This window comes from Nannobrachium achirus (genome assembly GCF_963921795.1).
Source record: "Nannobrachium achirus genome assembly, chromosome: 23".
Classification (NCBI taxonomy): Eukaryota; Metazoa; Chordata; class Actinopteri; order Myctophiformes; family Myctophidae; genus Nannobrachium; species Nannobrachium achirus.
Window position 1 is genome coordinate 42,983,409 of NC_137830.1, and position 66,786 is coordinate 43,050,194.

At 43.7% G+C, this 66,786-nt stretch overlaps 3 protein-coding genes across 3 annotated transcripts; 2 read left to right on the forward strand and 1 right to left on the reverse strand.

Annotated features, from left to right (window-relative positions):
- Window positions 1-16,222: 16,222 nt before the first annotated feature.
- Window positions 16,223-47,290, forward strand: LOC308308575 (SLIT-ROBO Rho GTPase-activating protein 1-like; the record flags this gene model as incomplete). The annotated part of the gene is made up of 23 exons (XM_080753994.1): window positions 16,223-16,289; window positions 25,919-26,114; window positions 26,560-26,614; window positions 29,156-29,263; window positions 32,360-32,422; window positions 33,426-33,623; window positions 33,908-34,036; window positions 34,920-35,141; window positions 35,422-35,523; window positions 37,700-37,897; window positions 38,311-38,395; window positions 38,490-38,517; window positions 39,338-39,371; window positions 39,703-39,763; window positions 39,975-40,052; window positions 40,178-40,312; window positions 41,027-41,132; window positions 44,097-44,321; window positions 44,645-44,724; window positions 45,255-45,435; window positions 45,900-46,040; window positions 46,139-46,481; window positions 46,856-47,290. 23 exons carry the CDS (start codon window positions 16,223-16,225, stop codon window positions 47,288-47,290), a joined length of 3,270 nt encoding a protein of 1,089 aa, XP_080610120.1.
- Window positions 47,291-49,953: 2,663 nt separating this feature from the next.
- kics2 (KICSTOR subunit 2) lies at window positions 49,954-57,095 on the reverse strand. Its single transcript, XM_080753999.1, has 4 exons — window positions 56,775-57,095; window positions 54,052-54,297; window positions 51,751-52,039; window positions 49,954-51,224 (listed from the first exon to the last, which is right to left on the reverse strand). Exons 2-4 carry the CDS (start codon window positions 54,293-54,295, stop codon window positions 50,405-50,407), a joined length of 1,353 nt encoding a protein of 450 aa, XP_080610125.1. The 5' UTR covers window positions 54,296-54,297; window positions 56,775-57,095; the 3' UTR covers window positions 49,954-50,404.
- A 2,586-nt stretch (window positions 57,096-59,681) lies between these two features.
- Window positions 59,682-66,638, forward strand: parp12b (poly (ADP-ribose) polymerase family, member 12b). The gene is made up of 8 exons (XM_080754000.1): window positions 59,682-60,034; window positions 60,683-60,814; window positions 61,719-61,962; window positions 62,507-62,608; window positions 64,467-64,593; window positions 64,687-64,855; window positions 65,169-65,289; window positions 66,081-66,638. Exons 1-8 carry the CDS (start codon window positions 59,690-59,692, stop codon window positions 66,182-66,184), a joined length of 1,344 nt encoding a protein of 447 aa, XP_080610126.1. The 5' UTR covers window positions 59,682-59,689; the 3' UTR covers window positions 66,185-66,638.
- Window positions 66,639-66,786: the final 148 nt, after the last annotated feature.

Below are 66,786 nucleotides of genomic sequence, written 5' to 3' on the forward strand. Positions count from 1 at the left end.
ATCTTATTTCCAAATGACATCTTGGTCAAAGTTAAAGATTTGACTTTATTTATTTGTCATATACACTTAAAGGTACCATGTACATGGAGAACCTGTTCACGCCATCCATGAAGAAGTGATGTTAGTCAAAAACACCCGCCATTGTCCGTTATTGTTTGTAGTCCCTGCCACATGAACCTGGAATGTAATGCTGTCTACTTTATCCTGGTATTTTTTTCTGGCTGACTTGGTGGCTTTCTTCAGCTGGTACATGGGTGGCCCTGTAACAATCCTTATCCCCTGCTTAAAAAGCGTCAGTCTTTTCCTTTAATCTCAGCTGAATGTTGAGCAGTTATGCCAAGGCTTTTGATTCGGATAGCAGCCGATGGGTAGCGTTGGGAATACAGTTTTCCACACAGGACTTTACATAGTAATGTATTGGTGTAATCATTCAGGTTCAGAGGGTTAAAACATTATCCGTCTGTTGAATCCAAACAATCCTGAAGTTTGAGTTCATTAATCATCAGATGAAGCATATAGCGCAAGTTTATGCAGGACACGTGAGTCTCGCCCGCCTCAGCTGTAATCAGCTGTCAGTCAGATGTGCAACAGGTACTGTATTGCAACAGGCATTTCCCTAGTTTGAATGTTTGTGAAAGTTCATCATTGAAACTTTCACATTGAAAAGCAGAATACTGTAAGTCACCCACAGACATGATCTATGCTGCTAATCCATGCTGCAGGCCACTAGCAGAATTCATAAGCTGTATATTTTCCACATGTTACATATTGTGTGTTGGCGATAAATGGTTCTAAATGAGCATCTTGATATAAACCCCGCAGCAAATTAGATCCACGTCAATAACAAAGCGACCTACCACCCACGCTCAGAACACTCTGTGCCACTCAACTGACCTTGAACTCATGAGTACTTTGTGTATCTCTGTATGCTTGCAAGTCTAGTTGCGTTTGTGTGTGTATCCGCTCGCGCATGCGTGTGTTTGTGCGTGCGTGTGTGCGCGCGTGTGTGTGTGTGTGTGTGCGTGTGTATGTGTGTGTGTGTGTGTGTGTGTGTGTGTGTGTGTGTGTGTGTGTGTGTGTGTGTGTGTGTATACATCATGCGATGCATGTATGTGGAGTGCATGTGTCTGTTTGTATAGTGTGTAGAGGCCTACACTTTGTTTGTTGGTGAGACGACTGTCTGTCTGTCTGTTTCAGGATCCGCTAGCTGGAGGGGTAATCTTTCCTGCCTATTTGTTTGGCCATTGCTCCAATAAGCTCTCTAATGGCCCGGTTTATTTGAGCAGTTAAAATGATGAATGATGCAAACAGGCCACGATAAACCCAGTTAAACTTGTTCGGATAAGAAACAAATAGTAGTATTTTTCCACTAGGCCATCAGGATATCGTGCCCCCTCTCCTCCCATCCTGTACATTGCAGCACATTGACATTTGTCTCTTTGGATTTCGCGGCCATTATAGTCATTACCTGGGAACTAAAAAAGTCTTGCACCACGCACACATGCAGCACACCGATTGTGAGTTTCCCTGGGTTCTGTCCAGAGGCTTCGGTAGTGCCTAAGACAGGTTTAATGTCCACTGCCGAGGAACTGTGGGATCTTAGTGATGGATCAACTCTAATTCCCAAAGCCCTTTTACTTACAGCCCCTGATGCCCTGATCTGACATCATCCATGTTTGAGCCGTGTTTTATTAGGGCAGATCTGGGCCGACAGACAAAGGTAGTAGCCTGAGGGAACAGAGAGACAAACCACACTGTGTGCTCTGTCTTCAACCAAGGAAGGACTTTCTTGTCCTGACCATACATGTAGATGGGCTACTCTTTCTCATGCTTTTTTTTTTGTTGCTCTCAGGCTCAGCTATTGTCCCCCCTTTACTTTCCCTTTCCCTCCCTTTTTTCCCTTTCCCCTCTCTATTTATTTTGTGGTCTCTTTCATCTCCTCCTCCTTCAATCTCTGTCTTTCTCTCATACATACGGAATACGTGCTCTTTTACGTCTGCGTTTAGTTTACATTTTGATGGAGCAAGAGCCTGGTAGGCCTTGTAACATATTATACATCAGTAAGATAATCATCTGTTTGAATGCCTCGGCTTTCAGATAACCGAGATGATAACCGAGGAGCTATATGTACGACATAGCTTTGTAAATCATCTGATTTATATGCAATAGAAAATCTTGGAGGTGCAAGGACTACCGAACAAAGTTCTGAAAGGTCGGCGGAAGTTCTTATGACGTCACTTATGCTCTTATTGACCTGCCCTAGCTGAGCAAAGTTTGTGTTCCTGTTGTATGCTGCAGCCTTTACTCTCTCATAAGAATGATCTTATTGGAATTAACCTTCTCTGTGACTTCATCGAGACAGAGACAGGAATTAACCGAGGTCTCTATACCTCCAGCTCTATTTCTCTCTCTCCTTTCTCCTTTCTCACCACAAGGACCAGACTAGTGAACTGTCAGCACTCAGTTTTTGGAGCGGTGTGTGTAACACAGCAGCTCCGCTATAGGCAGTAATGTGTGTCTGTCCTCACTAGTACGAGTGTGTCTGTCCTCACTAGTACGAGTGTGTCTGTCCTCACTAGTACGAGTCTGTCCAGTCAAGTTTGAAGAGGATCTGCACATGCGCGATTTTACCACCCACACACACATACACACACACACACACACAAACAAACACACACACACACACACACACACACACACACACACACACACACACACACACACACACACACACACAAACACGTGCGCACAGCAGTTACACAACATTTCGGTACCTATCAAATTGAGTTCCCCTCCGCCCGGATTTTATTGAAGTAAATCTGTGCACTGCTGTGTGTGTGTGTGTGTGTGTGTGTGTGTGTGTGTGTGTGTGTGTGTGTGTGTGTGTGTGTGTGTGTGTGTGTGTGTGTGTGTGTGTGCGCGCGTGCGTGCGTGCCTGATGTCTGCATAGAGATGTGCAATTCTGGAATGTTCCGGTAATAATTCATCCATATGATGGCCAGAGGTTAAACATCCGTTGTATTCTTTTCTGTTTATAAGCGGAATAATTGCCCAGGTCAAGCTGTCCACTTTCTCCTCCATTTATGGAGCCTGGAGGAGTTCGATAGCTGAGGTTAGGTGAAGGAATGCATATAGCAATATTATACAATACAGTAGCCTCACTAGGTGGACTAGGATGTACGTAGGTGTGTGTGTATGCATATTTAGTGTGTGTGTGTGTGTGTGTGTGTGTGTGTGTGTGTGTGTGTGTGTGTGTGTGTGTGTGTGTGTGTGTGTGTGTGTGTGTGTGTGTGTGTGTGTGTGTGTGTGTGTGCTAATTGTTCTTCCCAAATAGCCTTCCAGTTCCAATGCTACATTATGCAACAATCATTCTCTAACACTGCAATGTAAACATTCAGTGATTAGTGAGTATACGAAGATGGGTTGGAAGAAGGAAGGAGAAGAGAGGTGGTAGAATATTGCTCACCTTTCTCTATAAGCCTTTCAGCATCTCCCCTCGTCCTCTCCTGTTCTGTAATATCCGGTTGTCCTTGCTCTTTACCCTACTGGGTTATGTTTCCTATTGTTGATGTTTTCACAAGAGCCAAGCAGAGTTTATTTGATCACCTTTGTACAGCACGACCACCAAGCTCATGTGTGTACACGGTAGTGTGTTGGCTATAATGTACAGAACAAACTGTCTTTCTACACAACAAATAGATTTCCATCAACAGCACAAGAGAGTATTCGCTGAAGGGGTCGTTACTGAGGGAGCGCTCGAGAATGAAGGGATGGCGGTTAAATTGGCTTAGGAGGAGTTGGAGAGGTTATCATGAAGCACTATCGTATTTATCGTAAGGCTTGTGAGGAGTACAGCAACGAGAAATTGGGTAAGAGAGGAACAGAAAGGGCTGAAATAACGTGGAAAGATGGTGATCTTTAAAAAAAAATGAATTACCTTGAGGCCATCTACAGTATAGGGAGCCAGGAGAGTGGATTATGATGGCAGCTTTCTAGTCCTGGAAATAACATGAGAAATGGTATGGGGGAGGGAAGACATAAACAGGTTATTGAAGGGGAAACAGGAAATGAGCAGACTTGATGAGCGTAAGGTAAATTCCGTGATCTTCCCATGATCTCATTTAGTGTACATGTAACGTGCTGAACCACATGGCATACGCCACCTCTAACCACTTAAGCCATATACTTTGTCCTATGACAACAGCAAAAATAGCCGATCTACAAGCTGTCATGGTGTGATGCTATTTTGCCACTTCTGAACATGTTGATTCAATTTGTATTTTATTTTATTATTCACCATGTTTATTACTTCATTCATTTATTTGCCAATAATGACAGGCCCAAAATAGGGACGCCAGGTTCAAAGTGGTCAAATGTACTAGTAAGGTATTTTATTTGTTCGTTAAATATTCTAACAATACTCATATAGTGTGTTTGTTCAGTATCAGAGGACTCCCTGTCTCTCTAGCAATAAAGAAATGCATTTTCAGGTGAGGATACCAGGTTTATCCAAATAGGAGAGATAACTCCTACAGGATAAACTAGGGACATTTGAAGTGATGATATAAAGGTCCCTGGATTTCTTCCATTCCTCAGAAAAGCCATTGAATATTGATAGTCCACAGACAACATACAATGGTGAATGGTTTATTGCATTTAGAGCTGGATGTTTTGACACGAGTCCAGGGGTGCAGGATTCTTTGATAATATTTGGAATCAATCAATATCACTTCTGTTTAACCACTTAAACCAGAGGTCTTCAACATTTTCAGGCCAAGGACCCCTTAGTTGAGAGAGAGATGAAGCAGGGACCCCCACAAACTGTTCATAGATATAGTTTCATTGTTTGACAGCACGATCAAAAGTGTATTTTGGATACATGTTAATGTGTGTTTTCAGATATTTAACCACTTGAACGGTCAATACTTGGATGCTAGGGTTCAAGTGGTTAATATAAGAAAGGGGGGAAAAAACAATTTCCTATCACACAAAGATTTTGAGGACCCCCTGTAGTAACTCTGAGGACCCCCTAGGGGTCCCGGACCCCCTGTTGAAGACCCCTGACTTAAACCCTTCATACTTAGTAAGACAGACCATCAAACCTCCTCGCCAAAAATAGCAGATCTACAAGCTCACAACACGTTACAACATGAGCTTGTAGATGTAAGCCATTTACCACGAGAGGGAGTGGGTTGTTGTTGTTGTTGTTTGGCACTCGGCTTCGCCTCGGCTTCGGCCCAGGTAAATCAGCCAACAACCCACAATCCTCGAATGGTAAATTGCTTTTCTACCACTTCTGCTATTTTTGGTGAATGTTCCCCCCCAGAATAGGGATGCTGGGGTTCAAATGGTTAAATGTCAAGTATGAAGTTATTTTCAATCTGTCGTAATGGAGTTTCCATTATGAAAATAACGTAATTCTCTCAAGTTTTCCTTGTGACATACTGTATCTTAGGGGGAAAGATTTACATATTTACGTACTGTAAATGTGACATAAATGTAAGGTTCTATAAAGTACAGTAATTCAGGGGTGTCTGGATGGAAAAAGTCATTTACAGGGGTGACCTGAGACAGAGAGGTTTGAGAACCACTGATTTAGAGCACCTTTCTCCAAAGCGCTTTAGAATGTGCATTAAATTTGCCCTTTCACACTAACATTAGAACACAGATAGCATTCCATGCTGATCAGCAGCAGTTACTGTAGGTAGGGGTTCAGACAGCTCAAGTACACTTCAACCATAACCTAACCTCTAAGACACAATTAACAATGCTCAATCTCACCCAAATTTCTCTGTCAGAACACATTTATTGGCAAACATTATTTGTGTTTTTGTGCCATGAATTTAGAAATGCTTCCTCTTCAGTTTTACAGACAGACTATTAATGTTGAAGTTACATGTGAGCATCTACTGTTCCAGAGTGTGTAACATGTAACATCGATGACTTATTATAAAGAATACTGTTTGAGCACCTCCAAAAAGGGTCACACTTTTTTCTTCTTTTTTTCCTGTCTGTCTGTCCGATGTCTGTCTGATATATAGGCATAAAAGAGAGCCAGACAGACAGAGATAAGAGATCTCCATATAATGTATGGGCATGGAAGGGACATACAGACAGATACAATGGGGTAATAAATTACAGCCTGAAAATATTATACCGCTCTATTCACTGTTTTACCCTTGAACAAGAATTATATCACAGCTAATTTTACCAATATTAGATTATGGAGATATAGTATATCAAAATACCACAGATACAATCCTTTACCCTCTTAGCCTTATATAGATTTATCTTGAGATGCCCCTACAAAACGCATCATTGCTCAATGTATGAGTCTCTTAACTGGTTAAGTCCTAAATCTCGAAGACATTTTCATTGGATGCAGTTCATCTTTAAATGTATTTTCTCTAACTATCCTCCTTATTTGAAACAATATTTAGACCCTTACACATCCCCATACAACCTAAGGCATACAGACCACCCATATACTTTAAGGTACCCAGCAACACCACCTTGGTATGTGGTCGACGCGCATTTAAATTCAAAGCCCCGTCCGATTGGAATGACCTACCAAGCTCTCTAAGATCAATTTCCTCCCTTAACCAGTTCAAAGAATCTCTTTTCACTCACCTTCAAACACCATGTTCATGCTTCTAATTTTGTTTTGTTTTCTGCTTTTTGCTTTAGTTTTCTTTTGCTGATGTGGAATACATAGTAATGTACGGGTTGAATTGGTGGGGTGGGAGCGGCTAGCCTTTCGGAGAGACCTTGTGTTGTTTGTTTATGGATGTATTGTGTTGCTGTGTTATTGTATGTAATGTCATGTAATGTATTATTCTGTGTTTTTGTAATAGGGACCCTCTCTAAAATAAGATGTTACATCTCAAGGGACTTATCCGTCAATAAAGGTCATAAAGTATTGCACAACTGGACGTCAATGGTGACTATTCTGCCCAGTTTTATATGATTACATAATGGTTGAAAATGGAAATTAAAGTATCAGTAATTCAGTATGGGAGAGTGTTTTCCGCTGGTGATTCAGTACAAGTGTATCAAACGGTGCGTTCGGAAATGCGCACCGGGTGTGGTTAGGGTTAGGGGTTAGGGTTAGGTTTAGGCATAGTTTTACTGAGGGTTAAGGTTAGGGTTAGGGTTAGGCATAGTTTTACTGAGGTTAGGGTTAGGGTTAGGGTTAGGGTTAGGTTTAGGCACTCACTACACTGAGCACACACCCGGTGCGCATTTCCGAACGCACCCTTTAATGCACTCGGACTGAATCACCTGCAGAAAACACTCTCCCAATTCAGTATACCATTTAGCTTTAATATGAGGTTTGTGACCAGGCAAGGCCACCATATATTCCTGCTTGAAAATGGCAACTTGCATGTGTCATTCATCGCTTCCTAACGCCTAAAGCCAATTGTGTGCAGACAGAATTTTGGTCTGGGCCTGTCAATGGTGCCTCTTGGAAATCACAAATGAACCGAGAGCTTCAATTATAGTTCACATTTTGGAATTGGTCAGGTGATGCCAGCTTCTAGTCTGGTTCTTCTGCCACATTATGTGCAAGCAAATATTCATTTTCAATATGCTCATTCTCTCCTCCATGTCCAGTAACTTTTCATGTATAGTAGTCACCTGTGACTGAAGCTTATTATGTACATGGTTTGTAGAGAAAGTCACATACAGTAGGCCTGTAATCACAATAGACAAGACATGTTACTTTTATGACACAGTTGTGTCATAAAAGGGCTCAGAGCGCAGCTATGCAATGTTATTGACATTAACAGCCAACAGTTCAGCCCTGATAATGCCAAGGAAGAACAGTTTTAAGATGTCTTAGATGTTTAACGATCACTGTGCTTAGCCAAGCGAAAAGCTCCACTTTTAAATCCAATATGTCGGATTCTTGGCCCAGTTCCTGTCAGTCACTGGTTTTGGACCCAAAAGTAGACAGACTCAGAAAAGTACTTTGAACAGGTCTTGATGTAGAAAATTCCAGTTCAGTTTAGAGTCAACTATTCAGAGAATGTAATTCAAGATGAGAGGTTGACCTGGGCAATTATTCCGCTTATAAATAGAAAAATATCACAGATGTTTAATCTGAATTATGACTACATTCCAGAATTGCACATCTCTATGAATTACAGTCAGATTCAGAGAATGAACTTCCAAACTGCGATCAAAGATGACTGCTCTCAATCACAAAAATCGAGAATATACACAAACGTTAGTAAAATCCGAATCAGCAGGCAAAACAGAAAAGAAGGCTGAGGGACGTCAATAAGCGTACACAAGCGAGTCAAGAATCTTTTCCTGATTGTAATCCTACAAGACGTTTAAAAAAAGACCACCTTGTAAACTTATACCCATAAAAATCTACCTCCCCTCACAAAAAAGTCCAGATACATTTTGACTGATATTATCCTTGTGGGCATTTTTGGATCGGTTAAACATTAATTACATTGACAATACTAGGAAGCTGGCAGCGTCAAGTCACATGTCAGGTGAGTCGGACATTTGCATTCACACACATGCACGCGCAAGCACGCACGCACGCACATGCTTGTTAATGTCTACTCAGATAACTTCATGGTTGCAGTGATGAAAGTCTGAAAGTCTGATCAAATATTGATTATGGCAATAACCTGCAATACAAAGCATCTCAAAGAAAGATTGACAACATACATAAGCAGAGAAGAAGGAGTGTATAGGCATAAATATCAGACAGCACTAATGTACATATACATGGGTATCTACTATTTGTGTATTGAATCCAGATACTAAACCCCCCCCCCCCCCCCCCCCCCATATTTTGCACATTCCCTGTTGCTGCTAAAGTGGTTTTACCTGTGCTATTGCCAACTTCATTTTTTAATCTGTTAGTGGTTTACCTCTAATAACTTTAGGTATTATCTTGTTTCGTATTATTTGATTTTCTTATTTTATTACATCCAGTAATATCGCTATTATTATCTTGTTATATTATATTGCTAGCTCGGTCAGAATATGCCACACCAACATTTCACTGCTTGTACCTGTATGAGTGATTGAGTGAGTGAGTGACAAATATACCCGTCTTGAATCCTCTTGGATCCTTGATCTTGAGAAATCTGGCTGTGCTCGTTCCCATGTCAGCGATGGTGTGTGACCCCAGATGTGTTTTTTTTCTATTTCAGGCCTGCAGAGTGCAGACCCCGTCCTGCTCTTTCTGCTCTGTGCACAGATAAGCCTGGAAGCAGGAAACTGGACCTCAAACACTGCCATCAAAGCCTGGGTCCCTAAACGGACATTATGGGCTTTGCGGCACGTCTCCCGCATACAGGCCATATTGTAGATTTAAAGCCAGATGTATACTTCTTTGTACTAAGGGGTCCCACAATGATAGATGATCCACAAGCTTGTGTATAGGCTATATGTTTGGCACACGTCAGCGCTGTATGACGGAGTAGGCCTATTATATAAGAAATACATAACGTGAATATAGTATATCTGATGGTCTATATAAGTATACACCCAGATAACAGCCACTCCATTATAAGTATAAGAGGATCTAATTTGGCATTTGATGAGGGTTGGTCACACCAACACAAATGTGCACTCAGTCACCTCTATTAATGTTTAATTTGATAGAATAGGTGCATGCCAGCCAGTGAGATGCTATTAATTTACCAAAGCCATTACCCTCTATTCCAGCTTGCATGTTAGCTCAGATAGATTGCCAGATTAAATATGCATTGAACTGGAAATCAATCCAGAAGAGTCATAAATGTTAACTACCTCCTTGCCTTAACTCAGAGCCAGATATGATTGATGCTCATTATTAGTTTATTTGCAAGCTACTTCTATTCTTTGATATGTTGGTGTGTCACATGCACGATGTTTACTGTAGCACAAACCACAGCACTGTGCTTTCAAACCAGTAGATAAATAAGCATTAAAAGGAACACCTCAGCTTTTTATCAACACAATATCAATAACAGCCCTCACAAGCTCTCTGTGTATTCACTCTGTGATGTAGTGTATTATTAGACTGCATTAGACTGAAATAAGAAAATCTGTGAATGGATATTCTTTCTAGCCTTTGTGCCTTGGAGAAGAAGTTGAGGTTTATTGCACAGAGTACAAACTGGATACAACGGTTCTGGAGCCTAAACTCCAGCCCGCCGAGCCAGAACAGCCTTTCGGCCGCCGGGAGAGACACACTCCGACATACATTTTGAGTGACCTTATATACTGTTTCAGGGTTCATACCGTACATGCAAAGTGAGGGAACAGATTTCAGTCTATAATAATACACCACAGGTTGGTTGAGGCCCTGTGCCCAGCGGTGTGCACTGTGGAGCCTACTTCTGCTGACTCAGCACCGGCCGGGAGAGGGCAGATGATAGTTAGTGTGATTGTTCCCTGGATGTCAAGGTGGTACGCAAAAGGGCAACCACGATATCAGCATCGGATGCAAAAAGTACCTTGACCAAGCAGGGAAATGTCACGCCTTGTGGTCAGAATGCCCTGCAATGCCGGTTCTACGACTCAGGTGACGGATGCGCGCCTGCAAAGCGTGCAACATTTTTGGTGTATATTTTTAGTTTTTTGAGGATACAGGCGTCTTTGAATGACCTGATGGCTTCAGCACATTGATTTATTACTGACAGACAGCGACTGGAGCAGCGTGTAACTGGCAGGTCACAACACACACAAAGTCATAACCACTGTAGGCTCGGGATCCAGGAGAAAAGCCTGGTCTAGCGCCCCTGTAACTGTGGCTCACGACATTTTAATTGTATATAAGATATATGTAGCCTTTCAGATATCTTATTTTACATCAGCATTGTTCATGTGAACTGGTTTGTTTATAATTATAAAATCGCTATGATTTATCACTCGTTTTCCACCATGGATCACTTCCTCATTTACTCAAAGCGCACAGCAGCAGGAGTCATGTCCCCCTCCGCGTCATTTCGAGACGCATAGAATGTCCGTGTTAGGTTAGACTACAACCACTGCTGCACAGCATTGGCACACAGACACAACTTAAGGAGAGACTATGAAGGGGCCTGTGGGCCACTGGTGGATTGCATAATGCAATTTGCAACTTGCATTCAACTGCGTGTGGCGTATTATCAAATTATTCTGTTGTGTCTTGTGTGAGATCTTTGTTTTATTGCATATTAAAATAATAATGCTAGTTTTTGGATAGGGGATAGATGACTTCTGAAATCTTCTCCCTGTGATGTGGCCCTCTTAGTGGTTGTGGCCCTAAGTGACCGCTTATGTTGCTTATGCCTGGAACTGGCCCTGATGCCCTGGCTCTCAGACAGAGAGTGAGTAGGCATACATGATAATATCTTATGATGAGCATTAGTGAGGACTGATATAATCTATACAATGTTTAATCTTGTTCAGTCTGTTACTCTAAGCCTTAGAGTCCCTATTATGTCCCTGAGAGTCTAAGGGAGTCTAAAAGGACATAATCTTGATCTTGTGTTCTCTAATGGTTTTTCTCTGTGTATGTGATCTTTCAGACCCTGTCATGCTCCCAAGCCCCTTAACTTCCATCGGATTGCGTGCTCTTAATTCAAGCTCTGGTCATTGTTTCCACCAGGCCTTCTTAACCAATGTTTCAGTTCAGTCTCTGCACTCTGTTGATGAATTCGACTTTTTTTCGTCTTTTTTTTTCTTTTTAACAGAACCTGTTTGAAAACTCTTCACTCCATTGCATCGTTTGAAAATAAGTGTGAAACCGATTGTCCTGCTGTGTCTAAATCAGCAGTTCCCAAACCTTTCAGGTCGGGACCTAAAAGAGAGATTAGACGTTTGCCCACGACCCAGTGTTTGGGAACCAGTGGTCTATGACCATACAGAGAGATTGATGTTCTGGTGACACGGGGTACGATGGGTTTGAACCCCCACGGTGCCTCTGGATTGGCCCCCATTGCACTCCAATGAAAACAGTTGGCTGTGTTTGCAGGTGAGAAGCCGGTCAGTCGGGTGTCTGTTCAGCAGGCAGTGGGAAGTGGAGAAGAATAGCGTGTTCCTCCACATGGGTTGTGTCCTCCTTTCTTCCAGGTGAAAAAAGAAGCATCTGGTGATAGAAGCAGACACAAGGTTAGCTACACCACTGTTTCCCAAACCAATTGTTATGGGTCGCGGGTCACTTCTCATGAACTAAAAAAGTATTTTGTAAGTAATTTCATGAATAAATATGAATAAATCAGAAAACCATTTTTAAGAAGTAGGGAAAATAACAGATCTACAAGCTCTTAACGCGGCATGAAGCGATGCGTTGAGAGCTTGTAGATCTAGTCTTGCCGTCTTATTACATGGAGGGTTCCAGAAGGGTTCCCAGTTCAATCCCGGGCTCCCCCTGAGTTAGTGTCGAAGAGTCCTTGAGCAAGACTCTGAACCTCTAGTTGCTCCCGGTGAGCAGGTTGGTGCCTTGCATGTTTCCTCCGCCATCTGTGTATAACTGGTGTGTGAATGGTTGAATGTAATGCACAATCTCTGTAAAGCGCCTTGGATAAAGGCGCTATATATCGTAAATGCACCATTTACCATTTAAGGCAAATGTCAAATTTCTCTTTTGGAATTTGAGCTAAAATATTTGGGAACTCCTGGTCTACACCCTCCCCAAGACCAACCAGCAGGACCAATGGAAGGAACTACATGTGGGGGATTGAGAATTGGCCTAAAGACTAAAGAGAAGCTTTTAAATTGATTAAAAAAAGAATACAAATACAATTCATGAGATGGGGAAAAGATCATCTCATCTCATCTCATCTCATCATCATAATATCACACTCTTAGAAACGTGATTCTGCTTACCAGAGATCTCTGTTACGGATGCTAGAAGTTCTTACTTCAGTGTCACAGTCCCAGGGTATTTTTTTCAGACCATTGATTCAGTGACCAGCACACTGCTTATCTAGTCATTAGAGGAATCCTCTGAAAGGTGATGAGTTCTTCCTTCATTTTACAAAATAAAATGGAGGTGATTAGGCTGCACATTTCCCCCAAGCCAATGGTATATTGGCATGCCACAGTGCTGTGGTGTGTGGTGACAGCAGCAGCAGTGGCTCAGGAGGTTGCGGCCCATCTGGGAATTTGTGTTGAGGTGTGTCACTGCATGAGCAAGTGAAGCCCTCTAATTGTTCCCTGTGTGCTCAATTGGAGCAGCACTGTTCCTAAAAGGAGAAGTCAAAAGCAGTGCAGCTATCTATGATATGACCCTGGTAGAAACTATATTGTGTATGAAATCCTCTTCCTGCCCACTGGAATCCCCACTTGATTCCCGAAGGAGGTACTTTATGACTATTGATCCAAATACCAGTATTCTCTCTCTGCTATTAAAAGTGCTTTCTGTCCACTTGTTTCCCTGCTGCCTTAAACAATCATTCTTCTTGGGGGCGCCTTGGCTCAGTCGGTAGTGCTGTCGCCTCACAGCTAGAAGGACCTGGGTTTGATTCCCGCCGGGGAAGCTGTGGGCGCTGGCCGCTGGAGGCGTGTTCTCTCCTCCGCATCATCAGTGCCCACACCCTAGGTGGGGTTGGCGAAAGGGCCTTTCTGTGTGGAGTTTGCATGTTCTCCCTGTGTCTCCTAGGGTAGGTACCCTCACAAAAAAAATGCAGTAATCCTGGTCTCAGCCGGGGCGCCTGATGGAGGGGAAAGGAACTGGTTGGAAAAATTTGTTCCTTCCATGTCCAACCGGGGAAACTCCCCCCTGTCAGGTGAAAAGAAGCAACTTGGGCTCCTCATGCATAGAAGGAAGCATGAGGTCAGTCTGTTGTCTCCCCAGGTTGGCAGAAGGAGTGTAGCGCCCAGGATTACATAATTATTGAACAAGGGTTCACAAACCTTTTTTTCCCTTTGAATTTCTGTAAAATATATATATTTGGGGATTTATTTATTTATTTTTAAAGATTTTTATTTTTTTTAATTTAGGAACGTAAAAGAAGAAGAAGGGAAAAAAAAGACATTGGCTTGGTCCAGGTCCTTGAACCTAGTTTAACTCAGCTTTAGTGTGACCTGCCATGTCTCATCCTGAATGTAGGCTACAGTACTTTCTCAGATTGCCCCTGGCATGACGGAGAAGGGCCATGAATCAAAGGCATGCATGCAGCTTCATCAGTTTAGTCAAGACAGAGAAAGAGAGAGAAAGACAATGGTTGATAAACGAGGATAACATGTCTCTCCATGGATGGTTTGAAACCTGTAGATATCCATTATAATCGCTCTAGTGCCATCTAGTGTTAATAAATATGCATGGCACTTTTCTGTCTAATTAGAGGCTTTACGATTAATAGAGACTTTCTTTTTACTCTATTATTTTTGTTTTATTTTTCTAATGTGATCTATTGTATTAAAATATCCTTTTAAATGGTGGTGTTATAGTTTAGCTATAGTTTTTTGAAACTATAGGTTAAATAATAATAAGGTTATGGACTATGGTGTAGTAAGACAGTTGCATGCGCCAGGTAGAATCACTAGAGGGCATAACAGGTCTTCTTCTCTTCCCTATCAGGCAAAGAGATGAGCGTATACCCATACCGGTCTCTCGTGGCAGTGCGAACGAGTGGACAGGTTCAACAGTGATGATGGTGATAGGCTATGGTGCCATGCCATTGCCCATTGCAGTGGGTTTATAATTGTCATCATGGAATGGCCCTGTACCGTAGCCTACTGTAGGCCTTCCTCCAACAATAGGCCTACCTGTCACTCTGTAAAGTCCCGGGATTCGAACCCGTGTCTACCACGTGATCGAGAAACCTAGCCTAATAGACCGCTCATTTAAGGATCTCAATTCAAATATGTCTAGGCTTACTTGAGCAAGTTGACCTTATAGACCTACCAGTGAACAGCCTATACTGTGATGAAACTGTACCTTTTTCTAAACAAACTTCTATTAAATTATTCAATCAATCAATCAATCAATCAATCAATCAATCAATCAATCAATCAATCAATCATCAGGAAGCAATATCCCCGCTTGGCCAGATGGCTATGGGCTTCAGGCAGGCAGTGTCATCAACCATAGGACATGATGATGACATCACCACATAAGAGTTTACATTTCTCAATGGATGAGTAGGGACTATTAGGGAGACTGTGAATCACTGCAGATGCTAATATTGTAGGCTACTAGTAGGCTACTAACTAGATTGGTTAAAAATAACAAAGGCATTTGCGCAAAATGCATGGTTGTTATATGCCCCTATAAAGTGTCCACTTAATTAGTTTCATTCATTGTTTGAGGCAATTAAGACAATTGACTAAATGTTTTAGGCTAGCTTGTATTTTGACAACGGTCGCGGTCCTAGACAGCTATGTGCACTTCATGTGGAATCTGAACGCCTAATTTTTCCCAAATGGCTACACTAAGGAAATATAATAATATATTAGGCTATAGCCTATACCACCAACTAGACCGTTATAATTGCGACCGTTATTTTCGGCGGTTGTGAGATTTTGTCTGCGTGTTTATGACTCGTGTGTCATATCAGCTGTCAATCCAATATCATTGATTCCGCCCCGCCATGCAGTCACACCCTTTTCACCGGCATTTGATTGGTGCTGTAACTGTTAATGTTATGTTATTAGGCCTATTTCCCCCCATGTGTAGTGCCTGTGGGCAGTGGGTAAGGGGTTACTATAAGGTGAACATACACTTCGACACTAACCGGAGATAACCGTAGTAGTACCGCGCGGCTAACAGCTGTGTGCGTGCGTGCATGTGTGTGTGGTCCGCTGCACGCTACCTAGTGGGCGTGTGCCTAGTAGTCTCCACCGCAAACCCGGTGTGCCATCCATGCATGTGTGTGTGAGCGTGGGTGTGTTTGCATGTTGCTCCTGAGTCCTCCTCCTGGGTTGAGTCGACGGAAGATATATATTTTTTTACCACCCGTCCCGGCTGACAGGGCATATTATTCTCTGACCTCACACAATATGGCTTTTACGGCTCCATTCTGCTGCGCCGGGGATGAATGGGTGATTGTTTCTGACTGATCGTCATCCACCACCACCACCAACCAGCCTGCTCTGCTCTGCTCTGTGTGGAGCTGTACCCCGGGGAGGCCAGTACAGTGTTGCTGCGGCACTGGACGGATTTTCTAGTAGTATGTCAACTTGTTGTGATCCGCAATGACGCCTCGGGCACTGTAGGGATTGAAGGGTTTTGCACCTGTTTTCCGATCGATCACCTGTGTGTCGCGCCGAGCCTTCCAACATGTCAAACTCGAACAAAAGCAAGAAGGACAAGGAAATCCTCGCCGAATACGAGAGCCAAGTGAAAGGTAGGGTTATTATTTTCGGTGATTTTTTTTTTTTTTGCCCATCTACCCATCGGGGATCTGTGTGGGGTCCTAGTACACTATAAGGCGCACCCACCTTTACCCTCTCCATCTCTCACTCATTCAATATCTTTCTCTGTGCGCGTGCATGCGCGCGCGTACACACACACACACACACACACACACACACACACACACACACACACACACACACACACCTGCAAGGCTGCCACTGTGCCACATCCCTCTCTATACCTACACTGCCTTTGCATTGGATTCAGTTTACCTGTGTGTGTGTGTGTGTGTGTGTGTGTGTGTGTGTGTGTGTGTGTGTGTGTGTGTGTGTGTGTGTGTGTGTGTGTGTGAGTGTGTGGTTGACTGGTTGTATGGGTGCTGCTGTTGCTGACACCTCACCGTGAGACGTCAGTATTTCTGGGTTCATCTCGAGTGCTGCAAGGCGCCTGGGGGGGGGATGAGTAGGAGGGGTGTATTCTGCGGAGCCCCTTGATCTCTCTCAGCCATGTGTAGAGGAGCGGGTGTTTGGCAGCTCTAGCATGCTGTACAGTCAAGCGGCTGTCAGAAGACCGTCTACCCCGGGCTTGTGTGTGTATGGTCTGTCTAATATGAACACCATCTCCGGCTGTCTGTCTGGGAGCACACAGCCGCTGTCTATTGGTATTCCTCTGAGGTTGTGACTGCAGTAGGCTCCTGTGTGTGTGTGTGTGTGTGTGTGTGTGTGTGTGTGTGTGTGTGTGTGTGTGTGTGTGTGTGTGTGTGTGTGTGTGTGTGTGTGTGTGTGTCTGTGTGTGGTCTCCAGTGCATTAGATCCTGATCCGTGTGACCCAATGTGTGATGATGGGACACATGGAGAAGCTATCATGTCTGCTAGCTCAACCAATCTTGCGAGGATGGCTGCCATGGTTACGGTGACTGTGCCCCCCGGCGTTATGGTTACTCCCACCTGCCGTGGTGCCCCAGGGGAACAGTCGGATGCCCTTTTCAGACTCTAACTTGTGGTTAACTTGTAACCATTCTTCACCCTCTCCATCTCTCACTCATTTTAATCTCTCTCTCTCTCTCTCTCTCTCTCTCTCTCTCTCTTTCTCTCTCTCTCAAGCAAGCTGATGAGTATCTCTATGTCAGTCTTCGTCTATTTGCATCAGTCCACTTTAGCATAGGTACAATCCTAAGATTCCTGTACAGCAGTGATCCTCAACCTGATTACACACAGCAATACAGTATTTCATATTGTAGCTATATACTCTTACCTGCTCAGGATCTGCACAGCGGTGGGGAATACTAGCCAGTCAAAATAGGAAGGCCTGTATTGTTGTGTGGGGAGAGCCCACAGATGCCAGCGCACAGAGTCTGGGCCATGCATGGCTCTCATTGTTTTTTTGTTGGCATGATTTTCCATCCTATTTCCAATCTCTCTTCGCTGAACTAAGCTCTTGTTTTAGCTGTTTGTAATCTGCAATGCAAAGTGATGAGAGCCAAAAGACTATATGGGCTTTACAGATCTTGTTGAATGATAGTGGAAGAGGTCATTTAACTCTGAGAGTGTAAAGTGGACCTGCTTGTGTCCTGTTTCCCCCTCTCAGAGCTAAATGAACTACAGTATGGATTGTTGAGCATTGGTGAATGCTCAATGTTCTATGGATACTGCTATGATGATCTTGAATCTTCAATTGGACATTGTGAGGCACAGTAGAATTGTTGCCATCTTAATGTCTCTTTCATTTCATGCAATGTAATATTCAGCCGTGCACACAGTTTCTCAGCTCTGTCTCTCTTGTTCTTCACATGGCTTCTCACACTTGCAGCTCTCACATACTCAGTTGTCACCTACGCCCACACTGTCACTTGGCATCTAAAAGGAATATAGGCGCCTGCTTTGCACTGAAAGGAAAAACCATGTTTCTGTGGTTTGATATCAAAGAGAATGGAGGAAATGGGGGTACCTGTGGGTGTTTTCCCATCTCAGATACCTCTCTTTCAGAAGAAATACAATACAGTACACAGTAAAATACTCTGTTTGCTGTAAATCTATCAATTTGTAACTCGGAAAGGGAACAAAATGGAACCAAATAGAACCATATGCCTTTGGTTCCATTTGTACACTGAGTTAAATAAACACTGGGGAATGAGTATTTTACTGTGTACAAGCTAAATCTTTTTTCTTTTTTAAATTATGCTTGCTCACTTACTCAACCCTCTCTTCGGCTTCATTGCTTCCCCTGGCCTGCTGTGCTCATTCTGTCAGTGAAACACACTGGTACATGAACAGTCTCTCCCATGGTCCCCTTTCTGTATGACACAGACACAGGATGAATCGAAACTGAGATCTTGAGTGATTAGATTTAATGGAGAGCAGCAGAGGAGAGCATTAGAACCAGTGCGTGCACGTGTGTCTTTACGCGTGGATGTTCGCCTTTGCATGTGTGTGTGTACGTGAGGATGTGCGCGTGCGTGCGTGTGTGATCCTTACTCTGGTGGCAAGCAGCCAAAACACATGCGGGGATGCCCTGCATTACAATGACCACTCCGTTGAAGCACTGCTTTTCCGCTGGGTCTCTTGTCCTATCTCTCGCCTGGCGTGGATCTAAACATATAGATCTGCATTGTAACTATGTGCTCTCCAAGTCTGCCTGCCCTCCCCGGCTCCTGATTGGTCAGTGCAGTAGGCGGCGTGTAATGTATACACATGAGGTATAGCTGCTCTCTCTCTCATCATGAGTGTGAGGGTGTGATCAGCGAGGTGAGTCGCGCACAAGGTATAGAGCACACGGATTATGCTGTTATTGCTGACAATACACATTTGAATGCACAACATCAATGTTCACGGTGTGTTGAGCGGGCTCCCGGCCCTTATAGCCATGGCTTTTGTGAGCTCCATGAGCATTACCCGCTCCACAGTGTGAGACATCTAATGTGTCTGAACGGAGCGGAGATGAGGATCTTCCTCCGCTTAATGAGAAATGCAAATCAAGCCGGGAGACAGGGTTCTGCAGGGGAGAGAGAGAGAGAGAGAGAGAAAGAGAAAGCAAGGGAGAGATGGAGCATAAAAAAGGGAGAGATGGAGGAGTGCTCCATGGGTGCTTGCTTGCCTGCACGGCAGGGACGTGCTGGCCATTGGGAAAAGCGGGACAACTCCCGAACGGCCGGTTCATTCCTGGCCGGTCCAGGCCGGCCATTAGGAAAAAAAATTAAATAAAATGTCAGCCTTCGTTCCATTTTGGGGGCTGGGCAGCCAACAAAGTAAATCGTCACTATCGGGCAGAAACCTTGTATCTCCAAGTTTCAAATGTGTAATTTATTTCGCAAAGCAAAGCAAAGCCCTGCTTCATCATACAAGGCCGTTGCACAAAAGTAGTGAAAACAGCAGGTCTACAAGCACACAACGCCTCGCGGTGCGAGGCATTGTGTGCTTGTAGATCGGCTGTTTTCACTACTTTAAATGATTTTTAAAATGATAAATACAAAACAAACCGTTTTGGACATACAAGATTTCCACCCGACAACAACGAAATATAACTCATGTACAGTAATTGTCCCACAGGCTTGTCACTTGTCATGATCTGAAATGGCAAATCTTTGAGTAGCAGCAGCTCTATAGCGCGCAATGAGGGCCTCTCCAACTCTTTTTTCCCGGGCTGAATCAGGGGCCCAGCATGTCCCTGCTGCACGGTAAAATCCCAAGTGTTCATTTAACTCTGAGGCTGTACAAATGGACCCACATGGAGTTAAGTGACTACTCAGAATTTTACTGTGTGCAGCAGCTGAGCTGCAGCTCTTGTTTTTTTTGCCTGTGTCTGCATGTAGGTGATTACTGACCTCACATCTGCATACCTGAGAGAGATAGAGATAGGTATAGATAGATAAGAACCGAAAACATATTGAAACCAATATTTAGAACAACAACCAACTTAATCAGATTTATTTTTACACTTATAAATCAATGAATTGAAACAATAAAAGTTGAATACATTTTTTACAATAGACTAAATTGATTAGTCTAACCACTTAACCTGGTATTTATATTTGTTGTACAATGGTGGCGTACAAAAGCCAAAATAGCCACTGTACATGGCTTGTAGATCTGCTAGCTTCACTATATATACTGTATATATTCACTATCTATACTATAATTTTGCGAATGTCTGAGTGAGTGAGTGAGTGAGTGAGTGAGTGAGTGAGTGAGTGTCTGTCTGTCACAGCGTTTCTCCTCGGTGGCTGGAGCAATTGATCTGAAATCGCATCACCATCAGCATATGAACACACCTGACATAACTGTGAAGCCCGTTTGTCACTTTCACAAATCGTATGCTGTATATTAGCATTTTTATGGTGTATCTATATCTATTTAGCCTACAGTACCTTTTGTGACCACACATGTTAAGGGAGGGCGCTGTTGTTCAGGCCATGCACAATCACACACAAACACACACACACACACACACACACACACACACACACACACACACACACACACACACACGGGGGGGGGGTGTGCAGGCGGGCGGGCGGGCGGGCGGGCTGGGGGGGGGGGGGGGGGGGGGGAACAGTATCTCTGTAGCCATTAAACGAAACGGGTTTCTTACATTGATGCTTCTACATCATGCAAGCACCAGTTAAAGTTACTTTCCATCCCTCATATACTGTGTGCACAGTGCACATCCCATAACCCACACACTGCACATCATTTCGGAGCTCATATCTTTGAACGGGTAAGGGCTAGTATATATTTATTTAAATAATTGTTCATTAATCGCAATCGAGGCAAAAGTCTGAAATATAATCGTGATATTGATTTGAAGCCATATTGCCCAGCTTGGTTGGATGGATGGATGGATGGATGGATAGATAGAGAGAAGTCAATGGACAAACATGGAAGGGAGATAGTGAAGTACACTGCAAAGTCCCGAGTTTTAATTTAAATTCTAGAGTGAAAAAATGGACCCGCAGGTCTAGTGAGCAAGCACATAATAAAGTGAGTGGCTGTGTGACACTGAGTAAATGTTTTAGAAAGCTGTATCACTGGCCCAGATTACTCTGTGTGTGTGTGTGTGTGTGTGTGTGTGTGTGTGTGTGTGTGTGTGTGTGTGTGTGTGTGTGTGTGTGTGTGTGTGTGTGTGTGTGTGTGTGTGTGTGTGTGTGTGTGTGTGTGTGTGTGTGTGTGTGTGTGTGTTTTCCTTAATGATTATCCAGCAGTAGTCTGCCCCCGTGTCCTTGGACCTGGTCGCCATGGTAACGACCACCTCCGAAGACGGTGCAAGCTTCCTGTTCCTGTTCAAGCAGTGACATCAGACGCTCAAACACATGCACGCACACACCCACATTTACGTGCACACAAATGCATATTATTAACACCTGTGTACAAGCTCTGAAAATATATATGCCACATAAAAGTATAAAAAATGGTTGGTATGAAGTCAGAATTCTATATTTCATCACATGCTGGTTTAGCCATATCGAGCAGATGTGTGCGGAAAAGGAGGAGACGCGTTCATCTGCAAACAACATGCAGGGTGTAATGGAACATATACTGTCGACGCTCAATATTGCTGTCTATTTCAGCATAGATTGTCTTGCCTGATACACAATTCACGATGAACCACTTTGAGCCATATTCTCTCCACCTACAACGAATAGCAAAAATGCCTGTTCTACAAGCTCTGCTCTTTTTGGTATTTAAAAAAAATGTTTGCCCTTAATGACATGCCCAAAATGGGAACGGCAGGGGTAATGTGGTTAACCTCTTAAAACCTGTACTTAGTTGACCATTTTCCCGAAGGTTCCATCGCCCCCCTAATGTTTTCACTCTACACTAAATCTTTTCAACAAAATAGCAGATCTTCCTCAGCCTAGTGGTAAATGTGCATGCAAAGATTTATGGAAAACGCAAGCTGCGTTCCAAGGTTATAATAGTTTTGGATTTTTCCATTAGTTTTTATTTTTATTAGTTTTGAGGTTTTGTTTTCAATTACAGTTTAGTTTTAATTCGTTTTTAAAGTGAGGTTGCTAGTTTCATTTCGTTTTTATTTTTTGAAAATGCTTAGTTTTAGTTTAGTTTTTATTAGTTTTAGTGTTAGTTTTAGTCTTTTACGGTATTTGTCAGGGGTGAGATTAAAAAAGCTCCGGAAAAAGTATTGTCTAATAAAGAAAATCAACAAAACATCATATTGTTGAGAGTGGCAGGAATGTTGAGACATACAACTTCTCTCTTTGACCTCACCATCTGGTGTTTTTTATTTTTTATTTCTACAAAAGACAAAAGACGAAAACTAAGGAGATTTTCTCTATAATTTTATTTTATTTTAGTTAGTTTTGTAAACACACAATATCGTTTCAGTTAGTTTTCATTTTTTTAAAAAGCTTAGTTTTTATTTTTATTTCAGTTAACTAAAATGTTTTTTCATTCTAGTTTTCGTTTTTTAGTTAGTTTTCGTTTACTATAATAACCTTGCTGCGTTCATGATTTGAGGCATTTTGTTCAAAACGGACCAATCCAGCCAATGTTAGGGGGCACGGTGGCACAGTCGGTAGCGCTGTTGCGTCACTAGAAGGTCCTGGGTTCGATTCCTCCCCGGGGGACGCTGGGAAAATCGCGCTCTTTCGAATGACCATCATTTCGACCGGAGGGTTAGCGACTCACTCCACGGAGGTTAGGGTTAGGGTGAGGGTTAGAGTTGGGTGTCGAAAAGATGACATGTAGTAACAGCGACACGCTCCCGGGACGCTGGGGGCACTGGGGGCGTGTTCTCTTCTCCGCATCATCAGCGTCCACACCCTAGGTGGGGTTGGCGAAAGGGCCTTTCTGTGTGGAGTTTGCATGTTCTCCCCGTGTCTCCTAGTGTAGATGCCCTCACAAAAACATGCAGTAATCCTGGTCTCTATAATGCCTCCCCCTGACCAGCCGGGGTGCCTGATGCAGGGGAAAGGAACTGTTTGGAATAACGTGTTCCTTCCACCCGCTATGTCCAACCGGGGAAGCTCCCCCCAAGTAATAAGAAGAGGCCTGCTCACTCCTCATGCGCTGAAGGAAGCATAAGCTCAGTTCGGGGCCCTCCCTAGGTTGGAAGAGGGAGAGCAGTGAGATAAAAATCTTAGTGAAAAAAGATGCCCATGTGAAAAATGTGAGGCAGAGGTTATGAATTGGCATGATGGCATCCAGGGAGTTTGTGTGCACAGCCAACAGCAGACTGACACACACATACACGGACGGACGGACGGACGGACTGACGGTCGAGGTCCAAGACATAATCTCAGCCATGCGTTTCGGCCTGGTGGAGACAACCAGGTGCTCAGTTGAGGTAAAAAGCGTATGGTCGGTGCTTCTAGGATCTACAGGACTAAAACTTGAAAGAAAAGGAGTGATCCGAGCACTCAAAAAGTAAAGGAGGAGAGGGCAAGAGTAAAATCAAGGAACTTAATTCATTACAAAAAGGTTAAAAAGCCTACAGTACATGTTTCGACCTACTGGTCTTCATAAGGGCATGTCTGCAGTGGAGTATTGGCAGTTCAGATGATCTCCACCAATAACCATTGAAGAGGCCACCTTCAGCACGGTTGGGGGAACTATTCCCTTGCTGATGCTTCACATTCGGTGACCTTCAGCCTGTGGTGATGCCTACCACCGCACAACCACTGTGTGAACATTTACCATTTCTCAAGTGAAAGACACAGAGGAGCTGCCTTTCACATTAAAAGGAGCAGCCGGGGCCGAAACGCATTGATTTCCGCAGATGAGAGATTTCGCGAAACAAATCGATTCAGCGCCGTACCGGATAGATACTCTGCATATTCCTTTCTGGTCGTGGGTGTTTATGCTGAGCACGTACAAAAACCAAAAGGTTGAGCGTGTTGATGGGGTGCTGTGGGGACATGGAAGGTTGGTTCTGTGGAAGACCCTTTCCACTGACATCGAAGCGGAAAGATACCAGCAGATAACCTTCACTTTGGATTCATTCTGATCCAAGTGTAAAACACTACTCACATAATGCTCTTTCCCTGTCCTCCTATCTCTCTCTTCCCTCTATATCTTTCTATCTCTCTTTCTGTTCATTCCCCCCCTCTTCCTAATCTCTCATAATTACTTAGGTCTATTTGTTTCCAAGGAGTCACCTTGGAAAACCTCCCTTGACCAAAATAAATTTAAACAACACACTGTTCATTCTAAAATGGACCCATTTGTACAGTGTGTGTGTGTGTGTGTGTGTGTGTGCGCAGCCACACACAAGCACACACATGCCCACAGTCGCACACACACACACACACACTCACACACACACACACACACACACACACACACACACACACACACACACACACACACACACACACACATAACCACACACACACGCACACACATAACCACACACACACAGAGGGAGTCCTACAGTCAGCATGGATACACGCTTCAGTGGTTGTTGTGTTTGAGTACTGTGTCTGTTTGACACTGCAGAAGCAGGGCACTGGTAGAGAATACACAATACTAAGCCCCCCCCCCCCCCTTCCCCCGCACCTTCTTCCTTCCTCCTCTGTCACTCCTTCTGTCACTCGTTTTTCTGCCTTCTCTCTTCTTCATCCTTTCCTCTGTTTCCTCGGTCTCTCTCACTCTCTCTTTCTCTATCTCTCTCTGTCCCTACACACACACGCTCACGCGCACACGCACGCACACGCGCACACACACACACACACACACACACACACACACACACACACACACACACACACACACACACACACACACACACCCTTGGGACCCTATCCACTCCACTACCTGTTGTCTAGGCAACCACACACTGTGCGTGAATCACGTGATGAGGAAGGTGAAGACTCAGATCTGCCGCATCGACATACACACACACACACACACACACACGCACGCGCGCGCACACACGCTCACATGCACATGCACATGCACAGATGTACGGCGAGCAAAGACACAAACATGTACAAACTCACAGACACGTAATTGCATGAATATGATTCATAGAGACCCCCCATAGCTTGCCACACCGCAGGCCCTTAGCCTCAGCAAGTATTTGCAACTCGCCCATGATGGAATCGCGTGTGTGTCTGTGTGCTCATTTGTTTTCGCTTTCATTTATTGTGTGTTTGTTGCCATTGGGAGCTTTCAAAATGGCTGCTCTCTATGCCATTTCTTTTATAGACACTTAAGTAGCCTACTGCACATAACATGGAAGGAAATTACCAAAAGCAAAATGTATAAAAGATTCACAACACCAATATAATACAATGTGTGTACCTATATACATTTCGTCCATTTGAAAATAGCCGTTTTACAAGCTCACATTGTGAGCTTGTAGATCTGCTATTTTCAAAAGATTTTTAAACATTTGAAAACTTGAAATAGGACACTCTGCCCACTGAGTACTTTTACTTTTGGTACTTTAAGTACATTTTGATACCAATACTTTTGTACTTTTACTCAAGCACATTTTGAATTCCGGACATTTACTTGTCACAGAGCATTTCTACATTGCAGTGTTGATACTTTTGCTTAAGTAAAAGATTCAAGTACTTTTCTCACCACTGTTTAGTAGTAACTTCCACTCCCTGTGTGTGTGTGTGCGTGCGTACGTGTGTTTGTGTGTGTGTTTGCATAGATGTGCGGGTCCAGTTGGTGGAACAGCAGCGGTGTCTGGAGCAGCAAACCGAGATGCGAGTTCAGCTCCTGCAGGACCTCCAGGACTTCTTCAGGAAGAAGGCTGAGATCGAGACGGAGTACTCCCGAAACCTGGAGAAGCTAGCGGAGAGGTTCATGGCCAAGACACGCAGCACCAAGGACCACCAGCAATACAAGTAGGCTGTGTGTGTGCGTGCGTGCGTGCGTGCGTGCGTGCGTGCGTGCGTGCGTGCGTGTTTGCAAGCATACAGTACTTGTCATGAACATAATTAGCTGGAATTAATGCTGTCACTAAATGCTAAGTATAATTGTGTGTGTAGGGGGTAGTATAATTGGCTTTAATTGGGCATGTTGTTAGTGTGGGCTGGTTTAAGGGGGTGTGCACATGATTGTAAGCTGATGTCTGCATCTGGTGTGTGTGTGTGTGTGTGTGTGTGTGTGTGTGTGTGTGTGTGTGTGTGTGTGTGTGTGTGAGTGTGAGTGAGTGAGTGAGTGTTTTTGGTGTGTGTGTGAGAGTGTGAGTGAGTGAGTGAGTGAGTGAGTGAGTGAGTGAGTGAGTGAGTGAGTGTTTTTGGTGTCTGACAAGTATGTAGTCAAACACTTTTCCTGTCTCGCTTACAGGAAGGATCAGAACTTGCTGTCTCCAGTGAACTGCTGGTACTTACTACTGAACCAGGTAGTGTGTGTGTGTATTCATCAGGATAGATACATTAAAGGTTTTTCTGTTCTGTAAGTGTTCTGTTTTGTAAACAGAAACTTACCCTACCTGAGAGAAATGTAACAGATGTATATACATTGTTCTGATTGGAGGAGATCATATAATAATATGTGTGGGAAAGAAATTACATGTACATTATATTGACATTATCGTTTGACGTCACGCGTGTACAGTACACTTCCACATTGTTTGGAACTAATACACAGAAGACATACAGTAGGGTGTGTTACCTCTACAACAATATTATTTTCTACATCGTAATTAAGGTACTTAGCTTGAGAATTGTGATTATATTTTACCTTTAAGGGGTGCAAACACAATAACAATGGAAATGGGTCTGTTATACAGACTTCGAGCTGAATGCTGTCAGTATTATACACCCTGTGAGTTGTCACATGTCCCCTTTGTTGTTTACATCACGTCGGACTCTGCAAAACATCCCAGCGTAACATCCCAGAGCATTCATGGCAGTTTCTGGTACTTTCAATCACTCTCCCCTTGTCTCACTCTCCTATACAGTAGCCGTTTACCACTGTAAATGCTAATGTCAAGGAGGCATACAATTCTACAGCAATGCTCCCCGTTGGCGGGTCTGCTCACAACCTGGTTTAGCTCACACCCTGATGAAAGCGACTGTTCAACACCAGCCAGTGACCACCAGGACAGCGAGGAGACTAGAGGCTAATGAGGTTTTGAGGGCATGCTTTTTGGGAGGTGCTCTATGAACCACACAAGGAGGATATTGATGGACTATTAGACATGCATTATTGAACCACTTATTTATGTGTGGACAGTATCATACCCATCAAGACTCTACGCTGCTTTTCGAACAACTAAGCAGTGGTGACTCACCACCAGTGACCTAAAGCGCAATCTGGGAACTGGAATCTGGGGGGGAAAGAAAAAGAAAAGCAGAGCCCTGGTTCAGATTTTTTTTCCTTGCAGCCCCCATTCTTACATCTGACACAAATGTCTTAACCTGAAGGTCATCTACAGGAGAAATTCAGATGTGTGGGATGTATAAGAGGAGGACAGAAGGACGTGTAAAGGAGCCTGGTGGAGTACTTTGTTGAGTCGTGCTACAACAACCATCTGCAGCTCAATCTGGCGAGCCATCGCAAAGAAAGAGTGACGCCCACTCGGTCTGTCTCTCTAGAAGCGTAGCGACTCTGAGGCTCTCTCGAGAGATTATCTGCAGCTCAACACCACCAAGACTGGATATGGTGGTGGATTCCAGGAGATCTAGAGCCCTGCCTGCTCCCACCGGTATTTCACGGTGACAATGTGGGTCAATGGAGTCTTACACATACCGGAGAGTGCACCTGGACAGCAGGTTGGAGTGGGCTGTAAACACTGAAGCCCTGTACAAGAAGAGTCAGAGCCGTCTCTTATACTACTGAGAAGGCTTTGGTCCCTTGGCCTACAGTATGTTCTAACAGTCTAGTGTTAGATGTAGATGTTCAACTGCATAGAGTATCCACAACTTTCCAACATCCCATCGTGCATTGCGCAGAAGTTGCACGGAGCTTCCGGCGCCGCAGCCGAGTGTGATCTACAAGCTCATAACGGTTGCATCTGCGACGCGACGTGAGCTTGTATGTCTGCTGTTAACCGGAAGTGTGGTGCAAAAAATTCGACAGTAAATTCCCGCGGAAAGAGGTGGATAGAGTCTTCTCGGTAGGGGCAGTGGCATCAGGGTAGCTGATCTGGTGGTGTGGTGAGGACCCAAAATGCACGACAGTAAAGCAGGCAGAGTTCAAAACCCAAGATTGGGGGATTTATTAAAGCAATAAACCACAAGAGGCGAGTGGTTACCGGGGTAGTATACACCGGCTGAGAGGCGTTGGGAAACACGAGGCGCAGCCGAGTGTTTCCGACCCTCTCAGCCGGTGTATAACTTTTGATATTAAAATGCACAAGCACATGATTTTTTCCCTCACTTTTATTGGCATCTAGTGTTAGGAATGCCACGGATAAGCTCTAAAAGTGTGAAAAACATATTTTTCATTTTACTAGGTATTTGACAGAGGAGCAATATAGCAACAGACAGATTGATCTGCGCTGATCCCTGTCTGAGGTTGTTTCTGCTGTCAGAACTTTCAACATGCTCCTGTATATAAGAACTTGTTGTAGAAAGACTGACGTTTTTGCACACATAGCCTTTTCACACGTACTGCTGTTTTCTGCACAGTTTTAGTATTTCTATGCTTCTATGAATAGACACACTCCCCAACCATTTGGTCGGGGAGTGCATCGCATGCATTTTTATTCTAGTGCCATGTCCTGTCTTTGTGTACCATGTCCCTTTTTAAACTTGGCTATGTTTTTTTGCACAGTGTCCTGTTTTAGCTTAGGTTGTGTCTGTGCCTTATTCTGTGTTGTTTTTATTACTTCCTCACCACCGTGTTGCTGCTGAAACAACTGTAATGCATAAATAAAGTTCTCCATCTCTCCCTTTGTCCCTTGTGCCCTCTACCTCTCCTTCATTCTTCTCCCCAGGTGCGGAGGGAGAGTAAGGATCACGCCACCCTCAGTGACCTCTACTTGAACAATGTCATCACTCGCCTCACACACATCAGCGAGGACTCAGCCCGCCTACTGAAGAGGGTGAGCCAATCACAGTCTGCATTGCTTGTTTGACAAATGAACGCGATGAACCCATGAGGATGAACAGCAAAGGGAAATGCAGGGATGTGTACAGAACACAGTAAAGAAAGGCTTCAGGGAAAAAATAATAATGATATACTGTGTATATATATATAGAAAAGGAGATATCCACATCTAAACAAGTTGGGATTTATTAACGGAGGTGATTCTATTCTCTGGTGATCAGACTCTCTAAAATAACAAATACCCGTTCAAGAGTGCTAGTAGGTTCAACCAGGCAATGCATTACTACAATGTCCAACTTTGAACCTCAGTTGAAAACTCGTGTCTTGCGCTACTTCCGTTGCAATGCAAATTAACTGACTCCTGGAAGTAGCACGAGACACGAGATCTCAACGGCTTTGCTGCAATAATGGCGGAGCTGCGTGGAAAAAAACAAGGCGTACTGACTTGAGACATTATGCCGCAGGCATGTAGCAAAGAAATTGACTTTCGAGCAACATAAATACATGGATTAACAATTTATCCGATCGCTCCTGTCTGAAGCCATGGACGGGTACGACACATAGGGCTCTATTTTCGTCCATGCCTGCCTTAACTCTTATCCCTAAACGTCTTTGCCTTTTTTTTACTATTTTGAAAAACATTTTAAAATACTTCAAATAGCCGATCTACAAGCTCACAACGTGTCGATGTAGATCGGCTAGTTAAACTATTTTAAAATGTTTTTCAAAATAGTAAAAAAAAAAAAGCAAAGAAGTTTAGGGACAAGGGGTAGGGCATGGACCAAATTCATAGCAATTGGACGCAAAATGGAATATATTGCATCTTTTGAAAAATGAACACCTGGACCACTTTTAGAGGTAAGATTGCCTTTTTGGACGAAATTCTCCTTTAAGGCATAGTCTTGGTTATGGTCAGGGTAAGGATCTGGAGAACATATTCCAGCGGGACCTCCACCCATTCTAGGTTAGTCATCTGGTGAGTGGTGACACTGTTCCTATGTGGCTCAGGACCTGTGTTGTATGGTAGGTATTCCCATGTCTTCCCATCTTCACATACCTGTCTTCACTGTCCAATTCAAATAATGGAGAAATGCCTTAAAATGGGGAGGACGGACGACCATCCATTCAATGGATTTTGGCAAGAATGTGAAACACTTTAATCTAAAATACAACTGCTGTGAATTCGGCCATGTGGATGTGACATTTTCTAAATAATTCCTTGAATTTTCTACACGTGTAATTTGCACATGTAAGGACTGTAAATCATGACCGTAACTAAAACGCTTTTAGACGATCAGTTTAGTAGGGCACAGCCTGGTGAAGGGGAAATGCAGTGGGGGGCATGGCAGCATCTTCACTTCTTTTTCAAAGTCTCTAAAGTACGGAGAGAGGAGCTGTAGGAAGGGAGTTGATTGTAATGAAAAGTAAAGTCTACAGTATATTCCCCGGGGCTGTACCACAAATTAAACATGCAAACTTGCACGTGCATAAATGCTCTCTCAGTCGCTCTCTTTCTCTCTCTCTCTCACGCACGCACGCACGCACGCACGCACGCACGCACGCACGCACGCACGCACGCACGCACGCACGCACACACACACGCACACACACACACACACACACACACACACACACACACACACACACACACACACACACACACACACACTCTCTCTCACCCATACCCTCTCACTCACTCATACACACACGCCTCCAAGTTTAGCACAGCATGTTCATTATTAATCTCTGTTCCAGCTCGTCTTTTATTCATGATTTCTAAAGTGCAGGGGATGCCGACAGCAATGTGCTGTGCGGCCTCCCAACACGGCAGTGTTATAACCGCTCATAGAACTCCTGGCATGCCCTGATGAGGATTCTGTTATAACACTGTCTCTGATAGCACTGGGAGGACGTCCTGTTCAGTGGTGGAAAGAGTACTCAAACCTAGCACTCGGGTCAAAATTTAGATATTCCCGGTCACCTACAGTACAAGACAAAGTTGCTCAGTCATATTTGTACTTGAGTTGCAGTGCTGGAGTTCAAAAGCACATGCTTTATAAAATACTGAATTATTCAAAAGCAGAAATTACAAAGTGCATTTTATTTTTAATATCAATGCACTGCTGTATAAAAGTGTTGACATTTTAACCCAAAAAATGCAAATATTTTCCATATTTTTCCAAAAATATAAATGGTAGTGAAAATAGTCGTTCTACGATCTCACAAGCTCTCATCGTCGCATTGCGACACTTTGTGAGCTTATGTACTGTATATCTGCTATATTCATGTATTTTAAATACCGGTAGGTTAGTTCATGTACTTTCCTAGAAATGTAATGGGGTCATAAATACAATATTTGTCTTTGAAATGGAGTGGAGTGAAAGTCATAATTTTCCGGAAATTCTAAATACTCGAGTGAAGTACCGATACTCAAAAGACAGCACGCAGGTAAATGTACTTTGTTACTGGCCACATACTGGTCCTGTTAAGTGGCCATGACAACGTTGTGACAGCCCAGTGGCCATGGTGACAGGCTCAGCTGATCCTGCTCAGAAGGCGCTATGGGAAGGGGATTCATCCATTCCAGAATTCCATAGTAATTTAGCATAATGCAATATTAATGCGGCACCGCGCTGCCACGCATAGCTCCTTCCAAAACCAGGCGAGCTGTTTAATGCATGAGACAGGAATTCATTTTTGTGCCCATACTGTACAGTAAAGTCAGGGAGTTCGGGCACCGTTTGTTTAATTTATGATTTCATTTGTTTGTGTGTGGCTTTATCCATTTATTTATATACCACTCTTCAGCCTGCTTGATTGATCTGTAGTGCTTATTAACCCTGACATTTCCATTTCCCACAGAACAGCATGGGAAATGGAAACCTCTGTGTGTTCGCTTTATTCCGGTCCCAGGCAGTGAGGCAGTTATACCCTGATGATATTTCTGCCTGATCGTCTCCCATCTTTTTCTCTGCTCTCTCTCTCTCTCTCTCTCTCTCTCTCTCTCTCTCTCTCTCTCTCTCTCCCTCTCTCTCTCTCTCCCTCTCCCTCTCTCTCCTGTTATCTCTCCCTCCAATGTTTCCCCTTGTAGAGTAAGGAGATCACCTTTCAGCTACAGGAAGATCTGATGAAACTTCTGAATGAGCTTTACACCGTAAGTGTAAATTGTGGGGGTTCAACCCTGTGGCTCTGCTGGAAAGGAATGGATTCAAATGGATGCCAGATACATTTTTGATTACGATGAATCTATTTCTAAGCATACTCAAATTTGGGCTTCCACCTTGCCTCTTTATGCCTTGCAGGTGTAAAATACATTTTAGTACAGGGACCCCTAGGGGGTCCTCACAGTTACTACAGGGGTCCTCCAAATATTCCAATCCTTTTTATATTAACAACTTGAGCCCTAGTGTCCATATTCTGAGAACTGTAGCCAAAAATAGCAGATCTACAAGCTCACAACGCCTCGCAGCGCGAGGCATTGTGAGCTTGTAGTTCGGCTATTTTCTGCAAAGAGGTTTGGTGTAGAGGGGAAAAAGAGCAGACTAAGTACAGAGTGAAAGGTCAAGTTTATTAGGTAATGACGGCTCAAGTTATTAAATATCTGAAAACACAAATTGACATGAATCCAAAATACACTGACGATTGTGCTGTCAAAGAATTAAAAAAATATGGCATCTATGAAAAGGTTGTGGGGGTCCCTGCTTCGTCTCTCTCTCAACTAAGGGGTCCTTGGCCTGAAAACGTTGAAGACCCCTGTTAGTATGTTCTGGCTGAGAGGCAGAGTTAATATCAATGTTTGTCTTGGGTGTGACTGCTGGCCTTAAACGCTTCCAGTCTAACCTAAATAAGAACAGGCTCCAAATGAGCTTATGGGTACCTGATAACCTTGAGGAATACACAAGTGTACTGTGTCCTTAGAACTTCCCTCAGTTGTCAGACAAACATCCATCATTCATGGGCTGTAAGACAAAACTCCAACAGTCAGACAAAACTCCCTCGGCTGTCAAACGGAACTCTCTCCGCTATCAGACAGGTTTGTCTGACAACTGAAGGATGTACGCTGCAATAAGTGGGTCAAGTTGATTCTGCCCACGGTTTTATCAGCGTTGTTTATTCCAAGTCTCGCTCGGTGTTGCATTGTGGCCCACGGCCGGTAGGTGATGAAGACGTATCACATGTACCACGTCGAGACGATCAACGCCGAGACCAAACTGAGGGAGGCGGAGCGTCAGGAGGGGCGTGTCAAGGGCGTGTCCAGTACAACTGGAGGGGTGGAGCCGGTGTTTGGCCTGAGGATAGAGGAGCGCCACCAGAGACGCAACGCCGCCCGCAAGATGGAGAAGATGAAGGAGAAGGTATTGAATCCACAAAGGGACGCCCTCGTGGCATACATACTCTATTCCAGTGGTTCTCAAACTGTTCAATTTCAAGGTCTTCCCGTAACTCTGACAGTATACAAATGGAACCAAATGGACCCGTTGGTTCCATTTGTATAATGTCAGAGTTACAGACTTGTATGGGTCAATTTAGACCCTCATAAAGGAACCTAGAAAGTCCCTGGAATCCACTTTGAGAACCACTGCTCAAATTCTTACCAGCACATTCTTTTCACCACTTTGTCCATTTTGCTCTTAAACAGAGGAAGGCGAAGTACTCGGAAAATAAACTGAAGACTCTGAAAGCCAGGAACGAGTACCTCCTGACTCTGGAGGCCACCAATGCCTCTGTATTCAAATACTACATCCATGACCTGCCCGATATTATAGACGTGAGTATGCAGCCACACGTGCGACCGAATACCTCCCGATCAAATGTCTTTAGGTTGTTCATATTATGTCCCGTGCACTACTAATGTGGTCTAGGGGTGGGCGATATGGAAAAATACAATATAATGATATTATCCCAAGCTGTACCACGATACACAAGCTTATCACGATTCTTTTTCATGTTGGTTTTTATGGTTATCTTTCAAGTTACTTAACAGTACAACCACCTACAGTACAAGGTAACAAAAACTAAAAGAAAAAGGAGTAACAGGCCATTTAGACCAGTGGTCCTCAAAGTGGGGTCCAGGGACTCTCTGGGTTCCTTTTGAGAGGTCTAAATTGATCCTTACAAGTATGTAACTCTGACAGTATACAAATGAAACCCAATGGATTTGGTTTCATTTGTATACTGTCAGAGTTAAGGGGACCTTGCCTTTTTTTTTTTTTTTTTTTTTTTTTAAGATTTGTTTTTGGGCTTATGCCTTATTGATAGGACAGTAGACTGACAGGAAATGGGGGGAGAGACGGGGATGACATGCGGCAAAGGTCGTCCGGATCAGGAATCGAACCGGCAACGCCGCCAGGCATCCATGCCTATGTGGCAATGCCTAAATGGTATGCGCCCGGACCAGTAGGCCAGTGGGCGCCCCAGACCTTGACATTTTAAAGTTTGAGAACTACTGATTTAGACAAAAATGCAGGTTTGAATGAATTCTGCAATGAATTTTGAGGCTCCCTCATTGTATCACAATTGATATGATATCTCTGAAAAGGCATATCGTGGAGTATCATCTCAACGATGTTTATCACCATATCACCCACCCCTAATGTGGCCATAATAATTATTGTGCCCTCTCTTCCTTCTGTCCCCCGTCCTCGTGGCAGTGCTGTGACTTAGGGTACCACTCCAGTCTGAGTCGGGCACTGAGGACCTACTTGTCAGCAGAGCTGAGCCTGGAGGCCTCCAGGAGGGCCGGCCTGGAGGTGCTGGAGGGGGCGGTGGAGGGCTTGGACCCTGCCCGCGATCGGCAGCGTCTGCTGGGCCTCTACCCCACTGCCTTCTGCCCCCCGTCACGTTTCAGCTTCCAGGCCCATATGGGAGACACGGTCAGCAAGCACACTGTACATCCACCATGATGACACACATTTGATTCCAAACGCACATGTGATGACATGCGAAAGCCGTGTGATTGGCCGGTTTTCCAAACATTTTAACTGGGATACAGAAGATACATTTGGAGACCCAAACTTACAAAAATACATTATGAATTAACCACATATTTGATTGTAGATCTGCAAGCTCACAACGCATCACGATGTGACATGTTGGGAGCTTGTATTTACATTTTATAATACACTGGTCTATTATTCACCTCCTTACTGTCAGGTGGCCCAGATCGCTGCCCAGCCCCAGGTCCAAGCTGAGCTCACACTCCGCCTCACGCAGCTCCAGACTCGTCTTGCTTCCCTCAAGATAGAGAATGAAGAAGTGAGACACGCACGCGCACACAAACACACACACACACACACAAGAATCTGACGAAGATGCAAGACTTTTGGGTCCGATGTCGATTTGGGGGATTCCTAGACCATCGATTACACATGTTTTGACTGATAATTTGTCAGAAAGTGCAACATTTCCTAATCAATTTGAAAAACATTGTTTTTTTTTATTAAGGTTTACGTTTGAGAACATTTAACTTCTAAGCAAACAATAAATAACCTTCAAGAACACTTAACTTTAATAATACAATGAAAAAGCAAACAAGTAAATATAAAATATACTAATGAACTAAATAACATTTTATTTAACCACAAGCTCTATTCATAAATGCTCAAAAACAGAAGATGTATAAGCTCACAACATGCTGCATCATGACATGTTGTGAGCTTTTAGTTTGAAAAAACTATTAATCGGCTGCATAAATGCTGATACCATCAAAAAGTCAAATAATGGCTGATATATCGCTCTGGCGCGCACACACACACACACACACACACACACACACACACACACACACACACACACACACACACACACACACACACACACACACACTTCCTGACATACTACATTCTTCATAGAGCAAAGTGTGTGCAGCTTGTAAAGTAGTGTTGACTCACCCTGAAGGGCAAAACATCGCTGATGGGGTCTGGATTAATGAGCTGCATCTGCGCGTCTCAGCAGTCTACAAGTGCACATAGTGTACAGTAGACACCCTAATTACCATATACAAATAAAAACACGCTCATCATCATTACTAGAAATACAAACACTCTTTACATGCAGACTATTCCCACGGCTCATTGAACGCCTTTTGAACTGAAAACGGGCGCTCCACACTCATTTTTGCCACTACTCCTCCCACAGTTTTGGTGGTGCACAGTTCGGCCATACAGTATGTCAAATTGACTGGCTTCATCGAGAATCGATTGCTTGCTTTTGCTAAGAGATACGTTATATATGTAGTTTAATTTATATACATTTTATATTTCATTTGGCAGTGTGACTCGCGTCACGGCAACCACACTTGCTATTTCCCAGAATAGCATCTTTCTAGTTTGTAATATTCTTATGGCAGGGCTTTAGCCATCCAGAAATTGGTCTGTCTCTCTGTCTGTCTGTCTGTCTGTCCAGGGTAAATCTCAGCGCCACATTTCTTGTGCACGCTGCAGTGTTGTTTTTGACAGCAAATTTTGATTTAGTTTTAGTCATAGTCTTTTGAATAAAATCTCATTTAGTTTTAGTCATAATTTAGTCTCCTGAAAAGTTTTAGTTTTAGTCTCATTTTACTCGACTAAATATCATGAGATTTTAGTTGACTAAATCTACAGTTGATTTAGTCAACTAAAATGTATTTTGGCAGGCCTTGATGGCATCGTAATGACTGTTTTCACCGATAATGATAAATGATAAAGACCAAAATAAATCCCATTAAGACCTGGAATTATTTTATAAAATTGCAGGTATGCAAGCTATTTTTTGAAAAGTCGTGAAAATGTGTGCAAATCTTTGAATATATGTCTTTTTAACACTTATGTTGCAGTGATTTTTTCTCTCCAATGTCCCGCGATGCCATGGTCTCCATAGACTTCCATGTAATTTATAGTGCACGGATCGTGCACGCCCATGCCTAGATGATGCACCACGTGTGTGCACACTTTTCACAGCTTTCAAACAAAAGAATCCGCTTGGAAATCCGTTCAGGCATTCATGATTTATCAGCCATTATGTTTTCTTCAGATGTAAACAAACATGGCTGCCATGTTTGAAAGAATGGGTTGGTATGGGTATTTTTTTTTTTTCAAACTCGGGAAACTCGGGGTTGGCACCAGATGTGTTAAAGATTTGTAACTCAAATTTTGAGATGGGGGGTCCCACCCTGGAACTAACTATTTTGAGATGGGGATCTGTTTGCCAAATACATATCATTTTGGTGGTCCTTGACATGAAAATGTTTGAGCACCACTGACATAGAAACATAGGTTTTTCAGAAAGAAAATATCTTTCAAAAATAGCAGATCTACAAGCTCGCAGCGCTGTGAGACTGTATATCTGCACATTTTTAATGGTTAAAGTGGTTAAAATCTAGAGTTACACAATTGTGTCCCAAGTCTTAAATGGCAAGTACAGTATATGCACCTGTCCACTCTCCATCCTCCAGGTGAAGAAGACATGGGGGGCCACTCTCACCACCCTCCAGGATATGACGGTCTTGGACGACTACGACGTTTCCCAGAGCTTCACTCACAGCCCCTCGTCCGAGTCGGTCAAATCCAGCGTGTCGGACGGCTACTTGAACAAGCCTAGCCTAGCCAAGAGGAGGGCCAACCAGCAAGAGACGGAACTCTTCTACTTCAACGTAAGAACAGAAACGTTCAACTCGATTCTCTTCGGGGATCCATTTCTAAATTTTACACAGCACGGCAACCTTTCCTCTCATTTATGGAGAGCATGGAGGCAGAAACTGTAGCTCCAACTGTAGTGCAATTTTATTTATTCTGTACCTGTCCTCTATGTATGTTTTTTATGTATTATGTATATATATTTTTTGTATGTATTTTATTTTATTACTTTTGAACTTCTTTTTACTGTGTACATGTTTTATTTTTGTCCTGTTTATTTTATTTTTATTTTTTATATGGGTCTGAGGGGCGGGTGGGTCTTTGAATGTTGATCATTGATAAAAAAATAGAAAAAGAATAAACGTTCAACCAAAAATGCGTATTTGACGTGAATAACGTAACTGTGGTTACTGTGTATTGTCGTCATCAGAAGTTTCGTGAGTACCTGGAGGGAAGTAACCTCATTTCCAAACTCCAGGCGAAACATGACATTCTGAAGAAAGCCATATCAGAGGGTAAAGCCACAAGCTCTCCTTTATTGGCCCTCATTTGTCCCCCTCTTCTTTAATATACATTTTAATGGCTGTCTTTTTGTCATTGTGTCTGTAGGGTACAAGGCCGACATGCTGACTACCAGGTGAGTGAAGTGGCAGGCTGTAATGCTGTTTGGTCAACAATTTGATCTGATCGAGGTTCAAGCTAGGCTACTGCATTTGTTTCATCTTGTGTACGGGTACAGAAGAGCAAAATTATTTCGATCTGGTTTCCTCAGACATTGTAGCAACAGTAATAATATAATATAATCATCATCATCATAATAAACATATATACAATGACATGGGAATAACAAACCAAAAAATAAAAATAATCAGAGAATCAAACATAGCAGCAGTATCAAGTAGGGATGGGATGATATGAAACTTTCATATCACGATTATTGTGACAAAAGATTTACGATATTATCGCGATAATCAAAATCCATTATCCTGGGGCGGAACATTTGCCAAAAAATAGCCGATCTACAAGCTCACAACGTGTCGCAAAGGCATTTGATAGAGTGAAAAAAATAAGGTATATTATAAGTACCTTTTACCAATTATAGAGGCTCAGCAAATAAAAGGTGAATTGATCCCAGTGCATAAAGTGTTTTTTATCACGATTAACGATAATATTGCGTATCGTCCCATCCCTAGTATCAAGACATTTTGTCCATTGATCCTAGAGATTACAGGTGCATGAATGTGCTATGTGAAAGTTATGTTTCCCATCTGTAATTGTCTTTTATTTTCGCTATAATGTACTGTAAAGGAGCCCAAACCAAACAATTTGATTCTCGTGTGCCATTGTGAGATGTAACAAATGAACAAATCTTGAAATCTAGGAAGTCTTGAGCTCACAACAAGGTATTGGAACTCTGGAATCCATGTAATTGAGATTCCTCTCTCCCCTCATTATAGTCGCGGGCGGAAGAACTCCCACAGCAAGCACCAGGTAGTATTTAATTATTATGCGTGCGTGCGTGCGTGCGTGCGTGCGTGTGTGTGTGTGTTGGCACACTAAAATATCCATCTTTCCTGAATGCATTCTCACTGCTCGGGTGTTAATTTTGGTCTTTATATTTGGTAGTCCAGGACAAGTGCTCACGTGCATATAGTCTAGACTAAACACATAGCAAGCATTCCCATTGGCCAGGCTAGGTTACCTCTTCTTGTTGCATGTAAAATCTCTGTTAATGTTTCTGTCCTTTCCTGTCTAATTCTGTGGACATGAATTCAGTGTGTGTGTTATCATTTAACAACATTTCTGTATGTGATGTACATAGGACTCAACTAAAGCCATACCTATGCTTGTGGAGAGCTGTATCCGCTACATAAACCTACATGGTGAGTCTGGGGTTTCATATTTCTTTATTAATCACAAATCTGGTTACAGGAGAGTAGCGGCAAATCGCATTCTATGAAATTCTCTTGTACCCAGTGCATTTATTACTATACAGTATAATAAAGTGGAATTATTTTAACACACACACACACACACACACACACACACACACACACACACACACACACACACACCACATCTTGTATCCAACAGGTCTTCAGCATCAAGGCATATTCCGGGTCTCCGGGTCACAAGTGGAGGTTAACGACATCAAGAACTCCTTTGAGAGAGGTAAGAGTTCGCCTGCCACCTATGTTACCGTGGCTCCATTTATACCTTTCTCAGAGTTAAATTGACACTTCTGGACTGTTAATGGTGTGACGCGGTAATTGACTTGGCCTGTCTGTTGCCAATAGGCAATGACCCGCTGATTGACGAGGAGAGCAACCGCGACATCAACTCGGTGGCCGGTGTGCTGAAGCTCTACTTCAGGGGCCTGGAGAACCCCTTGTTCCCCAAGGACAGGTTTAATGACCTCCTCAACTGTGTTCGTGAGTGTCTTGAAGATTTTACAGTGTTTGTGTTATTGTTGTTGTGTATTTGCGTGTGTGTGGGTAGCCCCTCAAGGACCTCTGCGGGACCCTCATGTTGAGAGCCATTGATCTACTGTACATACATGGTACACTGAAGCATCCCATGAAGGTTGTCAGACTGACCATGGCTCCTGGACGGACATTTTGACTTCAAAAAACAACACATGGCTCAACCTGACCGTATTTAGGCGTATTACTGAATCTGACTGAAATATTATTCACAGCAATAATCGCGTGCTTGCATTTTATATATATATATATATATATATATATATATATATATATATATATATGTGTGTGTGCTTTTGTTAAAGTGCTGCACACTTGACTTAACACAGTGTATTCATGGAGAAGGAAAATGGAGAAAGAATCTGATCGGCCTACTGTATCTACCCACATACACTCCCTCTCCTTCTCCCGTTCCTTTGTCGTCCATGTCGCCCATGCCTCGTTAGGGTCTTTTGTCTCTCTCTTTGTGTTTGTGAAACTCATCCTCGTATACTCTGTTTCCCACGGAGAAGATAGGGAGCCAGCCTCCCCCTTCGCTCTGCTCCGGCCTGGGCTGGTATTTCAGGATGTGGCAGTATTACAAACACCTTGTGATATCTCCGGGAAAAAAAGATGACAGCTTGAGCTTCTTTGTGCCGTGTGTGTGTGTGTTCCTTCCTGCAGGTATGGAGAGCCTGTATGACAGAGCACAATGTATCCGTAAGATTCTACTGGGTGTTCCCCGGGCCACGCTGGTGGTGATGCGTTACCTGTTTGCTTTCCTCAACCAGTGAGTATCCTTTTTCTTTTTTTTCTTTTTTTTTTTTTTTACTTTGTCTTTATTAAGATTATTGAATGCTTTAACTATTGAAAAATAGCAGATATACAAGCTTGCAGCGCGGCACCGAGTATTGTAGATCTGCTATTTTTGAAAAAGTCGTGAAAATGTGTGCAAATCTTTGAATATATGTATTTTCAAAGCGAACGTTTCTAACTCAAATTTTGCTTCTGGAGGGTCCCTGGAATTAAATATTTAAAGATGGGGGTCCATGGCCAAATACATATCATTTTGGGGGTCCTTCACATGAAAAGGTTTGAGAACCACTGACATTGTAGTCTCTCAAGAACAGACCAACTGACCTCCAGTTAAGTGAAAAGGTCCTTTTCTTTGACGACGGCTAGCCAGATTGCTGACATAGAAACACAGGTTTTTCAAAATGTTTTAGAAGGATTCAAAAGACACTTATAGAACCGGGTCAACATTCTAATTTTCACGATTTTTTTAAAATAGCAGATATATACAAGCTTGCAGCGCGGCACTCGGTGCCGCGCTGTGAGCTTGTATATCTGCTATTTTTCAATAGTTAAATCATAAAATAATGATACACAATAATGTGTAACCGTTCTAAATGGGTTAAAGAATAAACAAAACAAAAAACACATACAAAACACACACATTTTTTTTATTAGTTTTGGGGCTTTTATGCCTTTATTGATAGGACAGTAGACTGACAGGAATTGGGGGAGAGAGATGGGGAGTGACAATGACATTCAGCAAAGGTTGTCGGAATCGGGATTCGAACCCGCGTCACGCTGTCAGGCATCAGAGCATATGTGGTATGCCAAGTGTCCTTTCTCCATTGATACATATGTCTTACTCTTTCAGAGTTCAGTTAACCACACCCTATTTGGAGCAAAGTTCTGAAGTATATTTTCAAAAACTGTGAAAATAGAAGATCTACAAGTTCACAATGTGAACTAGAGAGAGAGAGATGTGACACGTTGTGAGATTTCTATTCAGTGACCATGGGCAACGTACTATGTAAAGGGATTACACGTAAGTGGTTATGGCTCTGTGTTAAGACTGTGTAGGACCGACCGAGAGATTGTTGCTGTGTTGGAGAGACCAAATTAGAGAGAGAGAGAGAGAGAGAGAAGGATGGAAAGGAGGGAGGTGTGAGAAGGGGTGGGGTGTGTTATGCGCAGGTGTGATGTATACTGTACCAGCCAGATGCATTTGTGCATCTATTAGGCTTAACAAGGTTCTCACATGCATCCAAGATTAGTGCTGTTCGCCACATCTAAAGCACTTACAGTTACACTGTGGCAAGCATTCCTGGATCATATGATAGTCAACGACAACCCTGTAAATTTGATTTGTACAGTATAGTATAGTGTTAGGAACTACATTGTGCGGCCAGGTTGCTAAGTAACTCTGCATTCTTGGGAGGGTACAACAAAGCTTTGAGAGTACATAGCCGCAGTAGGGCATTCACGAATAGTGATTTTTAGTATTCTAATTATTCGACCTCAAAGTAGTCGAATATTCGACAGGACTGGCCAAACTGTCAAATATTAAGTAAGCAAGAGGCGAACATTGTGAAAATAGCCGATCTACATGCATGTAGCATGTAGATCTGCTATTTTCACAATATTTATCTGCGGAACCGAGTCACATTAAATGTAAGATCTACAATTCCAAATGCTTGTCAGGGTGGGGGTCCGCAGTTCAAATATGTTTATTTTGGGGGTCACAGCCTAAAAAGGTTTTAGAAGCCCTGGTATAGAGCATTAACAAATTCATCCACCAGGGGCATTGACAACTCATTTTTATGACTTCCTATCTAGCCAAGCTTTATAAACTATATATTTTTTAAAGAGAAAACAATAAAAAAATACAAATAACCAAATATTCGACTTCGGTGAACAACGTCGAATAGTGACTTTGATATTCGAATATTCGAATATTTGGTGAATGCCCTAAGTCGCAGAACCGTTAAAAATGTACATCCAGCAGGCATTGTGCGTGGCGCTGCCGCATGTCACCATATTTTGAGCATGTCCTCAAACGACACCTAAGGCCGATTATAAAAACACCTTCTACTAACCTGTGTTTTCTGAAAACCTCTTATTCAAAAATTGTAAAAGGAATTATGTTGCTATATATACAGTATATAGCAACTACTAATGAGACACAGAGGTGGCACCCGGATTGAAAGGTATAACAACGTATAGGTTGCAACAGGTCTCAATAGAAAAAAGAAAAAAAGTTTTCACAAAACGTAGGTTAGGATTTAGAAGGTGTTTTATCTTTTTTTTTTTACCTTATCATTATATAATTGATCCTCACTAATGCTCATGATAAGATGTCACAATTTCCATCTGCTCACGCTGCGTCTCATTGGAGGGCTATGGACAGTGGCAAAGCCTAACATTTTGGTCGGATTGGCGGTGCCACGTAGGTGTGAGGCCCGAACTCTAGAAGTGAGGGTACCTCACGTGCTCTATGTCTTGCCTTCTGTGTATTACTCCCATGAAATGCTGTGGCGTATGCCTGTGACGGCACGCTAGGTGATGTGAAACTGCGCGTTTAACATCATGGGCGTACACTTCTGCATTTCACAGAAGGGTATAACATAGGGTTTAATGTTTTACCACAGCATATCGCTGTTGTCGAGTGGAAACCATGTCCAAAACCGTTCGGTTTGTATTTATCATTTTGAAAATGATTTAAACTAGTGAAAATAGCCGATCTACAAGCACACAACGCCTTGCACCACGAGGCGTTGTGTGCTTGTAGATCTGCTATTTTCACTAGTTTTGTTCAACAGTCTTATTTTGAGGCAAGGCTTTAATTTCCGAAAGAAAACATGCAAATTTGAAACTTGGACATATGAGGTTTCTACAGGCATTTAGGTTCACAATTGGCAATTGGTTTCCCTTTATCTAACCTTTGCCCCGCTGCTCTGTGCAGCCTGTCCCAGTATAGCGACGAGAACATGATGGACGCCGGGAACCTGGCCATCGTGTTCGGCCCTACCCTCCTGCCCACCCCGGACACCCTGGACCAGGTGGCCTGCCAGGCACACGTCAACGAGGTGGTCAAGACCGTGATACTTCACCACGACAACATCTTTCCGGACACCAAGGAGCTGCCGGGGCCGGTGTACGAGAAGTGCATGACCGGAGATCAGTACTGGTGAGGCTCAATGCCTGCCTGTAGGGCAGATCATCACAGGGGCAATGCTTGTGCTTAAATAAATCTGTACCTGCATCCTGCTTCCTTTTCTCCCCTCTCTCCATCTATATGGTATTAAAACGAGCTGCTAGCTAGACTGAGGAATGAGACTGCTAGAGAGCATGCCTATCTATTGCTGACTGTAGCACTTTTTGTACCTAAGCTGTTTTCTCTCCTCTCCTCTCCTCTCCTCTCCTCTCCTCTCCTCTCCTCTCCTCTCCTCGCCTCTTCTCTCCTCTCCTCTCCCCTTCATCTTCTCTCCGGTCTTGCTCCCCTTCCCGCAGCGAGAGTCCATTCAGCGAGCCGGGTGCTCTGGAGGAGGCGGAGCCTGATGGCGGCACAGAGACTCAGACCAGCGAGGAAGGTATGTGTAACCCCTGACCTTCATGCAATCACCCAGTGGGCTTCACTCTCTCTCTCCATCTCTCTCCCATTCTCTCTCTCTCCGTCTCTCTCCCTCTCTCTCTCTCTCTCTCTCTCTCTCTCTCTCTCTCTCTTCACACACTCATGCACTTTCTCTCTCAGCTTCCAGTGGAGAGTTGTCACCATGGCAACAGCTGCCATGGAGACTGCCCCCCACCCTCCTCTCTCTCTCTCTCTCTCTCTCTCTCTCTCTCTGTGGGGCAGGAGTAGGGGGGTTTGGTGGGGGGTGAGTTGATAGAAAAGACTTAAGCCTTCTGTTTTATCTTTTCCTTTCCTCCAATTCCCATACTGTTTCTTCATTGGCTGGGCTGGGCAGGGAAGACAATGCCTCTGAGACAGGTGACTGACAAGTCCAGGTTCACCCCTATTTTCACATCTGGCTCTTATCTTCATCTCCGCCTCTTCTTTCCACCTTTTCTGTCTCGCTATCTTTCCCACCTTCCCCCATTTCTCTCTCTCTCTCTCTCTCAGAGGGCGAGGCGGTGGAGGCAGTGGCGAGGTTCGACTACGTGGGTCGATCGGGCCGGGAGCTCACTTTCAAGAAGGGAGCGTCGCTGCAGCTGTTCCAGCGCGCATCACATGACTGGTGGGAGGGGCGACACAACGGCATCCATGGCTTGGTGCCGCACCAGTACATTATGCTGAAGGACAGGCATGTGCATGGAAGCGCGCGTGCACGCACACGCACGCGCCACACACAAAATATCCATAAAGCCACACTTGCATTTCAGATCATGTGCCATTCATAATGCCTACAGTTTGGCTATTCATTACTAATCCTCATATTTTCATTCCCTATAAACTGAGTTTCAAAACTGAGGGGTTGTAAAGGAACGTGCCAGCCAAGAGGCGAGCCACGCTCCAGTGGTTTTGAGGCCACTGACTAGCCGTTTTCGCTGACAGCCTAGTAGGGGTGATGGATTTGTCCGTAGCTCACTGGATCGCACACCTTGTTGATTAATGGACTCATATCGACCGACGGACTCACTAACCGCTTGCTATTGATTCGTTAATTGATAATTGGTCTGATTTGTTAGTTCAGCTAGCCCATTTCCAGCGGCGGTGTTGGTGATCTTCTCCAGATTGTTTGGTTAGAGTGTGTGCTTGGTGTCCTAGGGCTGACGTCATGTCGGATACTCTCAGTCAGAAAGCAGACAGCGATGGAGGAAGCAGCAGCACTGATGACAAGCGCTCCAGGAGCGAGTTGAGCTCCCCAACTGACATCAGACCACCAGAGACCTATAACAGGTCCGTCATGTAAGACCCATTCTCTCATTAGAAGGTTAAGCGAAATACCTGGAGTGTACAAGCCACCTCTAACTCGGCTCCCACCGTTTGTGTTTCCCCGACGACAGCCACAGGAGGAAGAGAACCGACGGTTTGTTTCGCCGCCCGCTCGGCCGCTCCAGTGAAAACCACTGCCACGGAAATGGAGGCGTGATGGAGAGGAGCTCGCCGCCCGTGACCGGTCACTTCAGCCCGCGGGAGCTACTTCTGGGGCGGGGCCAGGGCCTAACTCCGCCCCTCGACAGCCCGGAGAGGCGGCGGCGCTCCGCCGCGGCGGTGACCCTGACGATCAGTCGGCACGACTCGCTGCGGAGGCCCGAGGACACGCCTATCCGACGCTCCTGCAGTGGTCAGCACGGCTTCACCGACTCTCACCGCTCCAGAGGACTGGATCCTGACACACTGGCACAGGTGCACGCACACACGCAGACTGACACAATTATCAATTGGCAGCATCTGTAGCCCTCATTAAAACGCACTTCATTGGGGTGCCTGGTGGGCTCAGCCAGTTGCACTGACCATATGTTCCATGTGAGTCATGAGGACCCGAGTTCAAATCCGACTCTCGTCATATTTAGTTTCCGCTCTCTCTCCCTCTCTCTGCCCTAGTTATCTTCTCTCTCCACACTCTACCACCTAAATAAAGTATACAAATGTAATGAATTAATAAATAAAATCTTTGAACAAAGATGTAGAAGATGTATTTATAAATTATACATGCAGTTCATCGTGTCTCTTCTTTCCGGCTCTCATCCCGCTCCTTCTCAACCACCTCCTCTGTGTAGGACATAGAGGAGACGGTGAGTGTGGCTCTGGGAGAGCTGAGGCAGCTGGAGCGGCAGGGTTGCAGGCCGGCGCCTGACGTGGTGCTAGACACTCTGGAGCAGGTGAAGAACGGCCCCGTCACCACGTGCTCCTCCGAGTCGCCCAGCCCCCACAGCACGCCCAGCACCCCGGGCACACCCGGGACCCCCGGGACTCCTGGCACCCCAAGTCCCCTCAGCCCCCTGAGCCCCATCAGCCCCCTCCCGGGGCCGCCTCCCGGACCTCCCAGGGCGACCAACCCCTCCCCTGACACCCTGGGTTCCTTTAAGCCTGTGGCCGTGGCCCGCATGGGGGCTCCCCTGCGGCCCCCTGCCCTGAGGCCCAAGCCCATGGTTCCGCCCAAGAGCAGCACCCCGCCTCTGCCCCCGCCTCTGGACAAATCTTGCACCATGTGAGCCAAACCAGGCCAGAATCAGGCCGACCCAGGCCAAAAATGGGCCAGAAGAGGAGATCAGGGTACTGCTTACTGTTTATAATCAACATAAGGGTAGAAACGGTAGGACAGACAAAAAGGGTTTTACTGTAGTAATAAAAAAATATATTAATATATGACATGATCTATGATATGATATGCCATGATATTTATGTGTCGTCGGGTGTGTACTCTCTTGGTGTGTAGGAGTTTACTTTCTCCATGTATTGAAGCATTTATCAAAGGTTAGCTAAAAGAACCGCTGATAGAGAGAAGAATAAAGGACAGCCATGGCAGAATATCCTGTCCTGTTTAAGAGATATATAGTCAGATACGTGGGGAGTGTAGTTTGGCTCCAGTGAAATGTAGTTTTCAGTGATGTGAACGTTGGCTGTACCGTCATAACGATAGGCGTGCGTTTAGTTCGAGGAGCCTTTCGCGAAAGGCTGCTGTATTCTTAATGTATTTACGATTGGCTGCTGTATCTGTAATGAGTGATTTGATTGGTTCAAAGCCACAGAAAGGAGGACACTGCAGGGTGGAGACACCCATGGGAGGGAGGCGAGGATGGGTGATTCCTCCATTCTGCCGAGGATGGTTCACACGGTGTGGAATGGGGAGGCAGAAATCTTGAGTCACTCTTTTTATTTGTTTTTTCTATTTATCTTGGTTCAGCTGCTAAACTCACTATATATGCCTCAAACCAAGCCTCTTGGGGTAGTCAGTGACAAGAAAAAAAGAAATGGAAACTCACAAGTTATTTAACCAATGCTCCGCATATTTATTATTGAATGTTTCCAGTATTTTAATGACTGTTCAACCATCTTATTGAATGTTTCGGTGAGCTGTTGTGTCACTTTGGTGGCACTAACACTCACTAAACCTTAACAGCCTTTTTTGTGTTGAGGTGCCGAGGACACCCACATACCCAGACCGAAGTTTCAAACAGGGTGCAAAGGTTTGGTGGAGGAGGGAGCTGGAAGCTTGGACAGAACTTTTATTTTTATGGAATGGGGTGTATGATTTCCGTTCCCATTAGTGTGTGTGTGTGTGTGTGTGTGTGTGTGTGTGTGTGTGTGTGTGTCCTGCCTGCCCTCGTTCTGTTCACTTGTAAATGTATAAACACTAGAACAGTGGTAGTTGATAGATTATTCATACCTGCCTTGAGTGCCAGAACACATACAAGTTGGGGAAGTGCACTGGTGTAAAAAGCATGCCACTTACAGTAGTTTTGTGTGTGTGTGTGTGTGTGTGTGTGTGTGTGTGTGTGTGTGTGTGTGTATGTGCGTGCGTGCGCGTGTGTGTGTGTGTGTGTGTGTGTGTAAATATTGTTTTACCTGGGTGTTACACTGAAGTCACTAGTTAACCTTAAATTCACAGTAAGCTAACAGGGTGGGGCTGTGTGTGTATAATGCCCAAAAAAAACACTTGAACAGCACACTGAATGTGGCCTCCAACTGGGCTAGGAACTAATGTAAGAGTGATGCGCTATGGGATATGAGTTGCTGAGATGGGCTACGGATGCACATCTTTGTGTGTGTGTGTGTGTGTGTGTGTGTGTGTGTGTGTGTGTTTGTTTGTTGGTATGTATGTATGTGAAAGTGCCTTTTTTTATCCTTGTCTTTTTTGGGGAGTTGTGAATCCACTCACGCATGTCCTGAATGAAGAGCAGCAGCACTCAGAATGAAATAATCATGAAGTGTTTAGTAGATAACTGAATTATGAATTCTAGCGTTAACCCATTGTGACATTGCACTTTGATGTATAGGATTGTGTACTTGGCATGTAGCATCATAACATGTTGGTGCATTTTAACTAAAAGGGAGGTTTCTTTCTGAATGTGTTTGATAATAAAGGAAATGGTTTCGTCCGTTTAGTGTTCCTGTATTTGAAACCTGAGCTTCCTGAAGATGAGCTCATATAGCCAAATGGATTGTATCGGTGTTGTATTTATTATAAATAACCTGAATAAATTAACATTCAAGAGCGCAAATTTGGTGGGAATGTTTTTCTTTTTTTGTTTGTGGTAGTAAGTATTGAAGAGACAGGAGAGCAAAATGCAATGCAGGATCTTGCAGTTACATTTTTGTGGCCATTATCTGGTGGTGCCCTTTTATGAAAAAAGGTTTGTCTTGTGGTTGACTGCGCATAGCTAAGCTAGGCTGACTGAACACTCTACTTGCTCATGCACAAGTTACTGAGGGGGCATGTACTGTAATGCTTAATTTATGCTCCGTCAAACGACAGTGTCGCACACCAAAAATAGCCCTCTGAAAAGCTTCACAGATGCAAGCTTGTAGATTGGCTATTTTAAGCATGCGGCATGGTCTTATGGAGTATAAATCAAATCGGGCTTAAGTAGATGTAAGTGCTTTTGACTAGGCCTCTGGAGGTATGGTTGGTATATTATATACATGTACATTTATAAAATATTTACTAGACCACTGAAGGTACTCTGGTCATGTACGCAAGTATTGTACATATATTCTTTCACACAAAACAGCTCATTCAATTGATGATATGTATGACATTTATGTCTGGGGAAGCAAGGGCAATTGTACAATTATCTCAAAACTTTATTTTCATAACACAGTGGCAAGCACCACAAAAAACTATATTTACAAATAAAAACTAAACATGGTTAAAATAATAAAAAAATCCAAAATGTCATAAATTCTTAAATTAAAAGGCTTAAGCTTTTTTTTTCAGTATTAGCAGCGTATCCAAGACAAGGCTTGGCTACAGTAAGTCTGAGAATTAATCTGAACATGTATCACTATCTGATATTTTTTGGGAAGGCTGCGCTACAAGAAGCGATCACTTTGGTCTGGAACAGGTTTGGCAAAACAAGATTTCACAGTGCGATGTTAAATTAATAGTTAAATCGCAGGTTGAAGTCCTAAAAATCTAAATCATACATATTTCAAAAGAAAAGATCAACCATATTCAAGTATGTTCGATTTGATTTCTATTCCAGTAAGAAATGGTTAAACTTAACAGGCTCTTAAGGGATAACCATTCCTCACTGTCGTTAATCATCACTGTGCATACGCACTGTGTACTATTCAGAATAGATATTACTCAAACAAGTAGCAGCTCAGCCCTTGGAGCCTGGCTTGAGGGTGCTGAAAGGTTTGGAGTTGCGCAGCGAGCCTGAGATCTCCTGCAGGAAGGCGGTGATATGTGAATCCTTCTCAGACTTTCTGCCATCGAAGATGACCACCAGGGTGAAGTGGGGCTCGGGCCGCGTCAGGTAGTACGTGCTCTGGACCTTATCGTCGTAGAAGTGCACCACCTTGTCCAGAGTGTTCAGCTCAGAGGCACGGTCTCCCATCATCATGATGACGTTGGGCCAGTGTGTGAGTGGCCGCTCTCCAGAGGGCAGGGACACCACGGCGGGGAACTGCTCCACGCCTTTGGGCGCCTCGCGGTATGACTGAGGGTGGTGGTATCCATGGCCCTGGAAACTATCTGAGCCTTGATTGTCAAACACCAGGGACACATTGTTGGCGTCATGCTTACGGATGAAGGAGCAGATCTTGCCGTGGTAGTCGGGTGTAGTGCGGGCTGTCAGGGCCCTCATGTCGGCCGATGCCGTCTGTCGGCTCAGCGCCTCGTGGAAGTAGAAGCTGAACTTGGCCAGCAGAGCAGCGTGGAAGCGCTGCAGCCACAGGTAGAGGTGAGGCGGCTGCACGGCCTTCTGAGACTGGCCTCCGAAGAGGTGCTTGCGGGTCTCTTTCTGCCGCTGGAAGAGCTGCCCCCAGGCAGTGAGCTTGGAGTTGGCACCGTGCAGGTTGAGCAGGGCAGGCAGGAAGCGCCACTCTGAGACCTCTGCCTGGCAGCGCAGTAACTGGGTCACCACGTCTACCTCCGTCTGGAAGCCCTCCTCCACTCGTCCCAGGATTGGGTGGTGGAATCTGGATAGAAGGAATTAAGTGTAAGTATTACAGCAAAAGCCAGACAACTGTTGTGACAGTAGCTGCCCTAATTTAGAGCGACCCAATACCCAAGTCGTTTCACTCACTGTTGTGGAATAATTTACTAGCATAGCTGATGGCCGTGGTGGAACAGCCATCTACAGTATAACGTTTTTCTATCGGCTGATTAATTCCCCCTGGCCTGATGGCTGCTAGCAGCACATATCACCTTCACCCCTCGCTGCACTGCCAACTCAGTGATGTGTGGTGTGTTGTCAGACTGTGACCTGCTGCAATGTATTTCACTGCTCAACCATGCAAAGGGTATGGCTATTTTGGTTTAGCAAAGTTTGACCCTTGCTGAAGTCAGCCAAAACTGACTTCCTGCACCCACCTCACGTCTCACTTACATTAACAGTATGTCTTAATGAGCTCTCTTCCAAATCAACAATTGTATTATATTCATCTAAAGATGTCCACAGATCCAGATTACTCAAGCAAAAAACAACAACAACAACACACACACCTAGAGCTGTATTTCTGAAGCACAGCGTCGAGGGTAGTGACCAGTTCGTCCGAGTTGATGTTCTTCTGGCTCCCTAGGGAGTGCATCTTTTCGAACAGGTCAGCCATCTCCATGCGAGCCTGGGTGAAGTGGCACAGCTGCTCCGATAGGTGTGACAGCAGGTCCTCCAGGTAGGGGGCGGAGCCTGGCTGGGAGTGGCGTCCCATTGTCACCACTTTCCGCAGCTCGTTGTACAGGGAGGTGTAGATGGTGCGGATGGAGTCCTTGCGGCTAAAGAATGACTGCCCACCTACAGGGAGAGCAGAGGTCAGGCACGTAGGGCTGTCACAATTATTACATAATCGTCTAATCGTAATTATTTGACATAATCGCAAATATTTCGTCATAATCGTCACAATCGTAAATGTTGAAAAATGTTCATACATTGACAAACATTTTCAGAAATAGTGGAAATAGCCGATCTACAAGCTCACAACGCGTCGCATCGCGACGCGTTGTGAGCTTGTAGATCGGCTATTTCCACTATCAATGTTATTTTTTAAGTAGAAAGTTGATAAATATGTCAGTAATTTAGGTTATGTGTCATATCTGCCATGTGCAACTTCAAAGCCTAAAAGCCAAACAGAAATGTAATTGTCAACGACAAATACACAATTAAATCGTTAATCGCAATTATTTGAGTGACAATTAATCGTCATGTAAAATGTCATATCGTGACAGCCCTACAGGCACGTGCACACATAGACATCAAAGGGGTCTTGAGCCCCTGCCCTTTTACCCTGTCTGTAAAAAGTGCCGTCTCCAGACCATGGATGCAGTTTTTACTCTGGTGAAAGAAATGCAAATGCCGTCTTTCCAATGCAGCATCTTATGTTGAAATAATTGCCCCCTCTGAGTAGAAATCCATGCCACGCCACATCTCCAGTATTCACTTGATTATGCTTGGTTCAGTGTGGTATCAAGTACCGGAAATAGCCGACCTCAAAGCTCACAACGCATCACGCTTGTGAGCTTGGAGGTCGGCTATTTTCGATATTTTCACCAAAAGGCCCTTTTAGAAATTTCAGACCCTGCCTCTCTAACATTCTCTGCACGTCCCTGGCAGAGGTTACTTGATGGCGAGTCTACATTTACTCAACATCTCTCTCTCTCGCTCTCTCTCTCTACACAGCAAGGGATTAACTGTACTATCAGATGAAAATGGCTGACAGTGCATCATCTAGGGACAGTAACGCCATCTGTTGTTAGAAATATATATTGCTACCAGACTGAGTTGGCAACATAACATAAATAAAGTACACACATATACAAATTCTTAATGCACAGTTGAGGATTTCACGTTAGTATCTATTTTCTCCTCTGTGGCAAGGTGATGAGATAAACATCAGGCAGGTGGTGGTACATATTACATACTAGTAAAATCCTCACTGGCAGTATTAAAATAATAAAAACTTTCATCTGTATGTATGTAAGAGAGTATGTTAATACAATGTAACTAGCACAGATGCAGTAAAATGTCGGCTGACAAATTAGTAGTAGGCCTACTGCCTGAACCTCATAGCCCAATTTGTGCCTGGTGGTAAAAATTGGTCTCATGTGAGAGACCAAGGTGTAGAATCCAGAGTTCGACATAAAAATTGCAGATTGGAGGATTTTTTTAAAGAACACGGTGGCTTTCACTGTGCTATTATACCAGTGCTTCTCAAACTATTTCATGTCAAGAACCCCCAAATTGACACTTATTTTAGCCCTCAGACCCCATTTGAAAAGATATACCAGGGACCCCCATGGAGAAGATTTTTACGCCTCTAGCAGTGATTCCCAACCATTCTAATTTCAGGGACCACAAGTTTGTCATGCATTAGGCTACGGACCCCCATTTAATGGCATTTCTCTGAGACCCCAATCTATTATTGTAAAGTCAATGTTAATTTAACTCTGTACAAATGGAACCAAATGGACCCAAGTCCCCATTTGGTTCCTACCTATCATTTAGCTGGGGACCTCCTGGAACTCCTTCAAGGACCTCTGGGGGTCCCCGGCCCGGACCCCACTTTGAGAAGTGAGAACCAGAGGTGTCAGTTGGGTATGGCAAGGTGTCGCAGCTGCCATACCTTGGCTACGGGGGAAAAAAATAAAATGTACTTCTTAAAATAAATTCATCATGCCTTTTGCTAAGGTATGGCAACATGCCTGGTGTCTTGCACGCGTGCCTTCACACGTGTGCAAGACACCAGTCATGTTGCCATACCTTAGCTTTTGCTGGACTGACGCCACTGGTGAGAACCAATTGCTATATACCTAGTTTTTGCCCGAGGAATGTCATGTTGTGGTAGGCCTTCTCCGCCGCCGCCAGGTGAGCCAGGGCAGCCAGCAGAGCCGTCCAGATGGGCCCTGCGCTCTTGCTACTGTCCTTCTCTTTCTCCACGTAGTCCTTGGCCCGGTCGAAGGAGAACATCCCGAGCTGCGTGAAGAAGCTCTCCAGGATGGCCCTCTCCCGTGGGACGGGCCGCAGCTCCTCCTCACGCCCGGCCTCCGTCGTCATGACTTCAAGTCAGTGGTGGAAAAAGTACACAATACTTCAGTAAAAGTATCAATACTACAAAATGTTACAAGTTAAAAGTCCAGAATTCCAAATGTAGGAATACTTGAGTAAAAGGACGGAGGTATTGGCTAATTGGCATCAAAATGCACTTATACAAAAAGTAAAAGTACTCATTAGGCAGAATGTCCACTTTTCAAGTTTTCAAATGTATAAAAATCTTTTGAAAATAGCAGATCTACAAGCTCGCATTGTAAACTTGTAGATCGGCTATTTTCAAATGGCCGAAATGCATAGGGCTTTGATTGAAGAATGTAGGCTATTAGAAGGTTGCATAGGAAAAAGTACAGTTTCATAAATCATGACAGTACAAATCACTGGTACAAGGTTAACTAAAAGGAGATCCAGTAAGATTTTCGGCTTAACCACTTTATGTATCACATATCTATACTATAATTTTGCGAATGTCTGAGTGAGTGAGTGTCTGTCTGTCTGTCTGTCTGTCTGTCTGTCCCAGCGTTTCTCCTCGGTGGCTGGAGCAATTGATCTGAAATCGCATCACCATCAGCATATGAACACACCTGACATAACTGTGAAGCCCGTTTGTCACTTTCACAAATCGTATGCTGTATATTCGCATTTTTATGGTGTATCTATATCTATTTAGCCTACAGTACCTTTTGTGACCACACATGTTAAGGGAGGGGCGCTGTTGTTCACGCCATGCACAATCACACACAAACACACACACACACACACACACACACACACACGGGGGGGGGGGGGGGGGGAGTGTGTGTGTGTGCGGGCGTGCGGGCGTGCGTGCGGGCGGGCGGGGGGGGGGGGGGCTTCTGGCCCTGTTACAGATGTTGTCCAAAAAACATGCAGATCGCTACACAGTATCTCTGTAGCCATCCCCCTCTGTGCACATCAGTGTTGCCAGACGTACGATAATTATCGTATTTGTACGATAATTTGACCCTCTGTACGATGTACGATCAATAATTCCAAAAATGCCCAAATGTACGATAATTTCGGCATATCACCCAAAAGAGCGTGAATTCGCTATTTTCCCTGGCTGCTGATCTGGGATCTGGTTTGGCGTCTCAAAATAAGCCAGGAAATCAGTCAATCTGACCCTAGATCTGTACTTGGAGGCATTAAAAACACCGGTTGCATCTTTCCAGACCAGTTTCAGGCTTTTATTTGTGTAAGCTCCAGGAAGTTCCCTGCCTCCACGCAGCATATCTGATGCGTTTTTGTCACGCAGGAGTCTCAAACAAGGTCGTTTCTTACACTAAAGACGCATTTTTGGGTGAAATTACGTTTTTACGCGAGTGATTTCTCTTTTTTGGCTGTGTACGATAGTTTCATGTCAAATACGATAATTCTGAGCCTCCGGTACGATAATTCAACATTTCCCATCTGGCGACACTGGTGCACATCCCATAACCCACACACTGCACATCATTTTGGAGCTCAAATCTTTGAACGGGTAAGGGCTAGTAACATTGAAAGACAGACGGATAGAACGCAGTACTTTGCATAGGCTATCATTAGCCGCAAATTGCAACACTAGATTTTTTATAATCGGATGAATCTAGGGTTGCAATACCTCCCATAGGTAGCCAATGCATCAAAACGTTATTTTGCTATCTGATTGTATTAAACGACGTCAAACTCACCAATATTGCGGCTCTATGGAAAGCTTGGAATTTACTCTTGCTATCTGCAAAGTGTTTGTTTCTGAAAAATCCACCGTATAATTGTTATGATTTATTTTCTGTCAAGAAATCCGAGCAGACATGGTTTATTTTCTAAGTGTTGAACTTCGGAAGTTCTTGTCTTCTATAACGCCATGTCCCGCTGCCTCCTGCATAATGTGACATTTAGAACCAGATGGTCACAGGACCGTTGAGGGATTTTCCACGAGCGCTTCCAAACTCCAGGACTTAGAAAAAATTATCACCTGAACCAAATTTCTTGGATAGAAAGTAACTCATAACATGTCTAGTCTACTGTGGATTTTTCTGAAACAAACACTTTGCAGATAGAAAGAGTAAATTCCAAGCTTTCCACAGAGCCACAATATTGGTGAGTTTGAAGTCGTTTAATACAATCAGATAGCAAAAAACAGTTTTGATGCATTGGCTGCCTATGGGAGGTATTGCAACCCTAGATTCATCCGATTATAAAAAAAATCTAGTGTTGCAATTTGCAGCTAGGCTATCATCAATAACAAGAGGGAAAAAGCATTCAAAAAGAAAAAAGGAAAATGAAAAGAAAAGGGAGATATTTACAGTGTAAAAGCGGAGGTAAGTATGGGCTTAAAATATTACAAGTTTCGAGTATGAAATGTGTAATGTATGTTTTGTAATAATAATCAAAATCTAGGCTACAAAGTAGTGGTTTCATTCTGAGATGTAGTTGAGTAGAAGTAAAAGTATTGGAAATTGGATGTAGTCAAGTAAAGTACAAATACCTCAAAATTGTAAATGTACTTAAATGCAGCCGACAGGGGCAGGATCGAAGGAATGTCTTCAAAACAAAAGGAAACTGATGAATAATAAGTCTGTCAGTCAAGTCAAGTTGACTTTAGTCTGGTGTGAAGAGTCCATCCTCCCTTAATCCCAGCTTCACGACGCTGATGATTATCTGCACAACGATCGGACATTATTTAAACTTTCACATATAATAATTATGTCGGCGATCGTCACTCTCGATGTTATTAAAACGGCAATGCGTAAAGTTATTCACAAAAAACTAGCAAGACAAATGTCAGACTTGGGACTGCTAAATAGAACGCCATGTTGGCTACCCGTGATGTCAACACTACGACAACAGAAGAGTACCACACCGCACGATTTGCAATATCCTCACGGTTAGTATTTACTGCTCAGTGCTCTGATCCGGTCTAGAGCCCGCCTATGCTGACTGTATCCTGTAATATTCAATTCAATTCAAATGAGCGTTAGAAAACATACGTTTACATTGCAAAGCAAGTGTCAAAATATAATAAAAACGTTTGAAAATTGGGAACATAATGCAATTGAAGGGGGTATAGTAGGCTATAGTTGTGTAAACAGAGCTATCTGCGGCCTTTGCCAACGGGTCTGAGGCCCTTTTAACTCAAATATTTGCTTCTAGGGGTCCCCCTGGAACAAAATAGCAACATGATCTTTTTTTTCTTTTTTTTATCATAAAACTGTTAGGATTTAGAAGAAGAATCGACCGGTTAAAGTCAGTGGTTAAAGTCAGGACCCCTAAAATGATATGTAGACTATTTGGCCATGTCAAGGACCCCCAAAATTTAGGCCTCTGTGCCTGTGGCCACGGACACCCATCTGTTCTGGGGACCCCCAGAACTTAGCAAAGATTTGAGTTAAAAAATGTGGGTCTGCATCTATCTTAAGGTCTCATACCCGTAAACCCGAAAACGCCAGGTCGGGCTCTTGCTCTAGTCTAGACAGAGCCAGACCGGATCAGCAACCTGAGCCCAGCCTAGCTCTGGTCCATCGCTTTCACCTCCCGCATTGCTCCCGGTGAAGCTCTGACAGACCCGTCGGGAAACGGCTGGACTCGAGATTGTCGGCCCCTCCGAGCGCTCAATATCAGTCAAAATAAACAAAACCGTTTCACTACTCACCAAACCAAAGGTCGTTTTGCGCTGTTGAAAGTCTATTCTCCGCGGTGGTGAACCCCTCAGCACCCCACCCACTCTACAAAATACAATATTTTTGCCATGAAATAAAGTGCATCCAACTCGACCGCCGCTTATTTCCGGTTTGTGAACCATTGTATCTGCGGTGGCCGCTAGGTGGCTCGAGGTGGGTGCGTTTTATTTCATGACAAAAATAATGTATTTTACAGAGTAGGTGGGGTGCTGAGAGGTTTACCACCGCGGAGAATAGACTTTCAACAACGCAAAACTACCTTTGGTTTGGTGAGCAGTGAAGTAGTTTAGTTTATTTTGACTGATATTGAGCGCTCGGAGGGGCGCGCCCGACAATCTCGAGTCCAGCCGTTTCCCGACGGGTCTGTTAGAGCTTCACCGGGAGCAATGCGGGAGGTGAAAGCGATGGACCAGAGCTAATAGTCCAGGCAAACTAGCATTTTACGAGAAAGTAATTGTAAAAGATTTTTTTTCTTCACAGACCTTTTCAATAAGGTCTCCAGAACAACATACTAAAAGTCCTAAGAAATCCCAGTTGCGGAAATATGTTTAATTGGCACCAATCCAAGAAATCCACCCAGGAGGAAAATACCCAGAAAAATATTTTTTTTCTGGGTATTTAAGGAGGATATGAGGGGTCTAACTGGGGGTTTGTCATGATGCCGAATCCATTGCAGGCATTTGTTTTGCACAAAAAACATTCCGTGGGCTAGAAATGGCCTCAGAAAACAATACACGTATGGGTGAGTATTCATGTTAGTAGGAGGCCTTAGGGTTTTTTTTTCTCGTGCTAATCAGTCTAAAAGTGCAAAATTTTGCACAGATGTAGCTCAGGGCATGCTCTAATGATTTAGCTAGGGCGCCCGAGTCGGCGACCTTCGGGGTCACCATAGCACCCACAAAACTCTGACTCATCACTTTTCATCACTAAAGTCGATGGGAGCCCAACTTGATTTGGCCGCTGTGGCGACCCCGAATGTCGCCGACTCGGGTGCCCTAGCTAAATCATTAGAGCATGCCCTGAGCTACATCTGTGCAAAGTTTTGCACTTTTAGACTGATTAGCACGAGAAAAAAAAACCCTAAGGCCTCCGACTAACATGAATACTCACCCATTCGTGTATTGTTTTCTGAGGCCATTTCTAGCCCACAGAATGTTTTTTGTGCAAAACAAATGCCTGCAATGTATTCGGCATCATGACAAACCCCTAATTAGACCCCTCAGATCCTCCTTAAATACCCAATATTTTCCTCCTGGGTGGATTTCTTGGATTGGTGCCAATTAAATATATTTCCGCAACTGGGATTTCTTAGGACTTTTAGTATGTTGTTCTGGAGACCTTATTGAAAAGGTCTGTGAAGAAAAAAAATCTTTTACAATTACTTTGTGTTTTGGGTCCAAAATGAGCTAGTTTGCCTGGACTATAAGCCCAGCCTGGCAACGAGTTTAACATGGTTCTCTGCTGCCCTCGTGTGTTGAAGTGGGTTCATAGGCGAATCGATTTCTTAAAATCTTAAACTTGCAATTTACTTGTCATATCATATTTTATATTGCGGTAATAATCTAACCACTTCATAATTCTCCATAGATAGACAGAAGACGACTGGGGGAATCGTCTTCTTTATCCACAGTAGCAGCGTTTGTGTAGGCTACGTGTTTTGCGACCGACCCAGTCGGCCCATGGTTGGACCCGCCACTTCCGCTGTGGATCTCAGGCAGTCAAAATGTCCAGCAGCTACGCTAGAATCATCCACTATGCCACCAGTGTCCTGTGCAGCAACAAAGGATCCATGCCTCTCGTTCAGCTCCACAGGCGAGTCTTCCAGCGCTTCGACATCACCGAGGACGAGTTCTTCTGTTACATAGTGAAGAAGTGTCCTCGCTTCTTGGTGGTGAGGAACAGGGAGGAGGCGGACGAGTGGGCTACCGACGACTGTACCATTGTTGTCGCCAAAACGTCCCTGCGACTCTGCAGGAGTTACTCTAAGCAAGACTGCACCGACTGCCAGAACCTGCACCTGTGCAAATATTTCGTTTATGGGAACTGCAGATATGGGAAAGGAAGGCAAGTTATTGTTGTTAAGGATTTGCTCGATCATCACGATCAATGTTTGGGGCTGTTGACCTATGGCAGCACCACTGTCTCATGAATGTCTAGTGAAAGTAGTGATAGCAGCCTCCATTCTACAGTCCCTGTGGTTACAAACCATAGCACAAACACTCAGTTTGGAGCATATATATGTATCTGCAGCCTAACGTACTTCACATTCAGCTCAGGCTCAGCTAGTAGGAGGAGTCAGGATGGTGTCTGTAAAATCTGTTGATTAGGGAGGGAGACCACTCCCATTCCAACCACTGCAGATTTGCTAGTTATTAACAGATTGTTAATGTGTAGTATTAACAGATTGTTTAAAATATTAAAATCAGTTCTAAATTTCAGCTTTAACTCTGGGTGTACAATTAAACCTAAGCGTAACCCTAACCCCAGTAAAACTATACCTGAACCTAACCCTAACCTTAGTAAAACTATGCCTAAAACTAGCCTTAACCCTAATCTCAGTAAAACTAAGCTTAACCCTAACTCTAAACCCTAAGTCTGACTATTGAGAGGTCAGACTTATGATCAGACCCTAACCCTGACCCTGAGTTATCAAACGTAATGCATTGTCCAGAGTAGACAGTGATGATCCCCTTATATCTTTGTTCTCTGTAGGAAGCCGTGTAAGTTCTCCCATGATGTCCGTTCAGATCACAACTATCCTTTGCTGAGAGAGTGCACTTTGCATGAGCTGAGTGAGGATGACCTGTTTCTACTGCTGCTGCAGAATGACCCCAGTTTGCTGCCTGAGGTAACCCCACCTGACCCCCACCTCACACACATACACACCAGACTTACTTACTTGATGAAAAGAAATCACAACATAAACATTCGTTTTTTCAAATTTTGGCTGCTTCCCTTCCCCCAAGCTGGACATACAGTGTGTTCTCAAAGGGAATAAATCGATTAATTATTGAAACACAATTTCTTGTTATCCAATGTGATCTCAATTTAAATGTGGGACGTTTTTGCGTTACAGGTTTTTCTGCTGATAGGCGGGGTGCTTCTATCTGCCAGTGTGTCAGTGCTATAGCTGGTCTTGCTTTCATTTTCACTTCTACTCTTTCTCAACTTGTCTGGACAGGGAAGAACCCAGAGTAGTTAACATACATGTTGTATGTGGACGGTAGGTAAGGTACCAGTGCAGTGAAATAACAGTCCTCTTTGATTGGATGATGAACCTGTGAATGTGAAGCACTTTCACTCGTTACAGTGAAGAGGGAAAGAAGAAAGTGTAGTGTGGTTGGTAGAGTAGTTCCAAGTGTAAACCAGAGGCATGGTCAGTCAATGAAATAATTCAAGACAAAAAAGAAAAATGTAAAGCCCAGATGGGGCGAAGAAAAAGTGGATGAAGAAAAGCCTCGAGGAACCTGGGGGAGAACCTGTATCTTTTTTTTTAAACACCAAAAGAAAAGAAAACAAACAAACAAAAAAAGAAAATATAAAAAAAAGTACCCTGTTGATGTGCGTTTGGCCTGAGGGAAGTGTCCGTGTCCAGTGAGGTAATGTAGAACACTTAAATGTGTGAGGTTTTATTTATTTTTATTTTATTGTCTTAACCCTCTGACAGTCCAGTATGTTGACATTGTGTGGCAGCATGCACAGATGTTGCCAAGGTGGTCCTCCCTTAATGTCGACGTGTGCCCCTCACACAGGTGTGTTCTCACTACAATAAGGGCACCGGACCGTATGGCACCTGTACATTCAAAGACAACTGTGCCAAGGTGCACTTGTGCATGCACTATGTGCAGGGCGATTGTCTCTTTGGCCACAAGTGTAAGCGGCAGCACATCATAGATCAACATGGATGCCGCATGCTGGAGGAGAGGGGCCTCAGTGGGGACATCATTCACGACCTGCCTTTCATCTACCAGAACATTTACCACCTCGTCACATCAGGTGTGTACAGAATCTATACTGATCTGCATTTTGGTACTTTACCAAAGTAAACTTCATGACTATTAAGACTATTAATGTGGTGCAAATAGTAGAACCACGGGTACAGTATATTTGTTCTTTTTTAGGTCAGAAAAAATATGACAGACATGCAATATAAAACTATTCTGACAAAATCTATGTCACTTTTTTCTAAGAATGTATGACTGTTGTCCACTAGAGAGGGGGGAGAGAGAGGGTTGTAAAGAGAAATTAAAGTGATTGGGAAATTAAGGTGTATGGAAACATCAAATACAGTACTTTCAAACCTCATATTTAAAGTATATTTGTAGACCACCAGGATTCTGAGTATAACAATATTATTAACATCACCCATCCTCACATTATCTCCATCATATAGCATACCTGTATAGTTTTGAATTCATCACGGGTCTGAGTTTTTCATGAATTCCATGTCGAGTTTTCATAGGCTCTTTTGTTAGGACAGAATTAAGAATAGTTTGACACTCACATCTTATGTATTCTTGCTCTCTTGATTTGAACGTAGAGAGAGAGAACATTCCCGAAGCACTCTCAAGGATTGCCACTCAGACAGATAAGAGGAATGAGATCTGCCTACATTTCATCCGCAAAAACTGTAGATTCCAGGGTGAGTTTTTTTTTTATCCTTTACAGTTGCTCTTATACAATGGTTGGTTTGGATAGCCAATTCTGATTGGCTGCCCTGGTGCCGAACCCACCCCTGCAATCATTGTTCCCAATAGAGATTATGCGCATGACATCAATGTTGCTGGAAGTTATGTGGAAACGCCTACTGAGTGGCAAAAAACTAATTTCTGCCATTGACAGCCCATACATCCAAACAGAAAAGTCCTTTCTGATAGTATTAAACAAAGTTAAACTCACCAACATTGTGACTGTACTGAAAGCTTGAATTATCCTCTTTCTATCTGCAAAGTTTTTGTTTCATAAAAATCCACCATAGGCATGTTATGAGCTACTTTCCGTCAAGACATTCTGTGCAGGGGATTATTTTTCCCAAGTGTCAGAGTTTGGAAGCGCTCGTTCTCAACTACAGAACATCCTGCTGCCTCCTGCATTATGTGCAATTTAGAAACAGGTGGTATGCAGGGCCGTTGAGTGATTTGCAACTAGCACTTCCAAACTCCAACGCTCCATGCTGCTCAGTGTTTTGCCACTCAGTCTAGATTAGGAGGGCGGGTCCCAGTGGACGTGCATACCCTCTATTCATGATATCAGCACCACTGTGCACTCCCACTATTGCAAAAGTCCCCTTTGATTTCACTTGGTGGCAAGTAGAAAGGATCAACTTTTAAAGGGATAATTCACTTTCAAAAAAACTTTCGTCATTTTATCGTCTAATCAGGCTTTTGGGAGCACCCGGGACTAACCTCGCCCACCAGGCTTTCTGAGGGAAAGCCCGGTGAACGTTAACAACGGGCAGTTTGATCCGGTCTAAGCCAGAAACTACAAGCCGAAGAAGTGGCGTTGCTTTGTTTTGGTTCCCTCTGTTTGTTTCCCCAATCCCTAATTCAATGCTCGAGTAGTCTAGTGTAGTCTTGCCAGTCGCTACGAGTTGGAATAAAAGATGCATATCCCAAACGTTTTTTTTTTTTTTTCAAAAGCAAAACTACGCTGCATCAAGGAGTTTATTAGGTAGGCCCTAAAAGTATGTCCTTGAGCGCAGGGGAATTATTTTGGGTTAAAACTGAATCTGGTTTGATAGTTCCGGCAAATTGTAGTCCTTTGAGTACTACAACATGACGTAAAGTGGTTTCCTCTCCCGTCCGGATCAAACCTCGAAAAGATCCCAGACTACCCGGGACATTGATTCAGTATTTAGATATTTGATATTCTTTTTATCAGACATGCCCACTTCCTATACATACCCATTGTAAGTTCAAACTCCGTATTAACCCATGATAAATTCATTGAAAACACCCGTCCTTGGTTCTGGTGACTGATATTGTCCTCCTAATACGGGAGGAGGCCGTGTTTTTTCAAATACCTTTTTTCTTTTATTTTTAATACATTTGTATTGTATATAATTATTTTAATTTTCCAAAAAAAGAAATTAAATAAAATGGATGAAAAAAGTTATTGAAAAAACACTGCCTCCTCACGTATTAGGAGCACAGTATCAGTCACCTGAACCAAGGACAGGTATTTTTGATTAATCTATCATGGTTAAAATGGAGGTTTGTATAGAAATGAGCCGTGTCTGATAAAATGAATATCCAATATCTAAATACTGAATCAAGCAACTTAAAAACTGTCCCGGGTGCTCCCAAAAGCCTGATTAGACAACCAAAAATGACATGTCCCTTTAAATATGGATGAGCATGTGGCTATATCACATGCTGTTTGCAGAGACACACACAACATTTCAGATTATACTGTAAAGTGATGGGTCACTCACTGATTTCCCTTAGAAGATATTTCAAATGTTTTAAGTCAAAATTTGTGGTATTTCATCCTTTTTCTAGACAAGTGTGTACGTGTGCACTTTAACCTTCCCTACAAGTGGGAGATATTTGAAGGAGACTGCTGGAGGGATCTGAAGCACATGGAGGAGATTGAACGTACCTACTGTGACCCACGCAAAACACAAAGGTGACTATGTAAATTCCTCCTTTCAAATTGTACTACTCATCAATGAACATAAAAGCATAACTGGTTGCTGATTCTCTTGATGGTATCTCGCAGCCCGGGTGCACGGCCTGTGGACTTCCTAGCCATGACGCGGGAGTCCATCCCGGTTCGTCGTCTCTCCACAGTTTCTTCAGTGGCTAAGCCAGCTCACTACATCCTGACCACTGAGTGGCTGTGGTACTACAAAGGCGACCATGAGAACTGGGTCGAGTATGGACGGCCGGTGGGTCATTTTGTTACGTTATTTTGTTTCATCTCTACCGAGCTCCAATTCTCAAACCTCTACAAGGAGTTATTAAAGATCCCCCTAGCAACTGGGGTGACCTTATAGACAAGTGGTTAGAGCGCAATTGCTATCGCAGTCAATTAAAGGCTTACAGTAAAAATAATCTCCTTAGGGATTAATAATAATCATAATAATAATAATCTGTATTACATAAACTGCATGAAAACGGATAAAAGATTAAAGTTTTTAAATTCAGACATATTTTCAGAATGATTAATGAAATACTTTATTTGTGCCCTTTTCCAATTAGGATGATAAGCAGCGCCTAACGTCAGTGACGTCCCGGGATCTGGAGGAGGCTTATGTAGCCGATAACACCGCTGAGATCAAAGTGACGAAAGCCCACCGCCAGTACTACCTGAGCTTCCAAGGTAGCAGCTGCAAGTCCTACTATTTGTCACATACATTGCTGTATGCGAAATTTGTTCTCCACATTTGACCCATCTCTTGGAGCGGTGAGCCGCAGCCGTGCCGCACTCGGGAATCAGTAGTGGTGATATAACCCCCCAATCCAACCCTTGATGTGCCAAGCAGGGAGGCATTGGGTCCCATTTTTTACAGTCTTTGGTATAACCTGGTATAAATCTAACCAAATGAACCTGTAAGATCCATCTGGACACTCATTCACTCGTGTGAAAGCTGCAATTCTTGTATGTCCTCCCGGAGATTCGAACCCGAGTCTCCCGCATGAGACCAGATTTCTACCACTCATCCCAAGGGGCAACTCCTACTTTGTCACTTGCTAGGGGAGATATTGTGCTTATGAGCTTCAGTACTGCAGTAGGTGTCCTACTCGTATGAATGAAGAACGCATCTATTTTGAAACCTTATCTTCATAATTGGTCCTCATTATGGGTGTTCCAATGTAAATTGGAAACTATACTGTACAGCCTTTCTCTTCCCCGAAAAGTTCGAATGTTGAAACTGAGTTTGGATTGTTTCAAAATCTCAAATCTGCCTACCGATGGTCATTTCAAACAAGATTTCACAGTCCACCTCAGATGCAGAGAGTGTTGTGTATACAGAAATGGTACTGTCCTAAAGTATAGTGAGCATTTGTAAGGAGCCATGTGAGACTATCTTGGGAAAAGGTGAAATGTTCCATTTAGCACTGCCCCCCTTCTGCGTCTCTTTATCCTGTTCTCCTGGCTCTTTGTTGCAGACATGTACCAGCGGAACCTCAAGCACAACACCAAGAGGAAAGTGAGGCGTCGGCCGAAGTTCATCTCCTCCAGAGAGGTGGAGAAGCTGACGTCCGCCCTGTAGAGAAGGACACGCTTCCTTCCCTGAATAAAAGAGTGCCTTAACTATGCCTGTCTAGTAGAGGGACAGAGATGTTTGCCTTTGTTTTGACACAGACACCTCTGTGCACTGCACCTGTGTCCACGCCGTAAAGTCTGGAGTGCTAATTTATCTATTAAGCGCGTAGATTTCATATGATGTCAGTACTATGACATCAGTCGTCTCCATATTTTGGTCAAATTTCAGCCCGCTCTGACCTCCTTTGACTTCCAGTTTAAAAATGTAGCTTGATGAAATTAAGATTTTTCAAAAGTATCAACTATATGTGAAAAGTATTCACAGATTTACTTCCTTTGCCTACTTACGGTTTGTACAATGAATTTGGCACTGATGCATCCAGTGATTCGCGAGATTAGCTGCGCGCACACACAAAGGGGAGTGTTTCGCTGTTACTACGTGTCATCTTTTCGACACCCAACTCTAAAGGCCCATTCCCACTGGGCCAGATAACAGATATCTGGAGATATTTCTCCAGATATTTTTCCATGCAAAGTGGATGGTAGATACAGATAAAAAATATATTTGCCACAGATAAAAGTATCTGTGGCAAATATCTGTGGTAGACT

Excerpts from the sequence above, each read along its gene's own strand:
- kics2 (XM_080753999.1), bottom strand. The coding sequence starts at position 54,295 with ATGACGACGGAGGCCGGGCGTGAGGAGGAGCTGCGGCCCGTCCCACGG. Across the intron at positions 52,040-54,051 it reads ATTCCTCGGGCAAAAACTAG|GTGGGCAGTCATTCTTTAGC; the intron begins GTATATAGCAAT and ends CTCTCCCTGTAG. Across the intron at positions 51,225-51,750 it reads CTTCAGAAATACAGCTCTAG|ATTCCACCACCCAATCCTGG; the intron begins GTGTGTGTGTTG and ends CCTTCTATCCAG.
- parp12b (XM_080754000.1), top strand. The coding sequence starts at position 59,690 with ATGTCCAGCAGCTACGCTAGAATCATCCACTATGCCACCAGTGTCCTG. Across the intron at positions 60,035-60,682 it reads GATATGGGAAAGGAAGGCAA|CCGTGTAAGTTCTCCCATGA; the intron begins GTTATTGTTGTT and ends CTCTGTAGGAAG. Across the intron at positions 61,963-62,506 it reads TTACCACCTCGTCACATCAG|AGAGAGAGAACATTCCCGAA; the intron begins GTGTGTACAGAA and ends ATTTGAACGTAG.